The sequence below is a fragment of the Papaver somniferum genome, chromosome 8 (genome assembly GCF_003573695.1).
Source record: "Papaver somniferum cultivar HN1 chromosome 8, ASM357369v1, whole genome shotgun sequence".
Classification (NCBI taxonomy): Eukaryota; Viridiplantae; Streptophyta; class Magnoliopsida; order Ranunculales; family Papaveraceae; genus Papaver; species Papaver somniferum.
The window spans coordinates 80,444,025-80,516,113 of record NC_039365.1 but is presented as its reverse complement, the minus strand read 5'-3'; the positions used below and the strand labels follow the sequence as shown (position 1 = coordinate 80,516,113).

General features: G+C 36.1%; 1 protein-coding gene across 1 annotated transcript; it reads right to left on the bottom strand.

Moving 5' to 3' along the window:
* Nucleotides 1-33,250: 33,250 nt before the first annotated feature.
* On the bottom strand, nucleotides 33,251-36,876 carry LOC113301741. Its single transcript, XM_026550545.1, has 2 exons — nucleotides 36,352-36,876; nucleotides 33,251-35,758 (listed from the first exon to the last, which is right to left on the bottom strand). Exons 1-2 carry the CDS (start codon nucleotides 36,776-36,778, stop codon nucleotides 35,292-35,294), a joined length of 894 nt encoding a protein of 297 aa, XP_026406330.1. The 5' UTR covers nucleotides 36,779-36,876; the 3' UTR covers nucleotides 33,251-35,291.
* Between the last annotated feature and the right edge of the window lie 35,213 nt (nucleotides 36,877-72,089).

Below are 72,089 nucleotides of genomic sequence, written 5' to 3'. Positions count from 1 at the left end.
TACAAGAACCGATTGATCTTAACGTATAACCTGTGATATTTCTATTATATAAATAAAATATAATGCGGAAAAGAAATAACACAGACACCAATTTTGTTAACGAGGAAACCGCAAATGCAGAAAAACCCCCGGAACCTAGTCCAGAATAAACACACACTGATTAAAAGTTGTTACACCAATTTCTTACTACCTATTCGGAATAGATGTGATACCTTCTTCAGCACTTGTAGAACTCCTAGCAGAATACCGATTCTCTTTACAAATTCTTCATGCAAATCTTCTAGCAGAACCCAAGGTTCTCTTTAAAAGATACACCAACACGATTGATACGATTTGATATTTTGTTTGCACAAAACACCAGTTTGATTTCCCTTTAGATGTGAATCAAGATTTTGGAAATCTTGTGTTTATTTTGATAAATACAATTACTAGGTAAAAGTAATATCAAAACAAACTTGTAGATTAGGAATTATTATACTCTTCAAAAATAGAAGAGAAACCTAATAACTCTACAACAAGAACAACTAGAATAAATCTAGAGATATCTTGTTTAAAAATTCTCAAGGATTTTACGAGATGCCTCAATAGAAGTTTTTCTTTCTAGTCTCCGATTTCGACTAACAAGTGTTGGTGTACGATCGGAAACTGAAATCTATCAAAACCTAAGTTTTATGATCAACAACTCTTGAATGGTTTTATATCAGAAGAGAAAACCTTAGAATAGACAAGAGGTGAAAAACCGAGATTACAAATTGTATGATCAATCATGAATATTAAATCCAACTTGGCTTTGTGATCCCCAATACAAAGACTTTTATCTCACTCTTGTTCACGAAGAACAAAAGACATGGAAACAACCTGCAAAGCTTACGCCAATTTTTCAAAGGGGATGAAAACTGTGTAAACTCACGAACCCTTTATTTATAGTGAAAAGTTAGCTTGAAAACAAAGCTAGGGTTTTGACTATTTTCCTTTTTCAAGACTCTCCTAATTATGGGAGTCTTTCCTAGGTTACAAATATTATGCATAAATAATTAATTAAATAATTAAATAGCAAATATTTATTTATGTGAATAAATCACATTCTAACTTAGGCAGGAATTAAAAGTTATCTCAAACACTTTAATATGGTAATCAAATATGTTTGGAATAACAGCCATCTTGCCTAGACAAGGAAACATCACCAACTTGACCAAAAATAGCTTTTAGTCACGAATTGGGCCCAAGTCCATGAACTACTACAAATAACCCATGGATTGTTTCCTACTAACAAACTTTAATAAATCACTCGTAACTTCATCGTTATAACTCGGAATTGAGTGATTCTTGGCTCGTTGGATTCATAAACTCATTAACTATAACATGAGATTTTTTACAAGAATAAAGGTTATTGTCTCCAAGGTCATGAATCAAATAAACTCAACTATATATACATAAATGTACATTTACCGTCATCGGAATTGTTCCATAGAGTGAGCATACATCTTGATAGATTAGAAAGGTAGAATTGAAAAAGAATCCAAATGAAATCAATCACATACATTTGTTGATGAAGTACTTGTTGATGTCTTCTTCTAGTCTTCAATCTTTAATCTTCATCCTTTAAGGATAACTTCGATTCAACTTCTTAGACCTAATCTAGTCCAAAACTATCTTTAGTATGCTAAATCAAGAATGCATTTTGGCAATTAAAATTGAAAACTAACTTGACATACCAACGCTAGTTGGTTCAACCGAGAAGTGCTCTAACAGTATGCTATATATATAGACTTTGATTATACACATTTGGTATTTCGAACCGAGTATACCTCGCCTATATATATCTCGAAATATGTGTTGGTAAGCTTTTCGCTTCGATCAAGTTTATCTTTACCATGTGACGAAAGTCATGATATGTTTCAATCATCTTGAAAATTGCTTTGACGAGAAATGGTGTAACAACTATATAACGTCCTCTAAGAATGTTTCAATGATTGAAATGAGAGTTTAGATTACATAACCAATGGTAGACATAAGCATTCTTGTGGAAACACATTTATGTATAAGTCTTATTCCTTGAACCAAAGTTTGCGAACTTTGTTGATCAAGAGAACCGAAAGAATTGCGTGAGCCAAGTCCGCGAACTCAGTCTGCGAATTGTCGAAGTTCTCAAACCCGAGAATTTTTGCTGGAGTTGACAAACTAATTGCGTGAAGCTAAGTCCGTGAACTCAGTCCGCAAACCGGCGAAGTTCTCAAACCCAAGAATTTCTGCTGGAGTTTATAAACTCTGCCCGGTAACTTAAGTCTGCGAACTTGAGAAGGTTATATATCTGAAGATGATTTCTGAACTTAAACTTAAAAAGACTAAGGAATGCAGTTTGCAAACCGTGGATATAAAAGTTCATGAACCGATTCAAGTGAATCAAATCATCTTTGCTTCAATTGTGTCTTGTGTAGTACATGATATTTCCTTGCAATTGAACAACTCTCTAACTAGTTCATTTGAAGTCATTTGAACTAGTTCTGGTGAATAAGAACATGGTTGATATGAAATGCTCATATGGCTAACCTTTGGTTAACTATTGTTGAACCAACAAGTGTATACGTTTGGGTACGGTTAACAAACCTAGAAGCGTGCATTGTCAAGTGTGTGTAACAATCTAAGTTTTCGACCTAATGGTTGAGAAATATTAGCTTGAATCTAAATCAGGTTTTCATCTAATGGTGAATATTGAATGCTTTGTTACTAAGCTAACATTGATTACAAACCCTGATTTGAAAGACTATATAAAGGAGACATCTAGTATTGTGCAAAACTAATCCCCACACCTTACGTGTGATACTAGTTTGCGTTCTAGAGTCGATTCTCCTTTAACCTTTGGTTTTCTTCTTCTAAAACCAGGTTAACGACTTAAAGACTTCACTGGGACTGTGAAGCCAGATCGGTACCATTTTTATCGTAGTTGTGTGATCTGATCTTACATCTTCTATCGTACGAGTATAATCATATTGATTGGCTTGAGATTTATATCTCCGATAGGCAAGATATAAAAAGTAATCACAAACATCTTCGTCTCATTGTTTGTGATTCCGCAACATCTTGTTTCGCTACCATACGATTAAGATTGTTGTGAGGTGATTGATAACTCTGGGCTGTTCTTCGGGAATATGAAACCTAATTATCAATTAGTTCATGTTCACTTTGATTATTATCAAAAGACGGAACAAAACCTTTAGGGTTTATCTGTGGGAGACAGATTGATCCTTTGATAGACTTGTCTCTGGGAGACAAATTTGTTTATTGTCAAAGCCTGCGATCTTTGGTCGTAGCAACTCTTAGTTGTGGGTGAGATCAGCTAAGGGAATCAAATGTGCAGTATCCTGCTGGGATCAAAGGCATATGAGCATAACTGTACCTTGGATTAGTGGGAGATTGATTTGGGTTCAACTACAGTCCAGTCCGAAGTTAGCTTGGAGTAGGATAGTATCTGTAGCGGATTAATATAGTGTGTGTTCAATCTGGACTAGGTCCCGGGGTTTTTCTGCATTTGCGGTTTCCTCGTTAACAAAATTTCTTGTGTCTGTGTTATTTCAATTTCCGCATTATATTGTTTTATCTTTATAATTGAAATAATACAGGTTGTGCGTTAGATCATCAATTAGAGTAATCCAACCTTTGGTTGTTGATTGTCATTGATTGATCCTTGGATGTTGGTCTTTGGTACCATCCAAGTTATTCCTTGTATTTTATTAGAACTCGCAGTTCTTGCTTGAGTAAATCAAATCAAGAAGAGAGATATAAACTCGTTGATATACTTTTAATTGATTGAGTCTTGTTGATTCTCTTAAAAGTGTATTCGAGTTTGTCCATACAGATTGCTAAGCGAAATATCGGGTGGTGTTGTTAGACCCCCGCCTTTTCAATTGGTATCAGAGCAGGCAAACACGTTTAAGACCTTTCAAGTCTGTGTTTGTAGCCATCTGACTCTATGGACAGAGGTGTTATCTCTATTAATGTACCACCAGTCTTCGATGGCTCTAATTACTTATGGTGGAAAATTACTATGCGAGCTTTTATTCAAGCACGTGATTTTCAATCATGGGTATATGTTGTTAATGGCTATGATGCTCCCGTTGTGGCAGTTGGAGATGTAAACGTTCCAAAGAATGTTGGTGAATATAATCCTGCCGAGGTACTTGCTGCAAAGCAAAATTCTGACGGTTTGAATGCCATCATACATGCCATTACCCCAAATCTTCAGCACCATGTGTCAAATTGCACTAGGTCTAAAGATGATTGGGATATCTTAGAAACCGTATTTGAAGGTAACTCCAGTGAAAAGGAAGCTAGGCTTCAAAACCTTAATTCCGATTAGGAGAACCTTCGTATGGTAGATGAAGATACATTTGATGAGTTTAATCACAGTGTCTGAAATTGTTAATGCATCTTTTGCATTGGGTAAGACTATTCCTGAAAAGGAAATTTTGATGAAAATTCTCAGATTGCTGCCATCTATATACGAGTCTAAGAAGCATGCCATCGTTGAGGGAAATAACCTTGATAATATTTCCAGAAATACATTGGTTGGAAATCTAAAGATCTTTGATCATGAGCATACATCCAAAATCGGAAAGGATGTTGCCTTTAAAGCACAGAAGAACACTAAGTTACTTTATAAAAGTAAAAGTGTTTATGTCTCTGAGAATGATCACTCTGAGGGTGATTTTTTGGATGAATATCTTGACAAATCAGTCTCCTTGATCACAAGACAGTTTAGGGATCTTCTACCGAAGAGAAGTAAACGGTTTTCAAGAGAAAAACCTAGGTCGTCAGATAAACCTCACAATCGCGTCCCTCCTAAAAAAGGGATGCTGACGAGGCTGATGACGAGGACATGCCACAGTGCTTTAAGTGTAAATGTTTTGGTCATTTTGCAAACGAGTGCCCAAATCGTAGAAAATACACTGGGAACAAAGGTCTTGCTGTAACACTTGATGAAATGTCTGAGATCTATGATTCTGATGAAGATAGGAAATCAAGTGTTGGTCTTCTATGTGAAAACATTGATTTTGATAATTGTAGCAATACATATATAAACCTTTATGGTTTCGGTGAAGAAGAGAATCCAATCAAGCTGGAAGAATCAATTGACCCATCCTTTGAAAACTCTGTTTGTAATGTTTCAGGATCTACTATGTGTCTGGTTGCTTTCACACCACAGATGCCTGAATACTATCCAAGTTTGACGTGCTCGTTTTGTTCTCAGAAGGGTCATGAACTATCAAGATGTTACAAGTACAAACATCGAGTGAGGCACGCCAACAAACTTCAACGAAGAGCAAATCGATTGGCAAGGAAGCTTAAACTTGCTCATAAGACTGCTGAGGTATGTAGGATTTTATCTTCGTCTAAGAAGTTGGTTTCCAAAGACAAAATAAGACCATCAGAGAAGAAGGTATGGTCAAATTTCTTTGATAGACAAAAGTCTGAGGATTCCTCTCTAGAGGAAAATGGTGGACAGATTGTTGTTCACCACAACACAAATTGATTGTCTTGTTTGGTAAATCCTGTCTCATGTGCCTGATCAAAAGAGACAAGGTTGTGTACCAATCAGGCTTTAGGAAAAGTTTTTCTTCTTCTTTTCTTAGTTGTTTGTCTATCAAAATAAAAGGGTTATTATCGACAATTCTACTCTTACAGGGTTTAGAGTTGGGCGTCCACGAACTTGTTTAAAAGTTGTGAACCCTACATTCCTTTTTCCTCTCAGATATCCTTTATATCTTAAGACTGCTTGATGAGATTGTGAATTCCACTCACAAAAACCAGTTGTTTATAATTGTTCTCTAAGCATCATGTCTTTGGATGGAAAAGATGTCAATATGATTGTTAAGCCATCAATCAAGGAAAAAGAGAAATCTCCAGTAACTCCTTCCTTGAAAAGAAAGAGGAGGAATACAAGTAATCCAAGGGCTGTCCCTTCTAACTATCATAAGTTTTCCGATGTTCTTGATGAGTTGAAGGAAGTAAGAAAGGATACTAGTGAAATAAAGGCTTGTGTTTTAAGATCTTTGGAAATTCAGAAGGCCCGGGTTCAACATCATCAGCCAAGACGGTTTGTTAGTATTGACTCCTTCCTCCACGAACCTTATATTCCAATGGCTGTTAACAACAAGGAGTTCGGGAATGATAAGGAATTTCTCAAAGATATTGTTGACTAGTATGTCTTCTTTTTGGTTTAGTTGGAAGAATAACTAGTGCTTTGAATAGCAATGATTGTGACTACACATAGCTATTATGTTTTCATCTTCTTGATCTTTTTTTAGGTTTATTGGTTTAAATTCCAAAAATATTTGGAGGATGATGTTTTGCAGTATTAATCTTTATGATTTGATATATTGCAATTTTTTATGGGATATTGGTGTTTACGTCCGTGAACTATGTTTGTCCCATACTCTGTCAAAAGTAAAGTCGTTTGTGATCGGTATTCACGTACTAGTAAAAGAATGAATAGACTATTGACAAATACAAAAGTTAAGCCTATATTGTCAAACATTTGATGGAAGATAGGTTAAAATCTTTTGTTTTCAAAGATTATCACTATTAATTGTCGTTATGCAAATAATGATTGAAGATAGAATGAATCCTTGTGTATTCCGCAGTACTGATCATCCTTGATCCATATTTTATGTATTACTGTGAGGCTCCGTAATATATCTTATGTTGATCACTATACAACCAAGTTGATCTTTTAGCTTAGTTGGTGTTCCGTGAGATATGTTATGTCGAGCATATTGAACTAGATTAATCATCTTGTTTGGTTATTTATTTATTTCTCCGTAAGTTTTCTTACGTCGAGCAAAAAAAATGACAATTAAATTGATTACTTTTGTAATTATTTTGGTTGTGTATTCCAATTAGATTAATTATGGGTTCTCTTATAATTAATCTAGTTGAGTATTTTCGTGACTCCATAAGGTTTTCTTGTGTTGAGTATATGAATGGTTAAGCTGATCATTATCTTATGGTTAACTTAGTCGTAGCTCCGTAAGTTCTCTTATGTTGAGCACAATCAATTGAATTGATCACTTTTTGTGTTTAATTTGGTTGCGTATTCCGATTAAATTAATCATGGGTTTACTTGTGATTAATTTGATTGAGTTTTTGGATATAGAAAATCATTCTCATGGTTTTTGGTGTCCAATAAAATCCTTTTTTTCTTTTGAAATTAAGGCCGCTCTTGTTGTTCTTTCGGGAATGACATCAAATGGGGGAGAGTTCTTTTGAACTTGTGCTTAATGGTCATATCTTGAGGGGTGTGATGCTGTGGAATTTTAGAGGGGTTATCTTGTATCTTTAAACTCCTTGATGAATGCATTTAGCTTCGGCTTTATGATTGCATCTAAATTAGTTGGTATGTATTTTTTCATTTAGTCATGAAATGTCTCTTTCGGAAATTTCATTATGATCCCGTTCTTGTACCTTTGCCAATTTTATTGACAAAAAGGGGGAGAATTAATATGTAGTTCACACTACAAATACATATGGTTTTCAGATCATTGTGTAAGGGGGAGTGGATTCCATGTGAGATGGAGTATTGACTAAGGGGAAGTGATACATATCACCATAGTATTATTGTTGAAGTTGTGATACAATTGGACTTTGACACTGTGTAATAATACTATGACACTGTATAACAATGAGTGAGACGATGCTTTCTCATTGTTATAGCTACGGATCTTCAACAGCGGTGATGCTAAACTTACAACCTTTGGGATCATTGGAGTACTTGAAAGTGACGAAGATTTCGAGGAATGTTGAAGATTAGACATGTGGAATAGGAGCTACTAAAGTTTCTTTATCTTTTTTGTATTCCATATGTATTGATAGTTTTGTCACTAAAATTGACAAAGGGGGATATTGTTAGAGCATTGCACGGTCGAACTCGCATGCGTTGCTATCTCAAGCATGTTTGTCAATGTTAGTGACCAAAACTATAAGTCTTGATTTCTAGTCTATTATAGCTAAGTCTCGGACTAGGATAGAAAGTGTAGTTGAGCTCAAGGACTTCATGGCGATTCATCATACAAGTAGAAGAATTACTAAGGGAACCGGTGGAACTTTTCGACAAAAAGGTACGTGAAGACTTGAACTTATCTGTCACCCAAAAGTCTATCTACTCTATCTCCTACTCTTTGAGACAAGAAGTCGTATGCTATATATATAGACTTTGATTATGCACATTTGGTATTTCAAGCCGAGTATACCTCGCCTATCTATATCTCGAAATATGTGTTGGTAAGATTTTCGCTTCGATCAAGTTTATCTTTACCATGTGACGAAAGTCATGATATGTTTCAATCATCTTGAAAATTGCTTTGACGAGAAATGGTGTAACAACTATATAACGTCCTCTAAGAATGTTTAAATGATTAAAATGAGAGTTTAGATTACATAAGCATTGTTGTGGAAACACATTTATGTATAAGTCCTATTCCTTGAACCAAAGTTTGCGAACTTTGTTGATCAAGAGAACCGGAAGAATGGCGTGAACCAAGTCCGCGAACTCAGTCCGCGAACTGCCGAAGTTCTCAAACCCGAGAATTTCTGTTGGAGTTGGCAAACTACTTGCATGAAGCTAAGTCCACGAACTCAGTCAGGGAACCCAGTCCGCGAACCGACGAAGTTCTCAAACCCGAGAATTTCTGCTGGAGTTTGTAAACTCAGCCTGGTAACTTAAGTCCCCGAACCTAGTCTGCGAACTTGAGAAGGTTATATATCTGAAGATGATTTCTGAATTTAAACTTAAAAAGACTAAGGAATACAGTTTGAAAACCGTGGATATAAAAGTTCATGAACCTATTCAAGTGTCATCTTTGCTTCAATTATGTCTTGTGTAGTACATGAGATTTCCTTGTAATTGAAAAACTCTCTAACTAGTTCATTTGAAGTCATTTGAACTAGTTATGGTGAAGAAGAACATGGTTGATATGAAATGCTCATATGGGTAACCTTTGGTTAACTATTGTTGAACCAACAAGTGTATACGTTTGGGTACGGTTAACAAACCTAGAAGCGTGCATTGTCAAGTGTGTGTAACAAGCTAAGTTTTCGGTCTAACGGTTGAGAAATATTATCTTGAATCTAAATCAGGTTTTTATCTAACGGTAAATATTGAATGCTTTGTTACTAAGCTAACATTGATTGTGAACCCTGATTTAAAAGACTATATGAAGGAGACATCTAGTATTGTGCAAAACTAATCCCCACACCTTACGTGTGATACTAGTTTGCGTGCTAGAGTCGATTCTCCTTTAACCTTTGGTTTTCTTCTTCTAAAACTAGGTTAACGACTTAAAGACTTCATTGGGATTGTGAAGCCAGACCGACACCACTTTGATCGTAGTTGTGTGATCTGATCTTGCATCTTCTATCGTACGAGTACAATCAGATTGATTGGCTTGAGATTGATATCTCTGATAGGGAAGATATAAAAAGTAATCAGAAACATCTTCATCTCATTGTTTGTGATTCCGCAACATCTTGTTTCGCTACCATACGACTAAGATTGTTGTGAGGTGATTGATAACTCTAGGCTGTTCTTCGGGATTATAAGACCGGATTATCAATTGGTTCATGTTCATCTTGATTATTATCAAAAGACGTAACAAAACCTTTAGGGTTTATCTGTGGGAGACAGATTGATCCTTTGATAGACTTGTCTGTGGGAGACATATTTGTTTATTATCAAAGCCTGCGATTTTGGATCGTAGCAACTCTTAGTTGTGGGTGAGATCAGCTAAGGGAATCAAGTGCGCAGTATCCTGCTAGGATCAGAGGCGTGGGAGCATAACTGTACCTTGGATCAGTGGGAGATTGATTGGGGTTCAACTACAGTCCAGTCTGAAGTTAGCTTGGAGTAGGCTAGTGTCTATAGCGGCTTAATACAGTGTGTGTTCAATCTGGACTAGGTCCCGGGGGTTTTCTGCATTTGCGGTTTCCTCGTTAACAAAATTTCCGGTGTCTGTGTTATTTCAATTTCCGCATTATATTGTTCTATCTTTATAATTGAAATAATACAGGTTGTGCGTTAGATCATCAATTAGGGTAATCCAACCTTTGTTTGTTGATTGTCATTGATTGATCCTTGGATATTGGTCTTTGGTACCATCCAAGTTATTCCTTGTATTTGATTAGAACTCGCAGTTCTTGCTTGAGTAAATCAAATCAAGAAGAGAGATATAAACTCGTTGATGTACTTTTAATTGATTGAAACTTGTTGATTCTCTTAAAAGTATATTTTAGTTTGTCCATACAGATTTTCTAAGCGAAATATTGGGTGGTGTTGTTAGATCCCCGCTTTTTCAGAAACAAGAACCTGCAAAAGATGCATAGACATTCATCAAAAGGTCCCGCACTCAGTAAAGTCTCATTCCTCCCATGTCTATGTCATGTACTTCCTCACATGCTATCCTAGCATGGGGACTTAATATGCTAGCAACTCTGTTATTGCAAAACGAATGGTAGCTTCAACGCACTAGTATTTTACCAAGTGGTTAAATCTGACATTTCTTGGAATCGAACACTGAGACATTCATTACTGAGATGATGTCCAAGACTGGCAAAGAACACTTTGGACGTAGCCTTGTAGGAGTGTTCATGTGTGCCACAAAATTAGAAAGCTTTGATGTCTGCACAAACGTTGAATCCCACTACTACAACGAAAGGAGTGCTGAATCAACAGAAGATACTCATGGCCGAGATGATCAAACCTAAGATCTTAAGGGATATGACGCTTCAACGCTCAAGCATCTAAGAAGCCTTCAAATTGTACTCCCAATCAAAGAGTACACCTTCTATAATGGCGCCTCTATCCTCAGAATAAATATCTCGACGATGACATACTGATTCAACATTATCACGATCAAAGTGTAACTGAATTTATACCATGACAAGACTTATAAAGCAGATGCAACATCATTCATCCATGGATGGCACAAACCCTTCAACATACACCGAGGACTTGATCTAATTGGAGAAATCAATTCTATTTCAATAAATGTTATCCACATAACAAGTTATTTCAACCTGGTGTGATTCCATGGAACTTCATCAATGGGTCTCTCTACATCACAAGCCCCTGCACGACCGAGGAACTTCCTCTATTCACCGATCACATCCAGAATGGAAACTGCCGCTGCTATCTACCGCAACAAAATCGATTCCCTGACAAGGCACTTCACAGTAAAGGTTCGGGAGAATTTGGGTTAAACTCTACACCCTCATCTTAGGGACACTCAACTCATCAATTAGTTCGTGAATGTAAAGGCTCACTGGATGAAGGAGTAAAGACTATGTCGATAATCATGGATCTAGCCTTTTCGGTCTCTTGAGCAACTCCGACCATAGTATCGGCATCAACAAGCATTTCTGTAGAAAATTCTATCGTGACCCAGCATCAACGACGGTCTCAGGCAACATCTTCATGACCAGCTTCATCAACTATCCGTTATCTGAAGTGTTACTCGATGGATCAGACTTCTCCAAGCACTAATTATTCATATCAAGGTGTGTAGAGATGAAATATGTTCACATGAAAGTCTTTCTGAAGCTTGCACAACAGGCGGGCACAATCCCAAGTCTTCTACAAGAAGGTCCCATCACCTCTACAAATGAGATACAACATACTTCATCCCATGGGTTTACATAAACGTACCAATGAGTGAGGAATGGGATAATACTTTCTCAACCAAATATGTTCGTCCATGTCTCTTCTACAACATACCAAAAGGGCGCATTAATCGGGCACACGAGTTGAAAGATATGGCCTTTACCGTAAAGTCTACGAAATCTGAAAAATTTGTACGGGATTACAAATTACAAATGTGCGCGCTTCGTTTGCTGACATCTACAACTCCAAATTGCGTGATTTTTCTCATGTGATAACTCAGTCTCTTAGCTTCAAAATTTCGGGTCAAGCATCGAATTCCGACGTCGTATGAGGTTCCTACGGCTTCCAGAGCATACAACATGCAAGAAGCAATTCTTGGACGGGATTCATAACTTCCACAGTAGATTGGTGTCCATCAGGTCTTTCCACCAAGTGCTTCATCAAGTCCAAGACTCGTGGAGCCGGTCTCTACAATCCTAATCATTCATCTTAAAAGGAATGCTACCACCGGGACATGAAACCATGATCATTACATCACTCCCTCTTGAGAGCAACCTCAGTTATGGTCCCGTGACCAGGGTTTCAGAAGTGATGTTTCTACGACTGACAGAAACAAGATGGCACTGCAATCACCATGCTCATGTATCAATCAAGGGTTCCTGATCTCAAATGAATCAATGACACTAAAATCCTTCACCAACCGTTCAAGACATGAGAAAATAGTGTGGAAGTCATAAAAACACGTTTTCAACAAGCTCAGATTTTACACTTCCTTGTATAAGATGACGAACTGGGAGCAATTGGTAAGGAATCTAAGGTTCAGCAGCACGTCATTGTCTTCGTATGGATGTCCTCTACAAGATATCCAAAATTTACAGCAATTGGATAAACGAGAAAAAGTATGTGTCCAAAACTTTGGACTACATGACAGCTGAAAATTTCCTAAAAACTTCCTGGAAGTTTACTGTTTCGTCAATTTCGGGCCTTAAACATGCTCAAAAGCCGAAAAGCTTCTGTATTAAAGCTTGGAAATTTTCTGAGGATGAAGAAACATGGGTAGAGCATCAAAAACGGACATCTTATAAAGACTCTACAGCATTTTCAATTAAGACCTAATTTTTGAATTTTCTGATGACGAAATTCTTCATTCATCCACATCTGAATCAGGAGTTGCGCCATCAACGCAAGGACGAACTTCATCTTCAGCCGTTAGTCTCACTTGCTGAAGTCGGCGGTGCTTCTGAGATATGAGCATATATCTTAACACGGATCACTCTCAGACGATCAAGAGACATACCATGCATCAGTTTTCCAACATCTCCGAGTGGTTGATTCATCTCGGCATGAGAATCTGCAGAAGTCTTCATCTTTGACTTGATATTTTTGGAGCATTCCCCAGAAGATCCAGAAGAGTGGTTGTAGCCAGAAGATTGGTTGTAACCAGAAGTCACCCCTATCTGAGGCGAAAGATATGGAGTCATCGATATATAAATAACAAACGCGTAACAAAAATGGTAAAAATCCAACTCTTACCTATTTACAATTTCACTAGCTGTAGTGATTATAGCGCCAGAATTTCGAAAACTTGCTCGTTCCCTCAAACCTGCAAAGACGAGCAAAATTAATTATTCAAAATCATGACTTGATTTTCATAAAACCGTGAACAACCCACGTGAATTTTAACATCCAGTGGTTTTTCAAAAACTATACAGACGTCCATTCTACAATTGTGAAAACTCACATACAAACATTATTTCACCATGTATAATGGTCTACTTTCAACAGTTGTTCAAAATGAAAACATGATTTTATAAAATATATATGTAAATATTTAACGTGAAACTCACGTAAATTTGAAAAATATATCTATATATTTTTGCTCCCCCGCACGAGCATCTTTCTTTGAAGCGAGAGTATATTTTCAAATATTTCTGAAAGCCCGAAGAAGAAAAAAAATTCATGAAAGCTCATAAACAAAATTTTATTACTAACAGACGTACGTCTATTAAAAAAAAAACTTTTCTCTCGTACGAGCATCCACCTGTGAAACGAGAGTTTATTCCACTTTGTGAAATCTCACATATCTAAAAAATAAAAATTTTGGTTTTCGTGAAAGCTCATAGACAAAATTTTATATCATCATCCTGAGGTCTATTTTGTTTGTTCCTTAAACTAACAAACGAACGAGCGTCTGTTCCTACAACAAGGATTTCATTTCTTGGGCTCGGACGCATTAATCCTAAATCAACCAAGGTTCGATCACCAAATCAGCAGTGCTACACCAATTTGCGCTCGATACTCTATCATGCTACTGGGATCTTCGTTCAATCCATGGTTCGTTCGTGCAATCGAAAATCCGGTAACATTCTATCTTACGACTAATTTCAATTACTTATTTCGTCCGTAACTAGAAAATCACCATCCATTGATGACTGAGGAACATGGTTGTGCCTCACTAAGCAGGGGACTTAATGTAGATGGTGGATTTTTGACAAAGGCTAAAATCGTAAAACCATAATCTTACATATTCCTGATCCAGCAATCATATGAGCATTGAGGCTCATTTCTCTTATCGAAGTATGAAAGCTCATGCCACAAGAGTCTCTGACCGAGTATACTTCTCTCAGAGCATACATGAATATGCAGTATCTCAACTGAGGCAACGGCATATTTCATGAATACTGAGCAATTTCAGTAATCACTTTTATATAGAATCGAACGATTGGACGACTCCTAGACAGCTTACCTGCTAGTATAGAGCGATAACGTCTTCAGGATGTAACAATGTTTTCCCTGACTATACGTAATAAATATGATGCTTCAACTAGCTCATATCGATCAATTTTCGAATAATTAATGCTCCTAGACGACGTGCTAGTATAGAGCCATCAATTAATTATTTCTAATCATTAGATTCATTAACTGAATCTCTAGAAAATATTCTACGTTCTTCATAATATTTCATTACTTCAATTCATGGCTCTCCCCAACAGAATTCCATGGGTTAGTAATAAATATTCAACGTACGAGCATCTGAGCCGCTATCGAGTAAGCCCCGGCCAAAATGGTGCAAGAGTAGTCAACAATAATGCACTAACGAGCACCTGAATGCACGAACGAGCATTCTAATACACGAAGGAACGATGAACCTATGCAAAATAGGAAGAAAAATAATAATAATAAAATATTAGCTAAGGTGCTAGGGACTGGGCCCACCAGCCGGCCAGTCACGACGTGGCCAGTCCCACGCCTAACTCTTTATTTTATCATATTTTATTATTTTTCCTTGGTCCCATGAAAATTCCTTCATTTGAACAAAATTCCTTCGTTTCAAGGAAACTCCTCAGTTTCATGGTGTTTCCTTCACATAAGGGAAATAATAAAAATTAGGAAAGGTGTCGCGGGACCAATCCTACTATCCGGCCGGTCAAGCCCTAGTTGTGGCCGGTCCCACACCTTGCATTCTTTTTTTTTTTGAGTAAAGAAGGATATATTAAGAGTAAAGAAAGATATGTACAAGGTATATACAAAATCGAAATACTTTCAAAGGAAAACAAAGCAGTCAAAAACTACAAATGCAACACTTCCTCCCATTGATGCAGAACCTGATTCATAGATATGTGTTTAAAATAATCTGTAGCCGAACTCCAAAGACAAATTGATGTGATTTGTAGATAGTGGTAAAAGTGGTTCGATTCTCAGACTTGTGAAGGATATTAGTTAGACTTAAATTCTAATATTAAAATAGAAAACTCACTAAAAATTATAGCAAACTCAATCAAAGATGATATCAATACTAAAAAAAACACTGAGGCTAAGATTCCACTATTTTCCAAGTTCAAAGTGATTAAACCAATACTTATATTAATGCAATTTTCTTGTTTAATTTGATTCTAAAATATTGCAACAAGTAGATTTTCAAAAGTAATAATTGTAAATACCAAGTATGAAGCATCAAAAGTCTTAAAACTAAGCATACTCCATCAAAATAGATCACAATCACTCAAATAAAAATCATATTCAATAATAGTTCAAGGCAAATAATCATATAATTATTGCAAATAAAAAGATAAAATAGAATATACCACTTTCTGTTGGAAAAATAGCTTCCTCTATCGCCTCAGCAATGGGGTTTAGCTCCTCATATTAATCACTTGCATAAAATATTGGTTTATGGTTCAAAAGTTGATTAAAAGGAATGAAGACAATAAAACAGACAGTTTGCAACGCTGTATTGGCGCTACAAAGAAGCTGTTACAAACGACGAACTGTTACAGAGACCTGTTGGTTACTGTAGAAGTGTTCCAAATTGAGACGCCTAAGTGTTGAGATATTAAGACTGACAAAACGACTGTTTTGAATGGTGTTTGTTCTTCAGCTTCTTCTTCTTCTCCTGCTGGTGTAACTCGCTCTGCAACTCGACTGATTCTTCTCTGTTGGGTTCTAAACTTCTCTTAAGGTTTCCAAACTCCAGACTTCTTTTCCTTGACCTCACCACAGGCTATATATACATCTCCGGGCAAAAATATCTCGATTAATCATTCCAATATTATCTCTTTTCCTCCACCACAAGTTTCGGGAATAATTCTCTCCAAATCTTTCTTTACGCATCTTCTGGCGTATTTTACACTTTCCAAAATCTTCAAAGGATGTACTGATATCGAATAGAGCATCTTAGTTACTCATCTGGCCACGTAACTTCCATAAACAGAGAAACAAATCTCGGAAACTTTCTCCTTATCTGTTTTTACGTAACTCACGTTACTCTCCTATTTCTTCGAAACCAAACTGCTTACCGTTCCTATCTTGTCGCAAAGTGTTGGTCTGAATTTATTCCCATGAAAAACTCCGGCTATACCTCTCTCGAATCCTTTCCTGAAAACCCGAGAAACCTATCCTCCACTGTTTCAATCAAACTCGGTGATCCGGCCCTACTTAATCAAATCTGATGGACCTATCCACCATGTTTAACCTTAAGAAGTCTGTCGCAACCAATATTAACGATTGAGTCTCTTTAAATATTGCCGAAAAATCCAACCCTAAGTCTGAACTTTGCTGGACAAACTTTCCCGCCAAATTTGAGATTTGAATAGTTGAAGATGACCTCCCCTTATATGTGACTGGTCTCCCTTAAGCAATTGGGGTGTAGATAGCCATAGGGTGCCCCTTAGTAACTGGGTGCCCCTTATACAAACTCGAGGGTCCGTATAGCAGGTTCCTCCGGGTGCTTTTATCAACTTTTCGAGCCAATTTTTTCCAAAAATGTTTATTGGCAAAAAATACCTACAAATAAATAAAACAACATAATAAGTACAAAAATGAGCCATAACAATATATAGAATCGATACAAATCGGACAAAAAAATGTGTCTATCAAATACCCCCAAACCTATTATTTGCTAGTCCTCGAGAAAAAATAAAATAGAAATAAAATCCTAACTCACTGTCGCAGGCATCGTCGATTGCATTTAGCGTATGCAATAATCCTTTAAAACCCCTAGGTGTCCCTAGTGGCGGAGTGTTATCTCCGGAGGGCTTACCAGAGGTATACCCACAAAACCTTTATACTCCAGACCCTAGATATCTACACAGAACCTTGGAAGGCACTAAAGAATCTCCTTGGTTGGCATACTTATTGACTACATGAGGAAGTACCCTGATGCGAAATTCCAATTGTTGTACACGAGTTTGCACTCAAGCATACTAAAATTCATATGAAGTGACAGAGCTCTACTCTGATAGTCGCACTATGGACATCAATATCCGGAGTCAAAACTAATCACATGGATAGATCAAGAATGGATATAGAAAAGCATAGATGGTTTTGATGTTTACTAGGTGAACGGTGTTTCTCATATCTGTCTGAAGGCCTCCGCCAAAATGAACCTATCCTAATGGACTGAGATACCGGTCTGACTAATATCAACACACTGGCATATACAAGGGTACCAGTGGTCGATAATCCTAACTCTAGGTCAACATAACTGGCATATACAAGGGTTCCGGTGGTCGACTTTATTGAATTTATTCCAGTTGGTCTGATGGTCTGGTCTTTTTTTTTTTTTTTTTTTTTTTTTTTTGTATCTCAATCACCCTAATTCACCCTAGCATTGGTAACAACTTGAATCTGAGCCCCACCTAATCACTTAGATAAACATGGTTTAAAAACAAAACAAAATAAAAACAGAATTGAAAAGGACTCAACGAGATATGGTGAAACTATCATGTTATTTCTAACATCTGAGCTCTGTGCTTTTATGAATAGACTCTTTAGATGTTGCCATCTAGTCAGATTGGTTCCTCAACTCCTACTACCAAAATGCTTCCATCCACTTAGATTGGTTAGTGCCATCCTTAATAGGGATAAATTTCTAGGCTCTGGGGTTTATTTATTGCAACGAAAAGGTAACAAAAAGTTCTACCCCACCCCCAAACTTAAATCTAACATTGTCCTCAATGTTTCTAATCAAAGAACAATACGAAAAATATAAATAACATGAGGAAATAGTAAAGAGAGAAGTCGGAAAGATAGTACCTGGGTGAAGTGTAACCAAAAACCTACAAAAATATTATACAACATACAAAATCGCCTCGATGGTCAATCAAGGTAAACAGGGTCCTCCAGAGGGACCTCCTCAACATCACCTGTAGGAAAAGGCTCTAAAAAGGGCTTCAATCGCTGACCGTTAACCTTCGAAAAACTACTACCATCTGGTGTCTCAATCTCAACAGCGCCATGAGGAAAAACAGTACGGACCACAAAAGGACCGGTCCACCGAGAGCGCAACTTCCCGGGGAATAGATGCAAACGAGTGTCATACAGAAGAACTTTTTGACCTGGAGAAAATGACTTTCGTAAAATATTCCTATCATGCACAAGTTTCATTTTGTTCTTATACTCCTTAGCATTATTGTATGCATCTCTACGAATCTCGTCCAACTCATTGAGCTGGATCTTTCTTTGAGCTCCTGCCTTGTCAAGTGAAAAATTTAAGTTCTTAATAGCCCAATAGGCTCGATGCTCTAACTCAACAGGCAGGTGACATGCCTTGATAAACACTAAACGATAAGGTGACATTCCAATGGGTGTCTTAAACGCAGTACGGTAAGCCCATAAGGCATCAGTAAGCCTCGACGACCAGTCTTCCCTATTTGGATTAACTGTTTTCTCTAGAATACGTTTAATTTCCCTATTGGAAACCTCTACCTGACCACTAGTCTGAGGGTGATATGGGGTTTCTACTTTATGGGTAATACCGTATTGTTTCATTAAAAGAGAAAACGGTCTATTACAAAAGTGTGAACCTCCATCACTAATTATAGCTCGCGGCGTACCAAAACGTGTAAGTATATTCTCTTTCAAAAACTGGACTACGACCCTGTGATCATTCGTTTTATACGGAACCGCCTCAACCCACTTAGACACATAGTCTACAGCGACAAGTATGTAAAGATAACCAAGCAAAATAGGAAATGGACCCATAAAATCAATGCCCCACACATCAAAGACCTCAATCACTAAAATAGGGTTCAAAGGCATCATATTTCTACGGGAAATGGTTCCTAACTTCTGGCAACGCTCACAAGAAACACAATGACTATGGGAATCTTTAAACAACGAAGGCCAGTAAAATCCACACTGCAAAATCTTAGCAGCAGTCTTCTTAGCACTAAAATGACCCCCACATGCATGTTCATGACAAAAGGAGATAATACTAGACTGGTCACTCTCAGATACACATCTCCTAATAATCTGGTCCGGACAATACTTAAACAGATAAGGATCGTCCCAAAAGAAATGCTTAACCTCGGCTAAAAACCTAGAACGATCTTGCTTACCCCAATGTTGAGGGGTTCGACCAGTAACAAGATAATTCACTATATTTGCATACCAAGGTGATTGGGAAACAGAGAACAATTGTTCATCAGGAAAGCTATCCCTTATAGGAAGGGAATCACTAGGGGAACTAACAACTAGCCTAGACAAGTGGTCTGCTACTACATTTTCTGCACCCTTTTTGTCTCTAATGTCTGGGGAAAATTCCTGTAACTAGGATCCATCTAATCAATCTAGGTTTGGTATCCTTCTTAGATAAAAGGTATTTCAAAGCAGCATGATCTGTATAGATTATGATCTTAGAACCTAATAGGTAGGACCTAAACTTATCCAAGGCAAACACGATGGCTAAAAGTTCCTTCTCGGTAGTTGTGTAGTTCATTTGGGCATCATTCAGAGTTTTGCTAGCATAGTAAATCACATGAAGTAATTTGTTTTCTCGTGTCCTAAAAACGCCTATAGCATAATCTGAAGATCACACATAATCTCAAAGGGTAGGTTCCAGTTAGGTGCCTGGACTATCGGGGCAGTAGTGAGTAAAGTTTTAAGCTTCTCAAAAGCCTTAAACAAGCATCATCAAAGACAAACTTAACATCTTTTGCAAGCAAATTGCAAAGAGGTCTAGAAATCAAGCTAAAATCCTTAATGAATCGACGGTAAAAACCTGCATGCCCTAGGAATGACCTAATATCTTTTACGGTTTTTGGGACCTGTAAAGTCTTAATAAGGTCAACTTTGGCTTTGTCTACCTCTATACCTTTTGAAGAGACGATGTGCCCTAATACAATTCCTGATTTAACCATGAAATGGCATTTTTCCCAATTAAGCACTAAATTTTTTTCCTTACACCTAGTCAACACTAATGTCAAATGATGCAAGCACTCATCGAAAGATGAACCAAACACTGAAAAATCATCCATAAAGACCTCTAAGAACCGTTCTACCATATCAGAAAATATGCTCATCATACAACGCTGAAAAGTTGCAGGGGCATTACATAGCCCGAAAGGCATGCGTCTATACGCAAAGGTACCAAAGGGACAGGTAAAAGTGGTTTTCTCTTGGTCTTCTGGGGCAATAACGATCTGATTATAACCGGAGTAGCCATCTAAGAAGCAATAGTGACTATGTCCAGCTAATCGCTCTAGCATTTGGTCGATAAAAGGAAGGGGAAAGTGATCCTTCCTTGTGACCTTGTTCAATTTCCTATAGTCAATACACACACGCCATCCCGTGGTCACTCGGGTTGGGATTAATTCATTATTATCATTCTGGACTACAGTGATACCTGATTTCTTGGGGACAACCTGAACAGGGCTGACCCACTTACTGTCTGAAATTGGGTAAATAATACCCGCATCTAACAACTTAAGCACCTCTTTTCGAACTACCTCTTTCATGTTAGGGTTCAGTCGACGTTGCATCTCCCTAGAAGGTTTGGAGTCTTCCTCTAAATGAATCTGATGCATACACACAGTAGGACTTATACCCTTAATGTCTGCTATAGTCCACCCTAAAGCTTCCTTATTGTCTTGAAGTACATTTACTAGCCTACTTTCCTGATCACTATCCAAATTGGAAGCTACAATCACAGGTAAAGTCTCAGATGGGCCTAAAAACACATACTTTAGAGTATCGGGTAGTGGTTTAAGGTCCAACTTTGGGGGCTCTTCTAAAGAAGGAATTAGGGTAGTCTCAGAAACTGGTAACGGTTCGAACCTAGCTTTCCATCTATCAGTGTCTAACACAGGGGTAGAATCTAATAGAGCATTCACCTGTTCAATAGTGCTATCGTCGTCAAAATCTAAACCAAAATGGGATAGACAACTTTCTAATGGGTCTTCAGACAAGATGTTTGGTAATGACTCCTGAACTAAGGCTTCTATCATGTTCACCTCCTCAACACATGTGTCATCTAGCTCATGAGGTTGCTTACTGACATTAAAAATGTTCATCTCCATAGTCATATTACCAAAAGATAAACTCATCACACCATTTCGACAGTTAATGATCGCATTAGACGTAGCTAAAAATGGGCGACCTAAAATCACAGGTATCTGGTTCTCTGGGTCAGGGACAGGTTGGGTATCTAGGACCACGAAATCCACTGGATAAATAAACTTGTCGACCTCAATAAGAACATCCTCGATAACACCTCGAGGGATTTTAACAGACCTATCAGCTAACTGCAGTGTCATCTGAGTAGGTTTCATTTCACCAAGTCCTAGCTGTAAGTATACATGGAATGGCAGTAAGTTCACACTGGCTCCTAAGTCAAGTAAAGCTTTTTCTACCCGGAAGTTACCTATTGTGCAAGCAATGGTAGGAGAACCTGGGTCTTTGTACTTTGGAGTTGTGGTGTTCTGAATGATTGAACTTACGTGACTAGCTAAAAAGGCTTTCTTATGGACGCTAAGTTTTCGCTTTCGCGTACACATATCCTTAAGGAACTTGGCATAAGCAGGAATTTGCCTAATTGCATCTAATAAGGGAAGGTTTATGGTAACTTGCTTAAAAACCTCCACTATGTCATTAAAGTTCGATTCCTTCTTTGTTGGTACTAATAGCTGAGGAAATGGGGCTCTAGGCCTAAAATCAGACCTTTCAGGAACCGAATTCACATCATCAGAAACTTTATCAGTCTCTTCAGCTACTGGTCTGAGAGGTGAGATCCTGAGGGGTGAACTACAGTATGTTCACTATCGGGCATGGTTACCTTATTGTCTACAACTCTACCACTTCTAAGGGTTCTAACAACATTCAATTGATTCGATGGTTTTGCACCTAATTCATGAACTCCTCTAGGGTTGGGTTGTGTTTGACTAGGAAACTTACCTTTTTCTCTCAAAGAATCACTTATCAGACCAACCTGGGTTTTTAACTCGGAAATAGCCTGACTATTTTCTTGTCCTATCCTGTTACTAGCTTGTAGACTCTTCTACGGATAACTGGAATTTTGCAGTTTGCTGAGTTAACAAGGCGAGAGATTCCTCTAAACTTAGGATTTTCTTATCTGACTGATTCTGAAACTGAGCTAGTCCTGAAGGATTCTTAGTATAGCCAAAACCTGGGGGAGCATTAGAATTACTAAACTGACCTTGACTTTGGCCCTTAGACCACGAAAGGTTCGGATGGTTTCTCCAACCAGGATTATAGGTTTCTGAATATGGGTCAATCTTTTGACGGTTATCAAATCTAGTGTTATTATAAAGAGCATTGGCCTGCTCTTCAATATTCTGGCCTTCCCAAAAAGGCTCCACTCTACCACTAGTCTGGCCCACTTCTAAGGCTTCTAACCTTTTTGCTATAGCAGCAATTTTGGCATCTGATTCATAGCCTCCTTCTACCCTATTAACGTTTCCTCTACTTAAAAGAATTGTTTTCTGGGGTGCCCTACTATTTTCCCATTGCTGGGTTTTTTCGGCGATTTCATTAAAAAATTCCATCGCCGCATCAACAGTTTGGTTTTCAAATCCACCAGTGCATAGAGACTCAACCATGGTCGTTGTGGAATAATCTAAACCCTCATAAAGGATCTGAACTAGCCTAACCTTTTCTAAACCATGATGAGGACACTGGGATAATAAATCATTGAACCTTTCCAAATACCTATAAAGATTCTCCCTCTTGTTGTGAAAATGTGCATATTTGCGTCCTAATAGACGATGTTTTGTGCCTAGGGAAAAACTTATTGAAAAAGGCAGATGTAAGTTGTTCATATGTCTCAATTGACTCGGAGTCCAAACTATACAGCCACGACTTGGCCTTATCTTTCAGGGAAAATGGGAATAACCTAAGTTTCAAAGCATCATCATCTAAGCCTCTAATTCTTAGAGTACTACAAATTTCCTCAAAATCCCTAACATGGTAATAAGGGTTTTCATTTTCTTTCCCTAAAAAGATTGGGAGCATCTGTAAGGTCCCAGGTTTCAGTTCATAGGGTGCCTCCGTTTCAGCTAACTTAATACACGAAGGACGGTAGTCCTAGTTGGATTCAACAAAGCTTTCAAAGTTGCCATTTCTGGCGCTATCGGAGCAACAGGATTCTCTCCTCAGTCAAAGAACGTTCAAAAACAGACTCTTCAAAAGCCGGACTTTCTAGATTAAGGTAATCGAGACGCTTCGAACTACTAGGTTTCTCTTTAACAAATCTACCTAGTGCGTCTCTTTTACGTTCAGGCATACAATAGAATTTTCTAAATTGGAAGGGTAAGCAAACACAGATCAAGGCCGACTCAACCAAATCAAACCTATTGATTTCTAGCAAAACAAAAAGCATGATGGCTCCACTTAGATTGTTTCTAGACCAGCTTCTAATCCTTCGAACGGGAATTCGTTACAATTTAAGAAAACCCCTCTGGAATCAATCGAGTTAACGTAAGTTGAATAGAGGCGAGGGAAGCTCGGTGGAGCTTTGATACCCAAGGCCTCACCGGTATTACAAGGCGGCGCAGTCACGCATTCAACTTACAGAAACCGTCAAGAACTTCGAAGTATGCTTAAAAGAGTAACCAATATTTTTCGAATGACTTTCCTGTTAAGCTCGTTACCTATCGGTCTCGTTCTAGTCAAAATTTTAGGCTTAGGTTCGCGTAGGTTACGTGTTCCTAAAGCGGGCAAGAAGAGAACGGTGATGAAATCCGAACCCTTATCTTGTATGGCCAGGCCTTGCCCTTTACTAGAAAAATAAATGTCTGTATTCAGTCCTCAAACATAATGCATACGAAGGAGTCCAGTAACTCGCTGACAGGGGATTCGCGAGTGTTTAGAATCTTACTCCCGTTCCGACGGGGGGATGAATCGGTTGTAGTCGACTCGGGCCACTGACTCCGATGTCTAGTGTACGAAGCCAAGGTGCAGAGACAATATCGTAATTGTCCTCCTTCTCTGCAAACAGTTTATATTTAAAGTACCCTTCCGTAGGGTAATAAAAAAAATGTCCCAAAGTCCAAAAGTCCAAAAAAAAATAAAGAAAATTTACAAAAATAATAAACCCTAATACAGTTTTGTTTTTTTTTTTTTAAATATAAATAAACCGTAAACTAAAATTGTCTAAAATAAAATTGTCTTCTTTTCTGTTCTTTTTGCTTAAATCTTTAGCTCCAAGTCTTTATGAAATCACCAAACTCCTTGGCTCAATTTTCTTTATGATCCAGAACCTGTAGACACAAGATAAATACCCAAAAACATAAAAAAGGACAAAAATAATAATAAAATAAAATAAAATAAATCTAAAACCCTAAAAACAAGTCCGCGTCGGCGGCGCCAAAAATTGATGTGATTTGTAGATAGTGGTAAAAGTGGTTCGATTCTCAGACTTGTGAAGGATATTAATTAGACTTCAATTCTAATATTAAAATAGAAAACTCACTAAAAATTATAGCAAACTCAATCAAAGATGATATCAATATTAAAAGAAACACTGAGGCTAAGATTCCACTATTTTCCAAGTTCAAAGTGATTAAACCAATACTTCTATTTATGCAATTTTCTTGTTTAATTTGATTCTAAAATATTGCAACAAGTAGATTTTCAAAAGTAATAATTGTAAATACCAAGTATGAAGCATCAAAAGTCTTAAAACTAAGCATACTCCATCAAAATAGATCACAATCACTCAAATAAAAATCATATTCAATAATAGTTCAAGGCAAATAATCATATAATTATTGCAAATAAAAAGATAAAATAGAATATACCACTTTTTGTTGGAAAAATAGCTTCCTCTATCGCCTCAGCAATGGGGTTTAGCTCCTCATATTAATCACTTGCTTAAAATATTGGTTTATGGTTCAAAAGTTGATTAAAAGGAATGAAGACAATAAAACAGACAGTTTGCAATGCTGTATTGGCGCTACAAAGAAGCTGTTACAAACGACGAACTGTTACAGAGACCTGTTGGTTACTGTAGCAGTGTTACAAATTGAGACGCCTAAGTGTTGAGATATTAAGACTGACAAAACGACTGTTTTGAATGGTGTTTGTTCTTCAGCTTCTTCTTCTTCTCCTGCTGGTGTAATTTGCTCTGCAACTCGACTGATTCTTCTCTGTTGGGTTCTAAAATTCTCCTAAGGTTGCCAAACTCCAGACTTCTTTTCCTTGACCTCACCACATGCTATATATACATCTCCGGGCAAAAAATATCTCGATTAATCATTCCAATATTATATCTTTTCCTCCACCACAAGTTTCGGGAATAATTCTCTCCAAATCGTTCTTTACGCGTCTTCTAGCGTATTTTACACTTTCCAAACTCTTCAAAGGATGTACTGATATCGAATAGAGAATCTTAGTTACTCATCTGGCCACGTAACTTCCATAAACAGAGAAACAAATCTCGGAAACTTTCTCCTTCTCTGTTTTTACGTAACTCACGTTACTCTCCTATTTCTTCGAAACCAAACTGCTTACCGTTCCTATCTTGTCGCAAAGTGTTGGTCTGAATTTGTTCCATGAAAAACTCCGGATATACCTCTCTCGAACCCTTCCCTGAAAACCCGAGAAACCCATCCTCCATTGTTTCAATCAAACTCGGTGATCCGGCCCTACTTAATCAAATCTGATGGACCTATCCACCCTGTTTAACCTTAAGAAGCCTGTCCCAACCAATATTAACGATTGAGTCTCTTTAAATCTTGCCGAAAAATCCAACCCTAAGTATGAACTTTGTTGGACAAACTTTCCCGCCAAATTTGAGATTTGAATAGTTGAAGATGACCTCCCCTTATCTGTGACTGGTCTCCCTTAAGCAATTGGGGTGTAGATAGCCATAGGGTGCCCCTTAGTAACTGGGTGCCCCTTATCCAAACTCAAGGGTCCGTATAGCAGGTTCCTCCGGGTGCTTTTATCAACTTTTCGAGCCAATTTTTTCCAAAAAATGTTTATTGGCCAAAAATACCTACAAATAAATAAAACACCATAATAAGTACAAAAATGAGCCCTAACAATATATAGAATCGAGAAAAATCTGACACAAAAATGTGTCTATCACAAATCAAAATCTTCACCAAAATTTCCAGCTCATAAAATGATTTCGATCTTCCCCCATGCACCCTCCTGTTACGTTCATTCCATAATTCCCAACATATAACATATGGGATTAGTTGCCAAACCCCTTGTCGTCTTGGTGAAACTCTTGCTATCCTCCAGATGTGCATAAGAGACTTGAAGTTATACGGCAATACCCAGTTAATTCTCATACCAGATATAAAACTATCACATAATTTCGAATACCAACTACAGTGAATGAACATATGCTCCAATGTTTCTACAGATGAGTTGCAGAACAAACATAAATTCGATTGAATAATAAACCGCCTATACTGAAGCATCGCTCTAGTTGGTAGTGAATCATATAACGCATCCCAAAATAAAAACATCGCTTTAGGAGGCACGTGTTTACTGGACATAATATTATGTTCCTCCCAATCAGGTTCTGTTTCTGTTAAGTTGGTGTAAATATCCTAGCTGAGCATTCCTTATTATTTTATTATTATTTCCTTCATGCCATGGAATTCCTCGATTTCATAATATTTCCTTCACATCAAGGAAAAGATATAAAATTAGGGAAGACTCGTGGGACCAGGCCCTAGCCGGCCGACCATGCCCTAGTCGTGGCCGGTCCCACGCGCCTTTATTTTATTATTATTATTTGTTTCCTTCGTCTCATGGAAACTCCTTCACTTCAAGGAAACTCCTTGGTTTCAACAAACTCCTTGATTTCATGATATTTCCCTAAAAACATGAAAATAATATTAAATTAGGAAAAGTGCCATGGGACCTGGCTTATTGGCCGGTCGGCCATAGCCGGTCCCACACTTCATGATTCCTTATTTTATTATTATTATTTCCATCATCTCATGGAAATTCCTTAACCTTATGAAACTCCTCAATTTCATGGTATTTCCTTCACATCAAGGAAATTACATAAAATTACATAAAAATTGGGAAAGGTGTCACGGGACCGGGCTTGCTAGACGGCCGGCCATGCCCTAGCCGTGGCCAGTCCAACACCTTGTGATCCCTTATTTTATTTATTATTTCCATCGTCTCATGGAAATTCCTCAGTTTCAGCAAAACCCTGAATTCTTCATATTTTCTCAAATGTTGCTCAAATGCGCATCAGAAAATGTCAACACTCTTAGAACTGAGACATGAACACTTTGGTGACATGATCATATTACCTTGACCGAATAAGGTTGGCTCTTTGGCTTGCAAAAGGCCGGTCCCACACATTTTCATCATTTGACCTAATTTGTTCACATTAGGTTCAAACTCTTCCAAACAATTTGGAATTTCATGAAACGATCGTCAGTCGATCCCGTAACCAACCAGGGTCGGTCACATGACCCCTTGGTCGGTCCTTCATCTTTTCATAATCTATTAGATTTTATCACCTAAGGTTCAGACGAACATTATTTTAATGAAGGATTAAACCAGCATTTAATCATCTTTTCACCAACCGGTCTTCAAGAGATTTTGGTATTTTGCTCACTTGAGCATCCGGGCGTTACATGGTCGACTCATCATCCCATGTAGCCGATCCCTCCTTCACTCCGTAGTTTATTTTCAATAAATCATCAATTGATCAACAATTGATCAAAATTAGGGTTTTCGGATCCAAAGATCTGCAAAACATAGTTCTGAGCAGATTCAAACACTAATAATTTCACGTTGATCCCATGATCAACATTCTAATTAATTATACTCGGTTCAGTTACCAGTATTTTAAATTAATATTTTATTTTGGTCCTGCTACCAATAATTCATCAAACGAGCAACATTTGCTCAGACTAAGGAATATTGGTTCAACTATCAATATTCAACAATCCATCAAATGAGCAATATTTGCTCACCTTAACTATCAACATTTACTCGAGAATTATACCTCTGTCTCAACAGACACGTTCAGTTCATGAGTCTTAGAACATTTTCAAATCACGTTCGACTCAGCAATACAAGGACTACGGCACAATCGTGTCACATGGGGGGATATTAACTAGGGTTTTGGTCTGGCGGTCTACGGCACGTGTGTTCATACACATGATGAGAACGTGAGCAAGTCGTGCAATCAGTTGGAGGAGTTAGCAAAGTAGTGGATGGAAAATCAACCAAGTATCCGCACGATGAGCAACTGGTTTTAACACGATCTCCACTTCCCACTCTTTGACTCCAGCAACTATCACACTTCATGGGATCAAGGTGTTTACAATTCTAGCAATATAAGTAAGTCTCTGAATCATGATTGAAGAACAAGACAATCTTTCGTCAAACAAACAACAAGAGATTAAGAACTAAATGTCTGAGCAATTACTCTCAACAGAGAAAAATTCAATCAATCAGAACTTATCTTATTTCTTCATGCAGAATACGCAACACACCCACAATCTTCGATCACCATTGATCTCACACATTTCTCAGCTTCCCTACTACAGATCAACCCATCCTCTCTTGTGACCAAATTGACTCTGGAACGACCATTGTCTTGGTTTAGGCCGGAGTCCTACAGATTGATCTCTTAAACTTAAAGCACTCCTTTCTTGCAGTGCATCTGTACGAGGTTACACAGTTTTCTCGGTTCAAGGAGCTTCCTCCGCACGGTCGTCTCCTCAATACCTTAAAAACCATCAAATCGTTTTTCCCTATCTACAATAGGAAACAATGTTCTTACATGTGTTTTAAGGAAGTAAGTTCATGAACTTTGTTTGTGAACCGAAAAGGAAATAACCAGGCGTTATTGGGGCTGTTCTTCATTGCATATCTTATGAACGACCAATATGTGTGATTAGTTTAACCGCTCATGACTTGTTTGTGTTCTTGGTAAAACTATTCACATGAGGCCTGACTTTTGTATTGGTATGACTTTTATTAGTGAAACTGATCTTAAGTAATCACCTGATGGTATGATCGAGTTTGTGTAGTTTGTAAGACCTAACACTGGGTAAAGGGGAACCGATCCTAGTAAGAGGTGCAACACATCACAAAGGGGAATTGATGCTTGTATGGGGTGCAACAAGGTTTATAGCAGAAAGGGGAACCGATCCTATGGACATGTGCAACACGTTTTTAGGCAAAGGGGAACCGATCCTATGGACATGTGCAACACATATGAGTTAGATACCATATATATGTGGGGAACTGATCCTAGTACCTAGTCAACTGAATTTTGGGAAGCTAGTGTGACTATGCACAGTACTCACATGGAGGTAAAACTGAAACTTGTTTTGGTAGAACCGTTAAACCCATGATTTGTGATTGAGTGTTACTTGATCAATCACATAGTTCTTGAAAGTCAGATGACCAATTCTAAACTTGTTTGGAAGTGTGATAAATCGGTTTCAAGTGAGTACAAAGAAAGGATGTCGACATACTTTGAACACGTGCAGTAATGCGTATCTTTTTTATTGTTCAAAGATATTCCTTAACGACTAATAAGGAAGTAAATCCCAGGATCGAAATTAAATAAGTTAAAAATCTTTTAATTAAGGTTTTTAATTATATATGGAAAATAAGAATTAGTAATGTGCATTTGCTAGTTAAATATTTTCCAAGGAGATTTTCGATCAATATTTTGGACAGAGCATTATCAGGAATTATGAAAAACGAATATGGAAATTATTATTGAATATATTGAGAATATTTTCGGTTTTGGAAATTCCTTGGTGTCCAAACTTCCTTGTCTATAAATACTTGAAGTTTGCATTTTAGGCAAACTAATCCTTCGTGACAGTAAACTTCCTCTGTTGTACTGTTACTGGTGAAGCCGCCTATTCGGAGAGGAGAGTAACCTAATTAGGAGAAATATCTTACGACCACTCAGTTTAAAGTCTTCTTTGGGATTGAGAAGCTCTAGCGCGTACCGTTGGTGGGAAACTAGATAATTGCGGTTTATCTTTTGTTTTCATATTGATTTGATTGACTAACGGTGGTTGAACTTTGATTGCACCTAGTTTTTTTATGCTTGAGAATCTTCTCTTCTGATATAAGATTCACTCAAACTAGTTCAAGGTTTCGACATGGATCTTTAGACTTTTGTTAGTGCTAAAGACGATCTTGTGATAATCCATTGTTAACAGACTCCATTCTGTGCGTGATTGATCACAAGAGATTCAAGTAGTTGTGTGCAGGTGTTTATTGAAGATCTAAGAAGATTTGAAGACAAAGAAGAGATAGAAGATTTCTGACTTGGTTATATAAATCTTTGGTGTGCACAATACTTATTTCGGTAAAAGAGGATCCACCTATAATCGATTTATCCTTGTCGTACTTTGATAGAATAGTTGTGTAGATCGGCATCAATACGTTTCCTTGGGATTAAAGGTATTGATTGCAAAATCTTAACGATTACCTTTTGGTGATTAAACATAAGATAGATCTTGGAACCTAGCAAAGGAGTTTATGTTAAGATAAACAGAAGAGCCTTTGTCCAACTCATATCACTTGGTTGAAGAGAGTTGATACCAAACATATTTGTTGTTCCTTTACTAATTGGAATACAAACCAAAGGAATTGGTCCAAGTACGTGACTTGTTTACAGGTCGTAGGCGTGGGAATACAGACGGAACTAGGTGAACTATAGGTTTAGTTGCTTGGTCTCAACTATACAAAGTTGGTTTATTTTGTATAGCGGCTTAATCCTGAGAGTATTCAATTCTGGACAAGGTCCCCGGGTTTTTCTGCATTTGCGGTTTCCCCGTTAACAACATCTTGTTGTGTCATTTACTTTATATTTCCGCATTATAATTTTTTTATTATAATTAAATTAAATTACACATACATTAATTCCTATTTACTTGATAGGAAATCCTATTGTGTTTGGTTAAGTCCGAACCTTTGTATCAAGTAAACACACTTCGTCATTGTATTGTCTCGATCTCGTATCCATATACGATCACACGAAGTATGAACCGATTTGTTGTATTGTCTCGACTCAGTCCATAGACAATCACTTTCGGATAAAGGACTTATAGGAAGGAAATTTTTTAGCTTAAGGTATATTTGGGTACCCTCGCCTTTTCATGTGACTTATTACAAGTTGGAGGCGCAGGGATACTGAGGGAACCAGGTGAACTATAAGTTTATTTACTTGGTCTCAACTATACGAAGTTGGTCTAGATTTTGTATATAGGCTTAATTATGAGAGTATTCAATTCTGGACAAGGTCCCGGGGTTTTTCTGCATTTGCGGTTTCCTTGTTAACAAAATCTTGCTGTGTGTTTTACTTTCTATTTCGAAAATATAATTGTTTTATTATAATTAGAAGTAAAATACACGAACGTTAATTCCTAATTACTTGATAGCAATCCTATTGTGTTTGGTTAAGTCCGAACTTATTATCAAGTAATCATACTTCGTTGTTGTATTGTCTCGATCTAGTATCCATAGTCAATCACACAAGTTATCTTGTTGTCGTATTGTCTCGATCTCGTATCCATAGACGATCACACGAAGTGTGAACAGATTAGTTGTATTATCTCGACTTAGTCCATAGACAATCACTTTCGGAGAAAGGACTTATAGGTGGAAAAGTTTTAAATTGAGGTATATTTGGGTACCCTCGTCTTTTCAATTGGTTTCAGAGCAGGCAAACACGAAAAGATCTAACAATCTGTGTTTGGTGAGATCCAACCTATAAGAAATAAACTCGAGTTCTCATGAATCAACTTCAATTAACGTACCGCCAAGATTTGACGGAACAAACTATCTATGGTGGAAATCTGCTATGAGATATTTTCTTCAATCAAGAGACTTCAATACATGGCTATTAGTCGTCGATGGTTATAATCACCCGAAAGTAAAAAATTCGGAAACTGAGTTTAAACGCTTCGTGGAGTTTTCAAACGAAGCAAAGGCTTTTGCTAAGCAGAATTCAGATGGTTTGAATGCTATTATACATACTGTAAGTCGTGATCTACAACATCATGTATCAACATATCAAACTTCAAAAGAAGCTTGGTATAATCTTCAGATCGTATTTGAAGGAAACACATCAGAGAAAGAAGATGGACTTCAAACTCTTAGGTCTGATTGGGAAAACCTTCGAATGGATGACAACGACACTTTTGAAGAGTTTCATATTAAACTCTCTGAGATAATTAATGCTTTTTTCTCACTTGGAAAGACTATCTCTGAAAAGGATATAGTGTGCAAAATTCTCACATCGTTGCCATCAAGATACGATTATAAGAAGCATGCAGTCATAGAAGTAAATGATCTTTCAACACTCTCACGAAGCACACTCGTTGGAAAGTTAAAGATCTTTGATTATAAGTCACAGTCTATTCAAACTAAAGGAATTGCTTTTAAAGCTGCAATAATTCTGAAAGCTCCAATGGAGAAAAATAAACAGATGGATGATTCAGATGAACAGATTGCAGAAAATTCTGATGATGAAATTGAACAATCATTATCATTGATTACTAGACAGTTTCGAGATCTCTTAAAGAAAAGGAATAAGAGATTCATAAAGGATACTTATCGATCTTCTCGTCCACATGATCGAGTTCCTGTCAAAAAGGATCGGGAAGAAGATAATGAATATCAACCTTAGTACTTTAAGTGTAAAGGGTTTGGTCATATATCTAAAGACTGTCCCAATCTTAAGAAATGCACTGGAAGCAAGGCTCTGGATGTAACTTTAGATGAGACCTCTGATTCATATGATTCTTAAGAAGAGAAAACAGCTCTCACGATCTACATGACAATTGGATCTCAGGAAACAACTCTAATCTCTAAGGATAGATATGGATTAGTAAGAACATAAGATTTAGAGAGAAAGATAATTTTGATTTACTAATTTTCATACCTAGCTAAAACATCAGGTTTGTACTTATAAGGATCGAATTACAACTCAACAAGCAATACATACGAAGCACGTGACAACAAGGATAGAAATACACTAATCCTATGGCTAAAACAGCCCCAACGATAAAACACAAAAGAAGGTAAATGGTTTCCCCTTAACAAGTGAGGTCTTCCCTTAACATTTATGGCAAATCCCACTCCTTCAAATTATCCTTGTCCTCAAGGATATGAAAAGAGCTCGACCTTTGGGAAACACAGGTGTGGCAGACTAGCATCCCCATCTTGAATGTGAGCTTCACAACTTCAACACCAAGCTAAAAATTAAACCATGCATCTGAACTATAGGCATCAAGATTGGTTGTACTTCTTCAAAAGCAATCGATGCTTCACCTTTCAGCGCGTAATGACCTTCTCTCATATCAGTCGGGGTATAAACAAGCATTTGTGTGTTAACTTCTTTGCAATGAACTTGTACATACACTTTCAAACATTTGAGAAATTCCACAAAGACTGCAGACATAATCGCTTCCTGGTTGTAAACCCATGCATAACACACTTTCATCTTCTTAATGACAGAAACACATTCATATTTGGTGCAGTAAGTCATTTTCATGTTGATGCCAACTAATTGAACTGATGAGGACTTTGGCTTCAAAGTTAACTTCTCATATTCAACCTTGTAGCAATCATACAAAACCATGACAAGGAAGCATCGCACCAGGCCATTGTGTGAGATGGAAGTATTCATTTACTCCATTGAATGAGCTGTATGAGAGTGGTGATTTGTGCTGACTTGTAGAGAAGTAGCTATTGTGGTGTACAACTTATGCCAAGACCTTTTAAGAAGTATGTAGCCTTTAATGTGCAATAAGTTAATTAGATGGCCATGTAAAGTAGTGATAGTACCTGCGATTACCTCTTCATACTTGAGTATAATAATCTTGGAGATATGACGATTAGTTGAACTAGAAGTTAATATCTCAATGTATGCTGAGCATCTCAGTAATGCACTTGCTGATAGCATGAACTTGACAGCCTGTTCCTTTCCCTGTAGTTCTGTGCCATTAGAGGTGGAGAGCTTCATTACCAGTTAGTGTTGCTTTCGAGCTGAAGGTTCTTGTAAATGTGGTTGTATCCTGTTGAATATCCAAGCACCCACTTTCATATTCTTGTCAATATTACTTTCCACAACCCAGAAAATGCTCACAACAATAATCTTCTCAATTTCAGGTTTACAGTATGAAGCACTCAGAGATATGCCGTTGTACAGAAGGGAGTAACATGTTAAACTTGAAACAGAATTTGACATATTCCAGCTTTTAGAACCAATAATACATGGATCTAAAATGAACATGATTACCTCCAACCTGCAGTTTTTATGACTGGCACCAAAACCAGCTTCTGATTCCCAACTGAACGTAGTGCTCGAAGGTAAGAGGAGTGATCATGTCCATACCCAGGTAGATAAAACACTTGTAATAATGTGGGCATACTCAATCAAATTAGTGCTCCTTTGTACTCTGCTTATACCAAGTAGATAATTGTGATGTAGAGTGATTACAGTGGTGAGAGTACCACCCATTGTAAGGTCCAGGAATGCTTCCATATTGTTTTCTTTAGCCCATAAAGTTCTCATGTGGAAGATAGCCCCATTGTTAGTTGACCACTCTTTGATCTGCAAACTTACAGTATTAATCATTTCTTTAAGTAATTCATCCAGCCACTCGTGTGTTGCATTTCCACCACTGTTATCCCTTATAATAATAGAAAATGAAGAATATCATTAATACCTCTACAGTATCAAGATTGTACTGCAATTTGCTCACTTCCTTGTACTGAGACTTTCCTCTTCTAGTATTAGTAATACTTGCAATAACAGATTTTATCACATACTCCCTAGGAAAGTGTAGCATGAGTTGCAGTTGCTGGAAATAATCAAACTCTAGCGAGAATACCTCACAACAATAAGAACACAAATGTTGTTCACTGTTTGTTCCCATCTTCAATACAATCCACTCTTAAGTTGTAACAGGTGAGTCTCATCATAGCTGGAATCCAAACCCTTATTGATGCAAACAATAGAGCTACGGTATGCAAGTAATCCAACAGAAACCAATATATAACCACAACCGTTTTCCATACTCCATGAATCGAACAAAATCCATGTTAAATCAAAATTTGGTAAGAAAACCAAAGGGCGGAACACTATGAGAATGAATAACTTGCAGCTTGTTGCGGCTATCTCTATCACCTCGAACCCCTTCCAATATACTTTCATATATGTAAGTAGTCTGAAATCTTTTACCAGCAGTTGCTCAAACGTATCTTGTGCATTCCCGAGCTTCCTTTCCCTGGTCTTTTGAAGTGTCGAAATAATCCACATAATAATGACTTGCTGCAAAATTTTATCCAACAATCTTATAGTATCACCATTGTCATCTTCCTTGACATTTAAAGACCCATTCAAGTCTGCAAACAACAATTCTAATTCATACCCAAGGAATATAATCATCTTATAATCAACATTTGCTTTGTAATTATGCATTAAAATGAACCAACTAAGAACAGTCACATAACAGAATGCATCCAGATAGAGTCTATCATAATATTTAACAAACAGATACCTAGCATAACAACTGTCTTCACCCCTAATCAACACATAAACAATTGAATTTGTAAACCTTAAATCCAATTTGCACCCTTGTTGAAGAACAAGCTCATAAACGATTTCAGAATTACCTCCAACATAACAAGGATACCTTCTAATATCTTCAAACTCTCTCCCACGATCAAATATCACTCGTACAAAATCAAAACTAAGTAATCTAGCACATACAAAAGTAATTGGAGATGCAAGTAAGTTGGGTATTACCTTGAATGGTCTTAATAAGTAAGAAGTAAATTTATTAAGGTTACCAACTGTGATAAACTTCCAATCTCCAATTTTCTGAAGTTCATCATTAAAATTCAGATTACGCGCGTTGAAATCATTTACCCCATGAGTCGTAGCCCTGTTACTTTGAAATTCCACAAAAGTTTAGTACCAGGAATGAAAGGTTTACCTTCTTGATAAGCTAGAAATGTTGAATCACCATGATATTTCTGAACTTCAACTTCAAAAACAGCTTCATCCATATGAGAGATTTGAGCTTTGGTTGTAGATTTATAATTTCCTTCATCTGCTAGATTTAAATCTACAGGAGTTGAAGAATAGAGAGTAAAATCACTCACTGATTTCGATTCAACATCTTCGGATAAGGGTTTGAGTGAATCTTCATCCGATTTCATCTTGTTTAAGCAATCATCCACATCCCTTAACTTAGTAGTGAAAGCCTCCAACACAACCTTTAAATCAGCAAATGAATTCTTCACTGCAGCTTCAAATCCAACCTTCAATTCGACAATTGAATTCTTCACTTCAGCTTCAAAATCAACTCTGTTGATTATCATTATCACTCGTTCACAAGGAATCGAGTGCTCTGATACCATTTGTCACGATCTACGTGACAATTGGATCTCAGGAAGCAACTCTAATCTCTAAGGATATAGATGGATTAGAAGAACATAAGATTTAGAGAGAAAGATAATTTTGATTTACTAATTTTCATACCTAGGTAAAACATCAGGTTTGTCCTTATAAGGACCGAATTACAACTCAATAAGAAATACGTGTGAAGCAAGTGCCAACAAGGACAGAAATACACTAATCATGTGGCTAAAACAGCCCCAAGGATAAAACACAAAAGAAAGGTAAATGGTTGCCCCTTAACAAGTGAGGTCTGCCCTTAACATTTATGACAACGACTAATATTGCATTAGTTGTCAATTTTATTTCTTCCTCCTCCATTAGTGATTAACCCATTTTAAGAATGGATATGACTTCCGATGTTATAAACCATCTAATGGTAAAGGGAAAAGTAAGACAAGATGCAAACATTGTCTCAAAAACAGAATTGCTAAGTGTTGCATATGTAACCCCAGTAAATCTCAAGATACTTCGGTAGTTCGAGGTAACAAAAAGAGACATTCTCATACGATACTAGATCAAGGACACTCTGGATGTTCAAAATTCCATAATGAGAGAAAATCTCATACTAATACCACCTGATCGGTATTAGAATTCTTTCTTCACCACTGTGCCAATTATTATGTGAGGAAGAAGAAAGATCAAGGAACTTATGTGTAGATTATGGGAATAAAATCTAGTAATTGAAAATATTTGAGATATTCGTATTCATAGGAATATTATATTTTCGGAAGCATGAAAATTATAAAAAGATCCTTCTCTTTTTTTGGTCATTCCTTGTCCGAACTATAAGTCTGGATCCAATGTCGTCTCTTGATAAGATGCTAGATCAGAAAGATCACTTCAAGAATAAGTCTGCATCTTCTATGGATATTGAGAAATCAAAGAGTAAAATCAAAAAGAAATTTGTCTTAGCAAGAAGGAAAGAGAGAATATGCTGAAGAAAGATCAGTGTATTGAAGCATTGACACACTTCTGTGTTCAATCAAAGACAGAATTACATGTTCTTGCAGAATCCTTCATAAAAATTTCTCAACTGCAAGAAATTCTGGTCAAACAACAAGGTTATCTACTTGAATAATTTCACAAGCTGAAGACTGAAAGTAATAATCTACCTTCCTCTAGCATTGAGATGAAGGATTGGTTCAGGAGAATAGACATCAGTTTTTGATTTCTTTCAATAATTGTATAAGGTCTATTTTGAATAAAACTATCTATTATTTATGAATAAAATTCTTATTTTATAATTTTTCTTGTGATAGTTTTTCGATTACATAACATGTGCTTGAATGCTTTATATTATTTCGATGTATGTTATGGGATGTTTGATTTCGGTTTTCATAACCCTAATATTCGATCTCATATGATGAGAACCCTTATAGTTTGAGTGACTTATTGATTTAGCAGGATTGAGTTCTATCCCATGTTGGTAGGCTTTATCAAAGGATCATAAGGGGTTCTGATTGAAACTAATATGTGAAAAAGTCACAATATGTTGAATCGTTTTTGGTTTAACATAAAAGCATATGTGTTTCGGGGTTTCAAATTTTGCATTGCATTATTTAAAACTGATTTTCAACCTTTCTATGGTAAAGGTTGGTTCTTGTTGTTGTTCTTTTGTCTTGCGAGAGGATGACAACACAATGGGGAGAGTTCTTTGTGAACTTGCGCTTAATGACATATCTTTTGGGGTGAAGAGGATGCGGAACTTGAGATAATGAATTTGTTAGTTAATCATTTTCATGTTTAAGAAAATCCGGATCTTATTGCATATATTTATTGCTTTTGCATAACAAAATTTCGGTACAATTGATGTTTATTCCATTATTTGTGTATGGATGTATGTGTGTGACTCTATCTTGCTTTATTGTTTAGTATCAATTGTTTAAGCTTACGAAATTTCGGTGCAATTGCGATACTATAATGTCTATGTTTTTTCAGTTGCTTCCGGTTGAGGTAAATAATTATGAAAAGTGATTTATTTGATATATATGAATTGTTTAGGGATTAAAAAAAAGGTTTTCGGGGTCAATTGTTTAGTCCAATTCGATTCCGGATAAGAGAAACTAAGTTAATTCTGATCTTAGTTAGACTTATAAAAGTGGAGAGGTTTCGGTTATTCAAGTCTAACCGAATTCCTTAACAAGAAATGCTAGTTAACTAACCTAGTACTTGTCTTGTTTAAAAGTGAAAAGTCTAAGTTATTATTTGAATAATTAGAACCTGATGAGAAAAATAGAGTTAATTCTGATCTTTATTTTGGTCTTATCGAACAAGCGATTGTATTTGCACAATTGGTTTAGCAAAAGTGAAAATGTGGGGGTCTAACAACCACACCCAACAATTCGTTTGGCAATCTGAGAGAACTTACTCCAATACACTATCTATAGAATGAACTAGACAGTCAGACTCAATCTAGAGTAAAGTATATCAAAGAGTATAATATCTCTATCTTTCGATTTAATTCTTACTCAAGCAAATGGAAATCTGCGAGTCTTGATTAAATCCCAGAGAGATAACTTGGATGGTACCAAATACCAATATCCAAGTGTCAATCAATGTAAATCAACAACCAAAGGTTGGATATTCTAATTGATTGATCTTAACGCACAACCTATGATATTTCAATTATATAACAAAATATAATGCGAAAAAGAAATAACACAAACACCTGAATTTTTTTAACGAGGAAATCGCAAATGTAGAAAAATCCCGGGACCTAGTCCAGTTTGAACACCATACTATATTAAGCCGCTACAGACACTAGCCTACTACCAATTAACTTCGGACTGGACTGTAGTTGAACCCTAATCAATCTCACACTGATTCAAGGTATAGTTGCGCTCCTTACGTCTCTGATCCCAGCAGGATACTACGCACTTGATTCCATTAGCTGATCTCACCCACAACCAAGAGTTGCTACGACCCAAAGTCGAAGACTTGATAAACAAATCTGTCTCACACAAAAAAGTCCATAGGAATGAATAAATTTGTCTCCCACAGAAATACCCAAGAGTTTTTGTTCCGTCTTTTGATAAATCAAGGTGAACAGGAAACAATTGATAAAGCGGACTTATATTACCGAAGAACAGCCTAGTGTTATCAATTACCTTACAATAATCTAATTTGTATGATGGAAAAACTAGATATTGTGGAATCACAAACGATGAGACGACGTTTTTTTGTGACTACTTTTCTATCTTGCCTATCGGAGAAATAAATCTCAAGCCAATTTTACAATTGTACTCGTACGATAGACACAGCAAGATTGTATCACACAACTACAAGAGAACTATTATCTATCTGGCTTCACAATCCCAATGAAGTCTTCAAGTCGTTAACCTACGGGGTCTCGAGAAGAAACCTAAGGTTAAAGGAGAATCGACTCTAGTTATACAACTAGTATCACACATGAGGTGTGGGGATTAAGTTTCCTAGTTGTTAGAGTTCTCCTTTATATAGTTTTCAAATCAGGATTTGCAATCCAAGTTACCTTGGTAACAAAGCATTCAATAATCACCGTTAGATGAAAAACCTGATTCGACCAAGCTAATATCTATCAAACGTTAGATCAAACTTATCTTGTTACACACAAATGAAATGTACCCTTCTTTAGGTTTATGAACCGTACCGAAACGTGTACACTCATGTTGGCTCATCAAATAGTTAACCGAGGTTAGCCACATGGTTACTCTCATATTAACCTTATTCATCTTATCCATAACTAGTTCAAATGACTCAAATGAAACTAGTTAAAGAGTTTTTCAATTGCATAGAAGACACAATTGAAATCAACTCGGTTTGATTCACTTGAATCAATCATGAACATTATAGCCACGGTTTGCAAAGATTGCATTCCTTAAGATTTAAATGTATACATTCATGAACTGACCGATTTAATAAAATAACCAGCTTAAGTATGCGTACTTAAGCAACCGGATTTGAGTTTGTCAGGTTTCCAAACTCAACAGAAATTGTCAGTTGGAAAACTTTCGCCAGTATGCGTACGGGTACGCATACTTAAGGTGCCCATTTTAGGAGTTTGTAAGTCCAAAACTCGGCAGATATTTTCGGTTCGAAAACTCCTATCAGTATGTGTACGGGTATGCATACTTAAGGTGACTAGTTTAGGAGTTTGTAATTCCTAAACCCAGCAATTATTTTCGGTTCGAAAACTTCTACCAGTATGCGTACGGGTACGCATACTTATCTTGTCCCCTTCACCAATTTTGTACACACACATATGCATACATTTGGTTCCCGGTTTATGGATTTATACACTAATGTGCGAACACACTATATTCTTATATCCAAGGATGGTTATCTCATCAACTCTTGATTTCAATCATTGAAACTTTCTTAGAGGACGTTATATAGTTGTTGTTCACAAACTATTTTTCGTTAAAGCGATTTTCAAATTATTGAAATTATCATAATGAAACATTCCAAGGCAACATCAAATGATTGTATCACACAAACCATGTTAGATGTAACTCGAAAATTTTCATATGATCTTATTCGGACTTTCATCATGAATGTAAGATGAGCATGGCTAAAGCGAAAGCTTGCCAACATATATTTCGAGAAATGTATAAGCGAGATGAACTCAGCTCGAAATCTCAAATGTGTATAATAGAAAACTATTTCGTAACACGACTTATGTCTCAATATAGGAAATAGAGAAGAAATAGACTTTCCAAGTGATAGATGAGTTTAAGTCTCCACATACCTTTTGTTGATGAAGTTCCACAAGCTCCCCTTAGTAGTTCTTCATCTTCAAATGATGAATGCTGAAAGATCTAAGCTCAACTACACTATCTATGTCCTAGTCCGAGACATCTATAAATAGGCTAGAAATCAAGACTTATAGTTTTGATCACTAACATTGACAAACATGCTTGAGATAGCAACGCATGCGAGTTCGACCGAGCAATGATCTAACAAAAAGAACTAAGGTGCTTAGTCAATTTTTGATTTTCTAAACTATTAGGAAAAATTGCTTCAGGCAATTGTTTCCTTGGTAACATATCAAAACAAAATTACTTTGTAGTTTCGGTTTTGATATTGGTAATCTAAAATGGTGTGTGGAACCCTTGTGCTTAACTCTTATAGGTTGCAAGTCTTTTAAGATTTGTAAGATCCTTTCCGTTTGTCTTTTATTTGCTCGTACCTTTGTCATTTGTGACAAAAATAGGGAGAAATATATGGATTAAACAAGTGATTTGGTATCACTGACGAAAGGAAAATGTGATTAAATGTTATATCTAACGAAAGAATAAAGCATAGACTAAGGGGGAGTAACATATCATATTGATACTTGTGGTTATCTTAATTACAAAGGGAATAACAAAGACGTGCGGATTGAAAATCTACCTATCTTACCTTTAGGGGGGATATTAGCTTTGTTATTATGCTGTTGAAACTTGGAATCAAGCATATGTATAATGAATTCTTGTAATTTGTTTATCCATATGATGTAAGAGTTTTGTCACTAAAATTGACAAAGGAGGAGATTGTTAGAGCATTGCTCGGTTGAACCCACCAAGCGTTGGCATGTCAAGTTTGGTTATCATATTTTAGTGAATCAAAACTCATTCAAAAGAGTCGCTTGATTATTTACTAGAGTCAACTTTGTATAGGTTAGCTAGAAAGTTACTATGATATGAGACTGTAGATGGAGAAAAACGGTTCGCTGGTTTTTTAGGGAATGAAGAGATGATCGAGCGATCGTAGACTCCTCAACCGAGCAAACTTCCTAACCTCAAACAGATGCAATGCACGGGAGTGCTTTTAAGTTCAAGAGATCAAACCGTAGGACTCCGGCCTAAACCAAGTCAATCCAGATTCAATTCGGTCACAAAGAGGGAAGAGGGTTGATCTGTAGGAGGGAAGCTGAGAAGTGTGTGAGATCAATGGTAATATGTGAGTGTGTTGTGGGTTTCTGCAAATGATGAATAAGTTTGAGTGATTGAAAGAGTGTTGGTCACACGATGATTCTTGGTTAGACGATGGATTGTCTGTTCAATACCTCGTGGATTTTCTGTGTGTTTTTCGTACTTGTTCAATCATGGAATCAGAGATTTATTTATATTGACGGAAAGTGTAAACACATTGATCTCCAGTAACTGTGACGGTTGCTCGAGTGAAAGAGTGGGAATGTGGGAAATCGTAGTTTCACCAGTTCCTCGTACGTGAGAGGGTTGGTTAATTGTCCACCCACTACTTTGCTAACTCCCTTAACTGCTTGCAAGACTTACTCCCATTTATCATCGTGGATGAACACATGTGTTGTAGGCCGCCAGACCAAAACCCTAATGGATATCCCCCATGTGACGTGATTGATGTCTCACGAACGTGGATTTGACTAGTCGGTCGTTTGATTTGATAAGACGATGGGTCTAACTTTTGTTTAGTGGAGCATGATAGTCGAATGCTCTATGACTCATGGATCGAGCGTCATCTAGGTCGAATGAATGTGATAGTCTGAGTAAATATTACTCCAGCAATTGATCGGTAAATTACTGAATATTAATATATGAATCGAGCGTCTGAGCAAGTATTGCTCACTCGATGAATTACCGAATATTGATAGCTGGATCAAGATTTGAGCAATTGAGCGAGTATTTCTCGTTCAGTGAATTACTTAATATTGATAGTTGGATCAATATTCAAGCAATTGAGCAAGTATTGCTCATTCGATGGATTATTGGTAGTGTGACCAAATAATAATTATTAAAATATTGGCAGGGCCGAATATTATGTAATTAACTTAGATTTTGATTGCTGGATAAATCATAAAATTATTAGTGTTTGAACTGCTAAGAATTGTGATTCAGCGAGCGTTTGTTCGAAACCCTAATTTTTTAGATCAATTGTTCGTCAATTGATGAATTACTGGAAATAGGCTATTGAGTAAAGAGGGACCGACCACATGGGATAATGGAAGACCATGTGGTTCCCAAGTGCTCGAGTGAGCGTGCTCTGGGGTCCTTTGACCGGATGGTGAAAGAATGATCAAATGCTAATGTTGATCATTTATTAGAATAGTGCTCGAGCGAGCGTTAGGCAGTAAAACCTAACTTTGAAGAGATGAGGGACCGACCAAGGAGGCATGGGACCGACCCTTGGTGGTTTTGGGACCGGCTTCCAGTCGTTTGAGCGAGTCCCAAGTCGGTTGAAGAGAGTTTGGACCCAATCTGAGCAATTGCTAGCAAAAGGTCAAAACCGTGAGAATGTGTAGGACCAGCTCCTTGCAAGCCTTAGGCCCGGCCTTGGTCGGTCAAGGAAGCATGCCCGCGTCACCACGATGTCCGTGTCTTAGTCCTGAGAGTTTTGGTATTTTCTGACGATCGTTCGAGCAATGTTTTGGATTTTCAAAAGAGTTTGATCCTGACTGAAACTCTTGATTTTGCTTGAATGAGCAAGAAGAACTTTGCTCAGGCGACGGATAATTTGAGAATATTAAAATAATAATATTTTAATCTTTGACGTGGGAAGCCTAGTTGGTCGAATGATCATTTGACTTTTTGGCTTTTCCATGGTTTGAGCAATATTTGAGAAAATATTGAAAAATTAGGGTTTTCGGTCAAACGACGGAGTTCCATGAGATGATGAAAATAATAATATAAGAAAATAAGAAATTGTGAGTTGTGGGACCGGCCACAGCTAGGGCATGGCCGGCCGTCTAGATGGCCCGGTCCCGTGACACCTTTTCTTTATTTTTGTTCGATGAAAGCATGGAAACCCAAGAGTTTCTCACAAACGAGGGAGTTTTCTCAAGTGAGGGAAACCCTGTGAGATGAGGGAATGTTTGTGAGATAAGAGAGAAATTAAAAATATTAGTGAAAATAAAATAAGGGAGGGACCAGCCACGAAATGACCGGCCGGCCGGCCGGCCGGTGGGCCCGGCCCCACGCCTTTTCTTATTTTATTAATTATTGTTTTATTTCCATGGGTCGCTCGTTCGTCCATACTTTGATAGTTCGTTCGTGTGTTTGGGTGCTCGTTTGTGCATTATTCGTCGAGTACACATGCACCATTTTCTTAGGACTTACTCAATGACGGTCAGACGCCCAGTTGTTGAGTATTTATTACTAATTTATGAAATTCAGCGGAGAATGATTCATGAAACTGAGTAATAAAGATGAATAGTTATTTATTATCAACACATAGGATCAGCCGTGGATTCAACAATGGATTCAGAATAATAAAATTATCTATTACCATTCCACGGGATCGGTTGTGGACTCGACCATGGAATCAGATTAATGAGATAAAATAGATTATCTTATAGGAATTCAGTGGTGAATGTCATGGTAGAATTAATCTATTGTAGAATCGATATATGAGATAGTTGAAGCATCATACCCATTCTGAAAGGTGCATAGTCAGGGAACAACGTGCAGCGTTATTAACGTCCTGAAGGCGTTTTGCCCTCTCAACAAACAATAATGTATCGAGAGCCGCTTGAATCTATACACGGTCTCTCTACATAGTCAGGGAACAGAGAATGAGTGTTGCCGACGTCCTGAAGGCGTTTTGCCCTCTCAACAAACAATAATGTATGGAGGACCTCCCAATCGTTCTTCTATGTAGAGGTAGGTCTCTATGTAGTCAGGGAACAACAAGTGTCGCCGATGTCCTGAAGGCGTTTTTCCCTCTCAACAAATAATTATGTATGGTGGACCGCCCAATCTTTCTTCTACATAGAGAGGCACGATGAAATGTGCAGCATCGAATGTTCATCAAGTGGGAGGCATTTCGAGAATCATATTCATCGTGGCTCTGAGAGGTACTCGATCAGAGATCGTGAAAACGGTTCACAAATCGTAAAAACACAAATCGTCACATGCATTCCTGAATCCGGGTCAGAAACATGTAGTATCATGATTTTACGATTTTAGCCCTTGCTGAAAATCCACCATCAACAGAGACTTACAAGTATTACGTGAAGATTTGAAGAATGAGAAGAAGTAAAGAGTTACATCGACGACATCATCTTTCCAATTGAGGTTAGTAATATTTGACTTGAATTGTTTCATTCCTAAGGTATCTTTCAAGTCGTGCATATTGAAAACAGAACTGCGAAGCTGTGAATGATTATACTCTAGTTAGACATAGTATTAAGGAATTACAATACGAAGTATAACGTCTATCTTTTGAAATTCGTATATAAGACATCGACATAATCATATAAATGCTATTGTGATTATGTGTGGGTATGGGTGAAGATTTCTTCATAGGAAACAATGTTTTACATTTGTTTAAAGGAAGTACAATTCATAAACTTGTTTTGTGAATCGAAAGGAAAATCTCTAGGATTATTGGTATTGTTATTCATTGCAAATATTTGGATTACCAATATGTGTGTTTAGTATCACTCATAACTTGTTTATGTATCTTGGTAAAACTATTCACAATGCCTGACTTTTGTAATGGTATGACTTTTATTAGTGAAACTGATCTTAAGTAATCACCTGAGATAGTATGATCGATATGTTGTAATTGGTATGACCAACTCTAGATATTAGGGAACCGACCCTAGTAATATGTGCAACCGATCACAAGTATGTGGAATCGATCCTTGTAAGAGGTGCAACAAGTCTTAGTAATTGGTAACCGATCCTATAACTTGTGCAACCGATCACAAGTAAAATACCATAAATATGTGGTAACTGATCCTAGTACCAGGTCAACCAATTTTTGGAAAGCTAGTGTGACCGATCCTAGTACCCATATGGAGGTAGAACCAAAGATTTGTGTTTTGATAGAACTGTGAAACCCATTAATGATGATTTAAGAGGATAATCAATCACATAGTTCTTGGAAGTCAGATGAACCAATTCTAAACTCGTTTGGAAGTGTGGCAAATCGGTTCCAAGATTGTAAATATGAAAAAGGATTTACAAAGTAAAGTTGTCGACATACTTTGAACATGTGCAGTAATTCTTATCTATTATTGTTCAAAGATATTCCTTAATAACTAAAGGAGAATCCCGGATCGAAATAAATTGAGAATCTTTTAATTAAGGTTTTTAGTTTTTATATGCTTTTAATTTCCAGCAATTAAATGCATATCTTTAGAAAATAAAAATTGGTAATGTGCATTTACTAATTGGAGATTTTCTACTGAGACAATATTTGGACAGAGCATTTCCAGGAATTATGAAAACCGTATTTTCCTTTATCGCATATCTTTGAGAATATTCGGTTTTGGAAAATCCTTGGTGTCCAAACTTCCTTGGTCTATAAATATTGAAATCTGCATTTCGAGTAAACTAATCCTCAGAGCCAGCAAAACTACCTAGTTGTGTTGTTACTGGTGGAGCCGTCTATTCGGAGAGGAAAGTACCCTAATTGGGCGAAATCTCTTACTACCGCTTGTTTTAAAGACTTCTTTGGGGTTGAGAAGCTCTACGAGTACCGTTGGTGGGAAACTAGATAATTGCAGTTTATTATTAGTTTCTGATTGATTTGATTGACTAACGGTTGTTGAACTTTGATTGCACCTAGTTTGTTTATGCTTGAGAATCTTCTCTTCTGATATAAGATTCACTCAAACTAGATCGAAGTATTGACGGGGATCTTTAGAACTGTTTGTAGATCTAAAGACGTCTTTTGATAATCCATCATTAACAGACTCATGTGTGTGACTGATCACAAGAGATTCAAGTTGTTTGTGTGCAGGTATTTTTTGAAGATCTAAGAAGATTTGAAGACAAATAAGATTTCTTATTTGAGTTCATAATCTTTGGTGTGCACGAAACTTGATCGGCTGGGGATCCAACTATAATTGGTTTATCTTTGTGATAACCTTGATTGATTAGTTGAGTAGATCGGCATCAATACATTACTTTGTGAGTAAGAGTATTGATTGCATAGTCTAAACAATTACTTTGGTAGTTGTTAAATAGATACATCTAAGAACCTGACAAATGAGTTTATTGGGATAAACGGAAGAGATTTTTGTCAAACTCATATCACTTGTTTGAAAAGAGTTGTTACCGAACAGATTTGTTGTTCCGTTACTGTTTGGAATACGAACCAAAGGAATTATTCCAAGTGCTTGACTTTTTACTAGTTGGAGGCGCATGGATACTGAGGGAACTAGGTGAACTATAGGTTTAGTTACTTGGTCTCAACTATACGAAGTTGGTTTAGATTTTGTATAGCGGCTTAATTCTGAGAGTATTCAATTCTGGACAAGGTCCCGGGGTTTTTATGCATTGCGGTTTCCTCGTTAACAATATCTTGCTATGTATTTTACTTTTCTATTTCCGCAATTATAATTGTTTTATTATAATTATAAGTAAAATACAAAAATGTTAATTCCTATTTACTTGATAGCAATCCTATTGTGTTTGGTTAAGTCCGAACCTATTATCAAGTAATCATACTTCGTTGTTGTATTGTCTCGATCTTGTATACATAGTCAGTCAGACAAGTTATCTTGTTGTCAAATTTTCTCGATCTCGTATACATACACGATCACATGAAGTGTGAACCGATTAGTTGTATTGTCTCGACTCAGTCCATAGACAATCACTTTCGGAGAAAGGACGTATAGGTGGAAAAGTTTTAGATTGAGGTATATTTGGGTACCCTCGTCTTTTCAGTGTGGGGATTAGGTTTCCCAGTTGCTAGAGTTTTCCTTTATATAGATTTCAAATCAGGGTTTGCAATCTAAGTTACCTTGGTAACAAATCATTCAATATTCACCGTTAGATGAAAACCTGATTAGATTCAAGCTAATATCTTTCAACTGTTAGATCGAACTTAGCTTGTTATACACAAATGAAATGTACCTTCATCTAGGTTTGACTAACCGTACCTAAACGTGTACACTTAGTCAGTTCAACAATAGTTAACCAATGGTTGGCCATATGAGCACTTTCATATCAACCTTATTCATCTTTACCATAACTAGTCCAAACGACTCAAATGAACTAGTTAGAGAGTTGTTCATTTGCTTAGATCTCATCGAAGTATACAAGACACAATCAAAGTAAAATCAATTTTGATTCACTCGAATCAACTCATGAACATTGTAGCCACGGTTTGCAAATATTGCATTCCTTATTATATAAATGTTTTAGTTCATGAACAAACCGACTTTAGAAAGTAACATGCTTAAGTATGCAAACGGGTAAGCATACTTAAGTATCCGGATTGAGTTTGTTTTGTTTTTTTACTTCCAAACTCAGCGAAAATTCACGGACATGAAACTTCCGCCAGTATGCGTACGGGTACGCATACTTCCTCGGATTTCCAACAACCGCCGGTACGCGTACGGGTACGCAAACTTTAGTTTCCCGTTTTTTTGGAGTTTACACAAATGTGAGAACACACTATGTTTATATCCAAACATTGTTACTTGATCTAAACTCTCATTTCAATGATTGAAACTTTCTTAGAGGATGTTAAAATAGTTGTTATCCAAAAACTATTTTCATCAAAGCGATTTTCAAGTTATTGAAATAATCAACATGACTTTCGTCACGAATAAAGATAAACTTGCCAAAGCGAAAGCTTAATAACACATATTTCGAGAAATAGATAAGCGAGATAAACTCGGATCGAAATAGCAAATGCGTATAATTGAAGTCTATATAGCAACACAACTTTTGTCTCAAATAGGAGATGGGGTAGATATACTTTTGAGTGATAGATAAGCTCAAGTCTCTACATACCTTTTGTTGATGAAGTTCCACAAGTTCCCTTGAGTAGTTCTTCATCTTCATTCGATGAACGCCGTGGAGTCTAAAGATCAACTACACTTACTATCCTAATCCGAGACTTAGCTATAAGTAGACTAGAAATCAAGACTTATAGTTTTGGCAACTAAACTTGACAAACAAGCTTGAGATAGCAACGCTTGCGTGTTCGACCGAGCAATGCTATAACAATCTCCCCCTTTGTCAATTTTAATGACAAAACTATCAATACATATGAATACAAAATAAATAAACTTTGTAGCTTATCATCCAAATGCTTTATCTCCTTGTTTCTTCAACATTACTCGAAATCTTCGTCACTTCCAAGTACTCCAATGATTCCAAATGTGTTCAACTCAGCATCATCGTTGTTGAAGATCCGTAGCTATAACAATGAGAAAACAATAGCTCTCAATCATTGTTATACAGTGTCATAGGAATATTACACAATATCAAAGTTTAATTGTATCACAACTTTGACAACAATACTATGGTGATATGTATCACTCCCTCTTAGTCAATACTTCATCTTACATGATAGCCACTCCCCCATAGAGATACTTCATGACCAAAAGAAAATCACATATCAACTTTTTTAGATGCAATCATATAGCCGAAACTAAATGCATTCACCAAGGAGTTTATGAAGATACAAGATAACCCTTATAATATTCCACAGCCGCACTCCTCACAAAGATTGGCAATTAAGCACAAGTTTAAATAAGAACTCTCCCTCATAAAATGTCATTCCCGAAAGAACAACAAGAGTGACCTTAATTTTACAAGAAAATAAGGATTTCTTTGGACATTAACAAATCATATGAAACATTAATTTGTATCCAAAAATCTCAATGAAGTTAACCACAAGAGAACCCATGATTAAATTAATTGGAAATGCTCACATAAGAGAACTTACGGAGCCGCACAATATTTACATAAAGATATGAATCAGGGAAGATCAATACTGCGGAATAAACAAAGATTCATTCTATTTTGCATCACTGTTTGCACAATGACATATAATAGACTTTAATCTTTGTAAACAAAAGTACATCTTATCTTCCATCAATATTTGCATAATGACATAATAGGCTTAACTTTTGTTTGTCAAAAGTTCATTCAATCTTTATCAATACTGACATATGAAATACTTAACTTTTAACCACGTATGGGATAACCATAGTTCACGGACGCAAACACACAACTTTTAACCACGTATGGTATAATCATAGTTCACGGACGCAAACACACATATCCCATAAAATGTTGCAATATATAAAACCATAAAGATTAATACTGCAAAAATCATCTTCCAAATAAACTTTAGAATTTAAATAAATCTGGAAACATTGCAAGGTGAAAATCGTTGGAAATATCTATGTGTACTCACAATAATGGTTATTCCAAACCCTTGTTATCCTTCTTAAAACATAAGAAAAAATTCTCATAAGAAGTTTCTTAGACAATTATTTAATCAAGAGAAAGTTATCATTTCACTTACTTTGAAGACTATTCTCGTACTCCCTATAATCATCAAGCTCATCTTCGATTAAATCAATTCTGGATTCGAGATTATCCATCTTGTCTTCAAGTCTTTTGGTTGAAGATTCGAGTTCACTCTTCAAAGCACGTACTTGTTCTAAGACAAGATCCATAGTTAATGAAAGACAGTAGGAGTCACATCAGAGGAGGAATCACGGTTTTCATGACTCATCTCATTATCAGAAGAATCAAAACGAACTTTCTTAAAGGGAAAGAGAACAGTCCAGACATCATATTCTTACTAGAAAGAATTGATGAGGACATGACAACAGAGGTAAATGAAATGCTCTTTCCAAGAAGAGAAATCTTCAACTTAACAGGAAGAAGATATGGGATAAATTTCCAAAACGACCTTTGACCAAAACCCTAAAAGAATTTTAGATATCCCAAAAGATTAGGAAAACCGTTAATGTAGAGGAACGGTTCTTAGCAAAAAATCGAAAATAGAACACATTAAGAGGAACTAGAAACAAGATAGGATATAAACAACCAAAAAATTTCTTTACAACCCTCTTGAAGATCATAGTTCTTTTTCAAGGGATAAACAAGAACAATCTAGATCATGTTACAATTTGTAACAATCACCATCCAATACATGACCGGGTGGTATCTTATGAGAGAATGAAAATTTGTAATCCCTTGTTTCCTATTTCTCTTTATGGATAGAAAAACTAGAGTGGAATTCTTCCTTTCCTGTATAGTTCTGAATACCTTTTTTATCGATTTTTGCAAACTATGAGTAGTTCTGAAAATCTCTTTTGAAAATGCTTTCTTAGGAGATTTTCTTTTCTTCTTTTGACAAGGTAAATCAGAAGAGAATTTTTTAAGAACTTTTGAGGACATGTTTCTTGATCATCCTATTTTTTATACAATACAGACAAACAATTCGTTGTGTTATTGTATTATACTATGTCATCATCATTACAAGGATATAACATCTTTCAGGAGTAATATGCTGATTAAAAGAGTTTATCGAAGATACTCGATTTTTCTTCTTAGAATCACAATTGCGAAGAGTAGCAATTTCCTCTCTTAATTCATTCAGTTGACATTCCAGATTTTTAATCTTTTTAATCCAAAATTCCTTCTCTAGTTGATATATGTTTTCTGGAGAAGTAGGATCATTTATCATGGAATCATCAGAAATGTTAGAAGAATAGGTGTGAATATCAGCAAAGTAATTGAGAGAACTTTCGCAGACACCTTCCTCAGGACAGTAGTCAAGAGTAGCCATCCATGCTTTGGTTAACTCACTAACCTTCCTATTAGGATTATCAGAAGAGACATGAACACACCTATCACACTTGGAACAAGTTCTATTATCATAGTCTTTTTGAACTTTTTTATCCTTTACATTGATCGAAGACAATTTCATTTGAGACTTTCTTTTCCTATGTTTAAGAGTTTTCTTTAAATGTTGTACAAACAGTGAAAGGGTTGAATAAAAGCAATTCTCATCTTTTGTATCAATCAACTTAGGACGTCGAGATTTTTTATCAAATGTAGCAACAGGGTTGCACGATATGTGACGTATTTCTCTTTGTTCTATCTCAAGATAAAAAAATCTTTAGTTCCCACAAGAGTATTTCTGGAAAGCACATCAAGGTTATTTCCTTCAATGATGGCGTGTTTCTTAAAATCGTATCTAGATGGCAGAGATATGAGAATCTTCATCATAATGTCCTTTTCAGGAATAGTCTTACCCAATGCAAAAGATGCATTAATAATTTCAGTCACTTTGTGATTAAACTCATCAAATGAATATTCATCTGCCATACGAAGGTTTTCCCAATCAGAACATAGGTTTTGAAGCCTAGCTTATTTTTCACAGGTATTCCCTTCAAATACGGTTTCTAAGATATCCCAAGCATCTTTAGACCGAGTACACATAGTCACACGGTGCTGAAGATCTGGGGTAATGGTATGGATGATTGCATTCAATCCGTCAGAATTTTGCTTTGCAGGAAGAATCTCAGCAACATCATAATCACCAATATCCTTTGGAACAGTTACAATGCCTATTGTAACAACCGGATGATTATAGCCATTAACAACGTAAACCCATGATTCAAAATCACGCGCTTGAAAAAAGGCACGCATCGCAATTTTCCACCATAAGTAATTCGAGCTATCGAAGAATGGTGGTACGTTTATTGAGATAACACTTATGTCCATAGAGTCAGATCGCTACAAACATAGACTTATGAGGTCTTAAACGTGTTTTCCTGCTCTGATACCAATTGAAAAAGCGGGGGTCTAACAACCTCACCCAATATATCGCTTAGCAATCTGTATGGACTAACTCCAATATACTTTCAAGAGAATCAAATAGACAGTTAGACTCAATATTAATAAAAGTATATCAAAGAGTTATATTTCAATTTCTCAATTCAATCCGCAATCAAGCAAATAAGAATTTTCGAGCCTGATTGAATATGAGAGAAATAACTTGAACGGTACCAAAGACCAACGTTCAAGGATCAATCAATTTCAATCAACAACCAAGGTTGGATTTACCAATTGATCGATTCAACGCAGAACATGCGATATTTCAATTATATAATAAAATATAATGTGGAAAAGAAATAACACAGACATCAGAAATTTTGTTAACGAGGAAACCGCAAATGCAGAAAAACCTCGGGACCTAGTCCAAATTTGAACACCGCACTGTATTAAGCCGCTACAGACACTAGCCTACTACAAACCTAACTTCGGTCTGGAATGTAGTTGAGCCCTAATTAATCTCACACTGATCAAGGTACAGTCGCGTTCCTTACATTTCTGATCCCAGCAGGATACTACGCACTTGATTCTCTTAGGTGATCTCACCCATAACTAAGAGTTTCTACGACCCAAAGTCGAAGACTTGATAAACAAATCTGTATCACACAGAAAAGTCTATTGAATAGATAAATCTGTCTCCCACACGTATACTTACGAGTTTTTGTTCCGTATTTGATAAATCAAGGTGAACAGGAACCAATTGATAACCCGAACTTATATTCCCTAAGAACAACCTAGTATTATCAATTACCTCACAATAATCTTAATCGATTAACGAAACAAGATATTTTGGAATCAAAAAACGATGAAACGAAGGTGTTTGTGAAAACTTTTCAATCTTTCCTATCGAAGATATAAATCTCAAGCCAATCTTACGATTGTACTCAATCACTATAGAAAACAGCAAGATCATATCATGCAACTACAGAGAAAATAGTTGGGTCTGGCTTCACAATCTCAATGAAGACTTTAAGTCGTTAACTACAGGGTTTCGTGAAAAACCAAAGTTTAAAGGATAACTGACTCTAGCTTATAAAACTAATATCACACAGGAGGTGTGGGGATTAGGTTTCCCAGTTGCTTGAGTTATCCTTTATATAGATTTTAAATCTGGGTTCGCAATCTAAGTTACCTTGGTAACAAAGCATTCAGTATTCTCCATTAGATGAAAACCTGATTAGATTCAAGGTAATATCTTTCAACCGTTAGATAGAACTTAGCTTGTTATACACAAATGAAATGTACCTTCATTTAGGTTTGAGTAACCGTACCTAAACGTGTATACTTAGTCGGTTCAACAATAGTTAACCAATGGTTCCCAAAATGAGCACTTTCATATCAACCTTATTCATCTTTACCATAACTAGTTCAAATGACTCAAATAAACTAGTTAGAGAGTTGTTCAATTTCTTAAATCTCATAGAAGTATACAAGACACAATCGAAGCAAAATCGATTTTGATTCACTCGAATCAATTCATGAACATTATAGCCACTGTTTGCAAAGATTGCATTCCTTATTATATAAATGTTTTAGTTCATGAAGAAATCGACTTTAGAAAGTAACCTGCTTAAATATGCAAACAAGTACACATACTTAAGTATCCGGATTGAGTTTGTTTTTTTTACTTCCAAACTCCACCAGAAATTCACGGACATGAAACTTCCGCTAGTATGCATACGGGTACGGATACTTACCTGGATTTCCAACAACCGCGGGTACGCGTACGAGTACGCATACTTTAGGTTCCTGATTTTTTGGACTTTTACACAAATGTGAGAACACACTATGTTTATATCCAAAAATGGTTACTTGTTCTAAACTTTCATTTTAATCATTGAAACTTTCTTAGAGGATGTTAAAATAGTTGTTACCCACGAACTATTTTGATCAAAGCGATTTTCAAGTTATTGAAATAATCAACATGAATTTCGTCACGAGTAAAGATGAACATGGCCAAAGCGAAACCTTACTAACACATATTTCGAAAAATATATAAGGGAGATAAACTCGGCTCGAAATAACAAATGTGTATAATTTAAGTCTACATAGAAATACGACTTTTGTCTCAAATAGGAGATATGATAGATAGATTTTTGAGTGATAGTTAAGTTCAAGTCTCCACATACCTTTTGTTGATGAAGTTCCACAAGTTCCCTTGAGTAGTTCTTAGTCTTCATTCGATGAACACTGTGGAGTCTAAAGCTCAACTACACTTACTATCCTAATCCGAGACTTATCTATAAGTAGACTAGAAATCAAGACTTATAGTTTTGGCAACTAAACTTGACAAACAAGCTTGAGATAGAAACGCTTGCGAGTTCGACCGAGCAATGCTCTAACAGCAGGCATAAGAGTTGTGATAACAACACCTACGGGAGATCGACTCATTTATGCCTTCAGGTTAGAATTCGAACAATACACCAATAATATTGCAGAGTATGAGGCGGTGATACGTGGTCTATGCTTGGCAACAGAGCTGGGCCTATCTGATATTCGATTGACTAGTGACTCTCAGTTAGTCATTAGAAAAATTGAACTCAAGTACCAAACCCTAGATCCGGTACTATTTACGTACCCAAAGATAGTTCAGTAACATGCATCATAGATTACCAATGTGATATTCAGGAATATTTTTCGAAAGGAAAATAGGCACGCAGACGCCCTAGCATACATATCATCAATGCTAAGGGACAAGAACAACTCAGCTGTGCAAGTTGGAAGGATATACGAACCTTCAATAGAAGGACCAATCTCAGGAACAGAGGAGACATTGGTCGGCCGTACTCAGGCCATGGGAGAACCAAACAAACAAGAAACTGAAAATACGAGGGTACCCAAATATACCTCAATCTAACACTTTTCCACATATAAGTCCTTTCTCCGAAAATGATTGTCTATGGACTGAGTCGAAACAATACAACGAATCGATTCATACTTCGTGTGATCGTCTATGGATACGAGATCGAGACAATACGACAATAAGATAACTTGCATGATTGACTATGGATACAACATCGAGACAATACAACAACAAAGTATGATTATTTGATAATAGGTTCGGACTTAACCAAACATTATAGGATTTGTTAGAGCATAGCTCGGTTGAACCCACCAAGCGTTGGTATGTCAAGTTTGTTTGTCATATTTTAGTGAATCAAAACTCATGTTAAGAGTCGCTTGATTACGTACTAGAGTCAACTGCGTATAGGTTAGCTTGAAAGTATTAGGATATGAGACTTTACAAGTATTGCGAAGACTTAAAGATGTGAAGAAGCAAGGAGCTACAACGACAACATCATCCTTCCACTTGAGGTTAGTGATATTTGACTTGAACTGTTTCATTTCCTAACGTATCTTTCAAGACGTGCATATTGAAAACAAAACTGTGAAGCATGATTGAACTCTAGATAGACATAGTATTAAGGAATACAAAACGAGGTTTATTGCTTAACCATTAAACTTTGTAGATAAGACATCGACATAGTCGTTCAAATGCTATTGTGATTATGTATGGGTATGAGGTGAGGATTTCATCCTAGGGAACAATGTTTTACATGTGTTCTAAGGAAATAAATTCATGAACTTGGTTTGTGAATCGAAAAGGAAATTTCCATGTGTTATTGGTATTGTTATTCATTGCATATCTTGTGGACAACCAATATGTGTGATTAGTATAACCGTTCATGACTTGTTTGTGTTATTGGTAAAACTATTCACAAAGGCCTGACTTATGGATTGGTATACTTTTATTAGTGAAACCGATCTTAAGTAATCACCTGAGATGGTATGATCGAGTTTGTGATTTTATGCCAGACCAAATCTGGGTAAAGGGGAACCGATCCTAGTAAGAGGTTCATAATCTTTGGTGTGCACAATACTTGTTTCGGTCAAAAGAGGATCCAACTATAATCGGTTTTATCCTTGTGATAGAATTGGATTGATTAGTTGAGTAGATCGGCATCAACACAATTCTTTGGATTAAGAGTGTTGATTGCAAAATTTTAACGATTACTTTGGTAATAAAACATAAGATAGATCTAAGGACCTGACGAAGGAGTTTAGAAGAGCCTTTGTCCAACTCATATCACTTGGTTGAAGAGAGTTGATACCAAACAGATTTGTTGTTCCTTTACTGTTTGGAATACGAACCAAAGGAATTGTTCCAAGTACGTGACTTATTCATAAGTTGGAGGCGTGGGAATACAGACGGAACTAGGTGAACTATAGGTTTAGTTGCTTGGTCTCAACTATATGAAGTTAGGTTTAATTTTGTGTAGCGGCTTAATCCTGAGAGTATTCAATACTGGACAAGGTCCCGGGGTGTCATTTACTTTTATTTTCCGCAATTATAATTGTCTTTATTATAATTTAAAGTAAATTACACAAACGTTAATTCCTATTTACTTGATAAGTGATCCCATTGTGTTTGTTTAAGTCCGAACCTTTTTATCAAGTAAACATACTTCGTTGTTGTATTGTCTCGATCTCGTATCCATAGACGATCACATGAAGTGTGAACCGATTAGTTGCATTGTCTCGACTCAGTCCATAGACAATCAGTTTCGGAGAAAGGACTTATAGGTAGGAAAAGTTTTAGATTGAGCTATATTTGGGTACCCTCGTCTTTTCAATTGGTATCAGAGCAGGCAAACATGGAAATATCTAACAATATGTGTTTGTTGCGATCCAACCTATAAGAATTGAATCTAATGGTCGATTCAGTTAACATAACAGCAGGATTTGATTACTTAAAAAATTTGTGGTGGAAAACCCAATGAAGTATGTAATACTCTTATTCCTAAATGTTTTAGGAATTGGAATTATGTCCATGTATGTCTTGAAAGACTTACACAATCAGTGGGATTTCATAGAATCGTATATCAGTGTCTTGGATACTAACATGTTTAGTAGCAATGATACAATGGTCTATGAGACAGGTTATCTCTCGAAAATGCATAAGATTCTTCTTCGAATTTTTCATGATATGAAACATGGGTATTGTGTTCCTGAAAAATATGGAATCTTAAATATATTTTGGACGATCTTTCAAAGTATATATATGTACATTTTCAGACCCAATACCGTCTATGTATCGCCATCTAGGATGAGATTTTGGAAAATATGTATTCCTACAAGGAATGAGTTTTCTGTTAATAATTCTATTAACGATGGATTGCTTCATACACCTCACAACTGTTTTAATGAAGTAAGTGATCTTTCGAAATATTACATGGTTTATGATTCTGATGGTATTTTTAACGAATATCATATTTTTTTTCAAATTTATTCCTGTATACTCTAGTAAAAAATTCTTGAGACAATATCAAGTGATATTATCAAAGTCTGGTAATAAAAAAGTAAACAGAATTTTGGACAAAAATATGGAATCAATCCAAAATAAATATCCAGACCATAGAAAATATGTTTTCCAAAAGAAAGACCTATACACAAAATCGGAATTGTTTCCTCACAAGCCTTGGTTTCCGATTTTGAGTGTTTTTCCTAAAACTAGTTATTTCCGGTTTTTGATATCAAGTCTTCCTATAAAAGATAATCTCTTGTTATGTGTTCAAACATATTGGGGAAGATTGCTCAAAACCGTAACTAGGGTTTTTCATATTTTCGTAAGTATGAGAAAAAGGAAATCAAGAACCAAATCTGTTGGTAATCGAGTCAGATGTGATGATATTGATAGGATTAGATTTCCTAACAGTATTAATAACAAGCATGAATTTGCACGTTTTGTTGACAGCTCTTGCTTCAGGAAATATGAAACACTCAAGGGAATGGATTTTACCACTAAAAAGAAGTTTGATCCAGATGTCCAAAATAAGGATTATGTGAATTTCGTTCAAAATCGAAACTGGGGAAATCTTTTTGATCTTGAAGAATATTCACCTGATTTGGTAAGAGTGTTCTATGCCAAAATACACAATGTTGATCACAAAAAACTTAGCTTTGTGACTCTTGTTGGTCGTGGTATCTATTATGTTGATCGTAAGACAATTTCCAATACTATTGAGTACAATGTGGAATGCAATCACTTGATTACCGGAGTTAAAATTGAACACGATACCATTTCAACATGTCTCATTGGAAAGGAGGTTGCATGGGAAAATGATAGATTACCAACAAAGGATATACCCTTTCATCTTAGGGTTTTCGGTAAACTTGCTTTAGCCTCCATATTTGCAAGTGCAAGAGATAAATCAGTTTGGGATAAGACGTTTGCAGAATTTGTCCATTTTCTGTTAAAAGAATATTCTCAAATAAATCTCTATGGAATCATTGTTAGCCAAATGATCAAGATATCAGATTCTATCTCATCTTCTGGTATCAAGAGACATCTCGGTTTTCCGTGCATAATTACCAAAATCTATGAATTGATCGCAGGAAAGGACTTTAATGATTTGGTAAGCGTTAATGCCGTGACTAATAGGACTATAAGTCAAATGATTGGGGTACGAACCCACTATGAAGTTGTTAAAAGAATTACTCCAATTTCCAACAACAAGTCTCTTCTTGTTCACCTTGAAAAACTAGGTAAACAACTTGACTGTTTTCAGAAACAGCTGAGCTTTGCTCAAAAAGATCCAGAAACTCTCAAAGGAATTTAAAAAATTGAATCAGAGTTTTGGAACCAAGAATCTGAAATTGAAGAAGAGCGACAAAAGTTACTCAGTCTCAAGGAATGTTCTTCCCTATGATTGAGTTGCAAAAGAAAAGGAAAAATAAGACAGTAGTTTTTCTTTTCTTTTAATAGAGTCTATTATGAATAAAACTATCTTATTTATGAATAAAATTATGTGATTTATAATTTTTCTTGTGATAGTTTTCGGTTTACATAGCCTGTGCTTGAATGCTTTTATCTTATTGCTATGTATGTTTATGGGATGTTTGATTTCAGTTTTCTAACCTTGATATTCGATCTCATAATATTGTGAACCCTTGTGGTTATGGTGACTTTTTGATTTAGTAGGATTAAGTTCTAGCCCATTTTGGTAGGCTTTATCAAAGAATCATGAGGGGTTCTGGTTGAAACAATATGTGAAAAAATCACAATATGCTGAATCGGTTTTGGTTTAGCATAAAAGCATATGTGTTTCGACGGTTTTCAACTTTTGCTTGCAATTGTTAAAACGATGTTCAACCTTTCTCTGGTAAAGGTTGGTTGTTGTTATTCTTTTGTTTTTGCATAAGGATGACAACATGATGATATTTCGATACCAATTCTCCCTGGATGAAAATGCAAACATATTGGAGAAGTGGATGCGAAATTTGAGGTAACAATCTTGTTAGTTAATTGTTTTCCTGTTTAAGAAAAGCCTGAGTTTATTTCATATATATTTATTGCTTTTGCTTAACAAAATTTCGGTACAATTGATGTTTATTCCATTATGTGTGTACGGATATATGTGTGATTCAATTGGTTTCGGTGAAGAAAAACTATTGTTATCTTGCTTTATTGTGTGGTATCAATTGTTTAGGCTTACAAAGTTTCGGTGCAATTGCGGTGCTTTAATGTCTATGTTGTTTCAATTGCTTCCGGATGAGGTGAATAATTATGCAAGTTGATTTATTTGGTTTGTATGAATTATTTATGGCTTAACGAAAGAAAAGGTTTACGGGATAAGTTGTTTAGTCCAATTCGATTCCGGATAAGAGAAACTAAGTTAATTTTGATCTTATTTAGACTTACCGAAGTGAGGTTTCGGTTATTCAAGTCTAATTGAATGCCTTAACAAGAAATGCTAGTTAACTAACCTAGTAGTTGTCTTGTTTAAAACTGAAAGGTCCAAGTTTATGGATAATTAGAACCTGATGAGAAAATAGAGTTATCTTTATTTTGGTCTTATCGAATAAGCGATTGTGTTTGTATAATTGATTTAGCAAAGGAACTAAGGTGCTTAGTTGATTTTTGGTTTGCTAAACTAAAATGGGAAAATTGTTTCGGACAATTGTTTCCTCGGTAGCATATCAAAATAAATCTACTTGTAGTTTCGGTTTTTGATATTGGTTATCAGAAATGGTGTGTGAAACCCTCGTGCTTAACTCTACAGGTTGCAAGTCTATTTTGAGATTTGTAAGATTCTTTCTGGTTTGTCCTTTATTTTTTCGTTTCTTTGTCATTTTGTGACAAAAGGGGGAGAAATATATGGAGTAAACAAGTGATATTGGCATTGATTTTATATTGATTGGTATCACTAAGGAAGAGAACATTGGGGCTTAAACGTTTATCTAACCGAAAGAGTGAAAGCACAGACTAAAGGGGAGTAACATATCATTAATTGGTATAACAAAGACGTGTGAATTGAAAATATACCTATCTCACCTTTAGGGGGAGTATTAGCTTTGTTATTATAATGCCAACAGCGGTATTTTTAAGGATTGAATGTATGCAGATTACTGTGATGTTGAATTCGGGAATCAAGCGTATGTGTAATGAATTCTTGTAATTTGTTTATCCATATGATGTAAGAGTTTTGTCACTAAAATTGAAAAAAAGGGGAGATTGTTAGAGCATATCTCGGTTAAACCCACCAAGCGTTGGTATGTCAAGTTTGGTTGTCATATTTTAGTAAATAAAAACTCATGTTAAGAGTCGCTTGATTACGTACTAGAGTCAACTTCGTATAGGTTAGCTTGAAAGTATTAGGATATGAGACTTTACAAGTATTGCGAAGACTTGAATATGTGAAGAAGCAAGGAGCTACAACGACAACATCATCCTTCCGCTTGAGGTTAGTGATATTTGACTTGAACTGTTTCATTCCCTAACGTATCTTTCAAGTCGTGCATATTGAAAACAAAACTGCGAAGCATGATTGAGCTCTAGATAGACATAGTATTAAGGAATACAATACGAGGTTTATTGATTAACCATTAAACTTTGTAGATAAGACATCGACATAATCGTATATGAGGTGAGGATTTCATCCTAGGGAACAGTGTTTTACATGTGTTTTAAGGAAGTAAATTCATGAACTTGGTTTGTGAATCGAAAAGGAAATTGCCAGGTGTTATTGGTATTGTTATTCATTTCATATCTTGTGAACAACCAATATGTGTGATTAGTATAAACGTTCGTGACTTGTTTGTGTTCTTGGTAAAACTATTCACAAAGGCCTGACTTATATATTGGTATGACTTTTATTAGTGAAACCGATCTTAAGTAATTACCTGAGATGGTATGATCGAGTTTGTGATCTTATGTCTGACCAAATCTGGGTAAAGTGGAACCGATCCTAGTAAGAGGTGCAGTATATCACAAAGGGGAATCGATCCTTGTATGAGGTGCAACAAGTTTATAGCAGAAATGGGAACCGAACATATGGACATGTGCAACACGTTTTTAGGCAAAGGGGAACCGATCCTATGGACATGTTCAACACATATAAGTTAGATACCATATATATGTGGGGAAACAATCCTAGTACCTAGTCAACCAATTTTTGGAAATCTAGTGTGACTATGCACAATACTCACATGGAGGTAGAACCGAAACTTGTTTTGGTAGAACCGTTACACCCATGTTTTGTGATTGAGTTTTCTTAATCAATCGCATAGTTCTTGAAAGTCAGATGAACCAATTCTAAACTTGTTTGGAAGTGTGGAAAATCGGTTTCAAGGTTGTAAGTATGAAAGAGGACTTACAAAGTAAGGATGTTGACATACTTTGAACACGTGATGTGAATGTTAATCTTTAATTGTTCAAAGTTATTCCTTAATATCTAAGGGAAGATAATCCCAGAATCAGAACATAAATAAGTTAAGAATATTTTAATTAAGGTTATTAATTTCATTTTTAGGAAAATAAGGCTTAGTAATGTGCATTTACTAATTAGGGATTTTCCAAGAGATTTCGATCATTGTTTTTGGACAAAGCATTTCCAGGAATTATGGAAACCGAATTTGTGCCTTGATGAATATCTTGAGAATATTTCCGGTTTTGGAAATTCCTTGGTGTCCAAACTTCCTTTCCTATAAATACTGAAGTTTGCATTTCTAGCAAATTAATCCTTCGTAACAGCAAACTACCTCTTGTTGTGTTGTTACTGGTGAAGCCGCCTATTCGGAGAGGAGAGTAACCTAATTAGGCGAAATATCTTACGACCGCTCGTTTTAAAGTCTTCTTTGGGATTGAGAAGCTCTATTAATACCGTTGGTGGGAAACTAGATAATTTCGATTTATCTTTTGTTTCCGATTGATTTGATTGACTAACGGTGGTTGAACTTTGATTGCACCTAGTTTGTTTATGCTTGAGGATCTTCTCTTCTGATATAAGATTCACTCAAACTAATTCAGAGTTTCGGCAGGGATCTTTAGACTATCGTTATTTCTAAAGACAATCTTGTGATAATCCATTGTTAACAGACTCCGTTCTGTGCCTGATTGATCACAAGAGATTCAAGTGATTGTGTGCAGGTGTTTATTGAAGATCTAAGAATATTTGAAGACAAAGAAGATATTGAAGATTTCTAATTTGAGGTTCATAATCTTTGGTGTGCACAATACTTTTTTCGGTAAAAAGAGGATCCAACTATAATTGGTTTTATCCTTGTGATAGAATTGGATTGATTAGTTGAGTAGATTGGCATCAACACAATTCTTTGGATTAAGAATGTTGATTGCAAAATCTTAACGATTACTTTGGTAATTGAACATAAGATATATCTAAGGATCTGACGAAGGAGTTTATGTTAAGATAAACAGAAGAGCCTTTGTTCAACTCATATCACTTGGTTGAAGAGAGTTGATACCAAACAGATTTGTTGTTCCTTTACTGTTTGGAATAAGAACCAAAGGAATTGTTCAAAGTACGTGACTTATTCATAAGTTGGAGGCATGGGAATACAGACGGAACTAGGTGAACTATAGGTTTAGTTGCTTGGTCTCAACTATATGAAGTTAGGTTTAATTTTGTGTAGCGGCTTAATCCTGAGAGTATTCAATTCTGGACAAGGTTCCGGGGTTTTTCTGCATTTGCGGTTTCCTCGTTAACAAAATATTGTTGTATCATTTACTTTTATTTTCCGCAATTATAATTGTCTTTATTATAATTTAAAGTAAATTACACAAAAGTTAATTCATATTTACTTGATAAGTGACCCCATTGTGTTTGGTTAAGTCCGAAACTTTTTATCAAGTAAACATACTTCGTTGTTGTATTGTCTCAATCTCGTATCCATAGACGATCACACGAAGTGTGAACCGATTAGTTGTATTGTTTCGACTCAGTCCATAGATAATCACTTTCGAAGAAAGGACTTATAGGTAGGAAAAGTTTTAGATTGAGGTATATTTGGGTACCCTCGTCTTTTCAGGATTGTTATCAAGTAATTAGGAATTAAAGTTTGTGTATTTTACTTCTAATTATAATTGCGGAAATAGAAAAATGAAAGACACGACAATATTTTCTTAACGAGGAAACCACGCAAATGCAGAAAAACCCAGGGACCTTGTCCAGAATTAATACTCTCAGAATTAAGCCGTTATACAAAATCTAAACCAACTTCGTACAGTTGAGACCAAGCAACTAAACCTATAGTTCACCTAGTTCCCTCAGTATCCCTGGGCCTCCAACTTTCAATAAGTCGCGCACTTGGAACAATTCCTTTGGTTCGTATTCCAAACAGTAAAGGAACAACAAATCTGTTCGGTAACAACTCTTTTCAATCAACGTGACATGAGTTTGACAAAAGTCTCTTCAATTTAACCAATAATCTCATTTGTCGGGTTCTAGATCAATCTATTCAACAACTACCAAAGTAACTGTTTAGACTATGCAATCAATACTATAAATCATAAAGAAATGTATTGATGCCGATCTACGCAACTAATCAATCCAATATATCGAAAGATAAACCGAATATAGTTGGATCCACAGCCGATCAAGTTTTGTGCACACCAAAGATTATCAACTGAAATAAGAAATCTTCTTTGTCTTCAAATCTTCTTAGATCTTCAATAAACACCTGCACACAAACAACTTTAATCTCTTGTGATCAATCACACACAAAACGGAGTCTGTTAACGATGGATTATCACAAGACGTCTTTAGATTTACAAACAGTCTAAAGATCCCTGTCGATACTTCGATCTAGTTTGAGTGAATCTTATATCAGAAGAGAAGATTCTCAAGCATAAACAAACTAGGTGCAATTAAAGTTCAACAACCGTTAGTCAATCAAATAAATCTAAAACTAATAATAAACTGCAATTATCTAGTTTCCCACCAACGGTACTCGTAGAGCTTCTCAATCCCAAAGAAGTCTTTAAAACGAGCGGTCGTAAGAGATTTCGCCTAATTAGGGTACTTTCCTCTCCGAATAGACGACTCCACCAGTAACAACAAACTAGGTAGTTTTGCTGGCTCTGGGGATTAGTTTGCTCGAAATGCAAACTTCAATATTTATAGACCAAGGAAGTTTGGACGCCAGGGAATTTCCAAAAGTGAATATTCTCAAAGATATGCAATAAAGCCAAAATCGGTGTTCATAATTCCTGGAAATACTCTATCCAAATATTGACCGAAATCTCAGTAGAAAATATCCAACTAGTAAATGCACATTACCAATTTTTATTTTCTAAAGATATGCATTCAATTGTTGGAAATTAAAAGCATATAAAATTAAAAACCTTAATTAAAAGATTCTCAATTTATTTCGATCAGGGATTCTCCTTTAGTTATTAAGGAATATCTTTGAACGATAGTAGGTAAGAATTACTGCACGTGTTCAATAATACTTGTAAGTCTCATATCCTAATAACTTTCTAGCTAACCTATACGAAGTTGACTCTAGTAAATAATCAAGCGACTCTTTAAATGAGTTTTGGTTCACTAAAATATGACAACCAAAATTGGCATACCAACGCTTGGTGGGTTCAACCGAGCAATGCTCTCACAATCTCCCCCTTTGTCAATTTTAGTGAAAAACTCTTACATCATATGGATAAAAAAATTACAAGAATTCATTATACATACGCTTAATTCCAAGTTTCAACATCACAATAACCTGCATATATTCAATCCATAAATGCCGTTGTTGACATTATAATAACAAAGCTAATACTCCCCCTAAAGGTGAGATAGGTAGATTTTCAATCCGCACATCTTTGTTATTTCCTCTTGTAGTCCATATAACTACAAATCATCATATGATATGTTTTTCACCCTTGGTCAATGCTTTACTCTTTCGTTAGATATAACGTTTTAGCACCATTGTCCTTTCCTTAGTGAATCACATCACTTGTTTACTCCATATATTTCTCCCCCTTTTTGTCACAAAATGACAAAGATACAAGCAAATAAAGGACAAACAGAAAGGATCTTACAAACCTAAAAGACTTGCATAACCTATAAGAGTTAAGCACGAAGGTTTTACATACCATTTTAGATAACCAATATCAAAACCGAAACTACAAAGTAATTTTATTTTGATATGTTATCAAGGAAACAATTTCCCGAAGCAATTTTACCTAATAGTTTAGCAAACTAAAAATTGACTAAGCACCTTAGTTCTTTTGCTAAACCGATTGTACATATACAATCGCTTGTTTGATAAGATCAAAATTAACTCTATTTTTCTCATTAAGTTCTAATTGTTCGAACAATAACTTAGACCTTTCACTTTAAACAAGACAAGTACTAGGTTAGTTAACTAGTATTTCTTGTTAAGGAATTTGGTTAGACTTGAATAACCGAATCCTCCACTTTGATAAGTCTAACCAAGATCAGAATTAACTTAGTTTCTCTTATCCGGAATCGAATTGGACTAAACAAATGATCCCGATTTTTTTTTTGTTTAGCCATAAACAATTCATACAAACCAAATATATCAACTTGCATAATTATTCATCTTAAGCGTAAGCAATTGAAACAAATATAGACATTAAAGCACCGCAATTGCACCGAAATTTCGTTAAGCCTAAACAATTGATACCAAACAATAAATCAAGATAAAATAGTTTTTCTCAACCATAAACAATTGAATCACACACACATCCATACACAAATAATGGAATAAACATCAATTGTAACGAAATTTTGTTAAGCAAAAACAAAATATATGCAATGAAATCAGGCTTTTCTTAAACAGGAAAACGATTAACTAACAAATTCGTGACCTCAAATTCCACATCCTCTTATCCTTTTATTCGCATCTTTCTGAGGAGGAATATCATTGTGTTGTCATCCTCTCGCAAGAAAAAAATAACAACAACAAAAGCAACCTTTACGAGAGAAAGGTTGAAATCGTTTTTAACTAATGCAAAGCAAAAGTTGAAAACCCGAAATACATATGCTTTTATATTAAACCAAAAACGATTCAACATATTGTGACTTTTTCACACATGAGTTTCTTCTGGAACCCCTTATGATCCTTTGATAAATCCTACCAACATGGGCTAGAACTCAATCCCGCTAAATCAAAAAGTCACCCAAACCATAAGGGTTCACAACATATGAGATCGAATATTGAGGATATGAAAACCGAAAACATACATCTCATAAATCAATTTGCAATACACCATAAATATTCAACATAAAATCAAGTATTGCAAGTACCTCAATCTTGTAGTAAATTGAATTATGAAACCAACGCAAAAATAATGAGGTCATTCCGAGTTCATACGAAGAAGTTATGGGCGAAGCAGTTTTACACTCCTTTGTATGGACCAATCACTAGGATCGGTTAAAGTTCTTATAGTTCTCACTAGGATCGGTTATAGTTCTATATAGTTCTCACTAGGATCGGTTACGACATGAATCCATACACGAAACTGTTTTTCAACATAACCTTTGCATACAGTGTCCGAATTCAATGATTTTTGGCTCGTTTTAACCGTAAAAACAAGAGCTACACATATATGATTAGTAGATATCAACATCATAAACTCAAAATAACCGTTTCTATCAAAATATCAAATATAGATAGAGAAAGTATGAGTATAGAAGAAAATAAATCTCCCTAAAGATGTTAATTAGTCATATAATAACCGAGAGATCATGTGCTCAGTTTGAAATGCTTCCTCACCCTTCATAAGATTGAGCACAAAGGTGAGCATGCACAATTCAACACAACTAGGTTGTGTTGAGTTGATCCGTGTCTTGTTCGTCATGAGTGATTAAGATATAATCACCATTCTTGGCCTCTTGCTACCAGATTATTAGTTGGTTCATGTTCACCTTGATCTTTATATCAAAAGACGGAACAAAAAAATAAATAAAAGGATAGACATATCTGTGAGAGACAAATTTGTTTATAAGTCTCCGAATTTGGGTCTTAGCAACTCTTAGTTGTGGGTGAGATCAGCTAAGGGGATCAAGTGCGCAGAATCCGGCGTGGTTCTAGAGGCGTGAGGAACGCGACTGTACCTGAATTGGTGTGAGACTTGGTTAGGTCTCAACTACATTACAATCCGAAGTTAACTTGTAGTAGGCTAGAGTCTGTAGCGGCTTAATACAATGTGGTGTTCAAATCTGGATTAGGTCCCGGGGTTTTTCGGCATTTACGTTTCCTCGTTAACAAAATTTCTAATGTCTGTGTTATTTATTTTCCGCATTATATTTGTTTATGTAATTGAAATATCACAGGTTGTGCGTAATTCAATCAGTTGATAAATCCGACATTGATTGTTGGATAGAACTTGATTGGCACTTGGCCATTGGTCTTTGGTACCGTCCAAGTTATTTCTCATCTCAATCAGGCTCACGGATTTCTATCTGTTTGATTTGTTGATTGTATTGAGAAAGAGATAAAAACTATTTGATATATTTCTTGATTGAGTCTCTCTTTTAAGTTGGTGCTCCCGGAATTATATTTGAGTTTAGTCCACACAAATTGCCGAACGAATTATTGGGTGTGGTTGTTATACCCCCGCTTTTTCATGTTTGGTGAAAATAGCTGAGCCAAAAGTGTTCATATGGCTAACTTCGGTTAGTTGTTATTGAGCCAACTCATTATACACGTTTAGGTATGATTTATCCATATATGAATATAAGTATATTTCATTTGTGTGTATCAAGCTAAACCATCTAACGGTGGAGAATGATTGCTTATTTTCTAGCAAACTTAACTTGAATCTTAAGTCAAGTTTTCATCTAACGGTGAATATTGATTGCTTTGTTAATAAGCTATCTTAGCTTTGATTGTAAGCAACCCTGATTTGAAAGATTATATAAGCAGAAACTCTAGCAGTTAGGAAACCTAATCCCGACACTTCTTTGTGTCTTAGTTGCAAACTAGAGTCTATTCTCTCTTAACCTAGGTTACTAATTCTTCTGAATACCATTACTAGGTTTAACGACTTAAAGACTTTGCTTCGGATTCGTGAAGCCAGGTCCAACTATTTTCTCTGTAGTTGCATATCCTGATCTTACTATTCTATCGTATTGAGTTTAATCTTCTCTAAGATTGTCTCGATATTTATCTCTGATGGGTAAGATATAAAAAGTAATCACAACAGTTCTTCGTCTCATACTCTTATGATTCCGCAATAACTTCTTTTGTAAATCAGTTAGGTTATTGTGAGGTGACTAATATTCTAGGTTGCTCTTTGAGAGACATAAGACCAGATTATTAGTTATGTTTCCTGTTCACCTTGACCTTTTAATCTAAAGACGGAAACCAAAAATAAGAATAAACTTATATGTGGGGGACCGATTTGTTTATAAGTCTTCGACTTTGGGTCGTCGCAACTCCTAGTTTATAAAGGACGTTAGCTATGGGAATCAAGTGTGCAGGGTCTTGCCAAGGAACATGATTGTACCTTAATCTATGTGATATTGTGTTAGGGCTCAACTACTTTCCAGTCCGAAGTGATCTTGTCAGTAGGCTAGAGTCTGTAGCGGCTTAATACAATATGGTGTTCAAGTATGGACTAGGTCCTGGAGTTTTTCTGCATTTGCGGTTTTCTCGTTAACAAAATTTCTGGTGTCTGTGTTATTTCTTTTTCCCATTATATTTTCTTTATATAATCGAAATATCACAGGTTGTGCATTGTTCAATCACAGTTGATAAATCCAACCTTGTTTTTTGGATAGAACTTGATTGACACTCGGATATTGGTCTTTGGTACCATATGAGTTTTTCTCACATCAATTAGGTTCACGAATTCATATATGTTTGATTAACTGATTATGTTGAGAAAGAGATAAATCTCTTCGATACTTGAAACTACGAGGGTACCCAGATACAGCACAATATTTTTATTTCAACCTATAAGTCCTTTACCGAATGTGATAGTCTATAGACAAAGTCGAGACAATACAACAATTCGGTTCACACTTCGTGTGATCATCTATTGATACGAGATCGAGACATTACAACAACAAGATAACTTGTGTGATTGACTAAGGATACAAGATCGAGACAATACAACAACCAAGTGTGTTACTTGATGATAGATTCGGAAATCACCAAACTCTATAGGATCACTATCAAGTAATGCGGAGTTAACGTACAAGTGTGATTTACTTTTAATTATAATAAAAACAATTCTAATTGCGGAATAGAAAAGTAAATGACACAACAACATTTTGTTAACGAGGAAACTGAAAATGCATAGAAACCACGGGACCTAGTCCAGTTTTGAATACTCTCATAATTAAGTCGTTATACAAAATCTAATACCAACTTCATATAGTTGAGACCAAGAAGACTACCCCTAGATACTTAGTTCCCTCAGTATCCATGCACCTTCTACTTCTAGAGTGACACACGTGAATAGAAAGTTCTTTGGATCGTATTCCAAACGACAAAGGAAGAATCTGTTTGGTAACCACTCTAATAAATCTTGCTACAAGATATAGATGAGTCGTTGACAAAGGCTCTTCCGTTTAATATAAATAAACTCCCTTTGTCTGGTTAGATCAATCTATCCAATAACTACCAAAGTAGTCAAGTTTAGATTCAAACTCAATCAATATAGATCTCAAAGAAAAATATAGAGAATCTCGATCTCATGCAACTAATCAATCAGATAAACTGATTCTAGTTGGATCCCAGCCGATCAAGGTTTGTACAAAATTCACAAGATACGAAAACTAATAAGAAATCTTCTTCGTCTTCAAATCTTCTTTTATCTTCAAAACCTGCACAACGCCACTTGAATATCTTGTGATCAATCACCCAAAGAACGGAATATGTTAACAATGGATTATCACAAGATGTCTTTAGATGTAACAACAGTTCTAAGGATCCCGCCGATACTTCGATCTAGTTTGAATGAATCTTATATCAGAAGAGAAGATTCTCAAGCATAAACAAAACTAGGTGCAACCAAAGTTTCAACAACCGTTAGTCAATCAAATCAAATATAAATTTAATAACACTGCAATTATATAATTCCCCACCAACGGTACTCATAGAGCTTCTTGATTCCACAGAAGTCTTTAAACGAGCGGTTGTAAGAGATTTCACCTACTTAGGATACTTTCCTCTCCGAATAGACGACTCCACCAGAAATAACAAGAAATAAAGTTTGCTTGGCTCTTAGGATAGAAATGCAAGATTAGGTATTTATATACCAAAAATTTCTGGACACCAAGGAATTTCAAGAATTGGAAATATACTCAAGATATGCAATGAATGGAAAAATTCGGTTTTCCTATTTCCAATAAATACTTGACCAATATTTCCGAAATCTCTCAATAGTAAATCTCCAATTAGTAAATGCACATTACTAATTTTTATTTTCTAGAGCTTTTCATTAATTGCTGGTAATTAA

Coding starts and splice junctions, on each gene's coding strand:
- LOC113301741 (XM_026550545.1), bottom strand. CDS start 36,778: ATGGTATCAGAGCACTCGATTCCTTGTGAACGAGTGATAATGATAATC. Junction 35,759..36,351: donor ATTTCTAGCTTATCAAGAAG/GTAAACCTTTCA, acceptor TGTTGTTTGCAG/ACTTGAATGGGTCTTTAAAT.